The 72,089-nt window shown below is 39.5% G+C and overlaps 3 protein-coding genes across 8 annotated transcripts in view; 2 read left to right on the top strand and 1 right to left on the bottom strand.

The window, feature by feature from the left end:
* Positions 1-6,453: 6,453 nt before the first annotated feature.
* Positions 6,454-15,184, top strand: gosr2 (golgi SNAP receptor complex member 2). Its single transcript, XM_060893327.1, has 6 exons — positions 6,454-6,596; positions 7,303-7,367; positions 9,458-9,566; positions 13,276-13,408; positions 13,489-13,629; positions 13,889-15,184. Exons 1-6 carry the CDS (start codon positions 6,568-6,570, stop codon positions 14,048-14,050), a joined length of 639 nt encoding a protein of 212 aa, XP_060749310.1. The 5' UTR covers positions 6,454-6,567; the 3' UTR covers positions 14,051-15,184.
* A 2,395-nt stretch (positions 15,185-17,579) lies between these two features.
* gpatch8 (G patch domain containing 8) lies at positions 17,580-53,215 on the bottom strand. 5 transcript variants are annotated; one of them, XM_060893323.1, is made up of 11 exons: positions 53,121-53,161; positions 42,087-42,164; positions 40,256-40,291; positions 35,839-35,858; positions 32,954-33,026; positions 26,995-27,036; positions 23,631-23,698; positions 23,445-23,531; positions 23,085-23,228; positions 22,757-22,887; positions 17,580-22,555 (listed from the first exon to the last, which is right to left on the bottom strand). In XM_060893323.1, exons 7-11 carry the CDS (start codon positions 23,655-23,657, stop codon positions 18,682-18,684), a joined length of 4,263 nt encoding a protein of 1,420 aa, XP_060749306.1. In that variant the 5' UTR covers positions 23,658-23,698; positions 26,995-27,036; positions 32,954-33,026; positions 35,839-35,858; positions 40,256-40,291; positions 42,087-42,164; positions 53,121-53,161; the 3' UTR covers positions 17,580-18,681. The 5 variants fall into 5 exon arrangements, with proteins under 5 accessions (XP_060749306.1, XP_060749305.1, XP_060749304.1 ...); XM_060893322.1 differs by lacking the exon at positions 26,995-27,036; XM_060893321.1 differs by lacking the exons at positions 26,995-27,036; positions 35,839-35,858; positions 40,256-40,291 and having other exon boundaries at positions 53,121-53,215.
* A 6,810-nt stretch (positions 53,216-60,025) lies between these two features.
* map3k14a (mitogen-activated protein kinase kinase kinase 14a) overlaps positions 60,026-72,089 on the top strand; it is a 20,524-nt gene continuing 8,460 nt past the window's right edge. The window contains exons 1-4 of one of the 2 annotated variants that reach the window (XM_060891998.1): positions 60,026-60,120; positions 71,238-71,509; positions 71,594-71,633; positions 71,733-71,931. In XM_060891998.1, the coding sequence (XP_060747981.1) occupies positions 71,248-71,509; positions 71,594-71,633; positions 71,733-71,931 (501 nt within the window). In that variant the 5' untranslated portion in view covers positions 60,026-60,120; positions 71,238-71,247. Of the gene's footprint in view, positions 60,121-68,250; positions 68,357-71,237; positions 71,510-71,593; positions 71,634-71,732; positions 71,932-72,089 lie in introns of those variants that run through there. The other variant, XM_060891997.1, reaches the window with a different exon arrangement.

Consider the following 72,089-nt stretch of genomic DNA (forward strand, 5'->3'; position numbering starts at 1 on the left):
TCTCTTTCCATTCTACGTTTGATGTTTGATTTCACCACTCAAGTGCGTGACTTGGGGCAAGAACGACTGCTTGCTGCTTCTATACAGAACTGCGGAAATGTGTGTAATTAGTTAAAGACAAGTTGAGTGTGGGAGTTGACAAAATTTAGCCTGGAGATTCTGTGTCATTATTCTTTCCTGTCATTGAAGTCAACACTTTGGATTCTAGGTGCCAATTTTGTCCATGAAGAAAAATAACAATTGATTTTTTAAAGAGTACAACTGATGGGTGATTCATCCTACCGAGAGAGTGATGTGCTCGTTAATAATGTTGTTAGATATGTGGGGAATTTTAGACATCACATAGTCATACGTGGTGGTAATGTAAAGGTAAATAAGACTAATGGATTGCTGATGTCTGGTTGATTCAAGTACAGTTCATAGATCATTTCCAGACGTTATGAAAGAATATTTCATGGTGAAAAATTAAAAGTTTAAACAAGCTTAAATATGGAAAATTATGAATATGACTTATTGTATCTGTCATTGTACTACCACTACTATTTCTAAAACAACTACTACCCCCATTATTATTAATAGTAGTAGTAGTAGAAGATCAACATTGTGTTTATATTATTTAAGAACACAATCCTTAAGTATAAAAGCCATGTTTTAACAATCAATATCAAATGTTCATGCTAAATGTGTTCACCTAAGATACTTACTTTTACAAATATATACGTATTAAGTATATTTATATAAAGCACTTAATTGCTTTAATCTGAATTAACCTATATATCAGAATTGGAATGAGAAAGAGCTTCCAGTACACAGAGATAACAACACAGAGATGAGAATAAAAAATACAAATAAATGTAAAAATAAATAAATTGTATTGTGCTATAGATGATAGAATGGAATGGAATGGAAAATAATGGAATGAAATAGAATAGAATAGAATAGAATAGAATAGAATAGAATAGAATAGAATAGAATAGAATGAGATGCAGGGATGTTCTAGGATGGAGATGGCATAATAAATGTAAGGAAAAATATACATTTTTTGCACATTGTTATTGCATTTTTGGGGAACATTTAACTGTTCATGAGGTACAGTAGAATGCCTGTATATATATATATATATATATATATATATATATATATATATATATATATATATATATATATATATATATATATATATACACACACATATATGTGTGTGTGTATGTGTGTGTGTGTGTTAAATGTACCGAATTTATTTTGCATTAGAAGATTATAATCTGTTTTGTCTTGTATAGTATGTATTGTCTTGTATAGTCTGTTTTGTTTTGTCTTGTATAGTCTGTTTTGTCTGGTATTGTCTGTTTGTCTTGTCTTGTATAGTCTGTTTTGTCTTGTCTTGTATAGTCTGTTTTGTCTTGTCTTGTATAATCTGTTTTGTCTTGTATAGTCTGTTTTGTCTTGTATAGTCTGTTTTGTCTTGTCTTGTATAATCTGTTTTGTCTTGTATAGTCTGTTTTGTCTTGTCTTGTAGTCTGTTTTTGTCTTGTATAGTCTGTTTTGTTTTGTCTTGTATAGTATGTATTGTCTTGTATAGTCTGTTTTGTTTTGTCTTGTATAGTATGTATTGTCTTGTATAGTCTGTTTTGTTTTGTCTTGTATAGTCTGTTTTGTCTGGTATTGTCTGTTTGTCTTGTCTTGTATAGTCTGTTTTGTCTTGTCTTGTATAGTCTGTTTTGTCTTGTCTTGTATAATCTGTTTTGTCTTGTATAGTCTGTTTTGTCTTGTATAGTCTGTTTTGTCTTGTCTTGTATAATCTGTTTTGTCTTGTATAGTCTGTTTTGTCTTGTCTTGTAGTCTGTTTTTGTCTTGTATAGTCTGTTTTGTTTTGTCTTGTATAGTATGTATTGTCTTGTATAGTCTGTTTTGTTTTGTCTTGTATAGTATGTATTGTCTTGTATAGTCTGTTTTGTCTTGTTTTGTATCTATACTTTAAACTTTATCTAACATTGGTCTTCATATCTTATCACAAAATATGCATTAACATTAGAATTTAATCAGGCTTTCATATTTTTTCAGACTGTCCTGTAAATTCTGCACACAGCAAAACAAACATTGAACTAATTTGTCTTCTTATCACGAATCTATTAATAAAAACTATCAAATAACAGGGTTGAACTCAGCATAACGGGGTTGAAAATGATAACAGGGTTGAAGTGATGATAATTTTTCAATATAGCATGGATTTCTTACCTGTAAAATTAATGATATCACATTCATTCATTCATTCATTCATTCATCTTCTACCGCTTATCCGAACTACCTCGGGTCACGGGGAGCCTGTGCCTATCTCAGGCGTCATTGGGCATCAAGGCAGGATACACCCTGGACGGAGTGCCAACCCATCGCAGGGCACACACACACTCTCATTCACTCACGCAATCACTCACTAGGGACAATTTTCCAGAGATGCCAATCAACCTACCATGCATGTCTTTGGACCGGGGGAGGAAACCGGAGTACCCGGAGGAAACCCCCGAGGCACGGGGAGAACATGCAAACTCCACACACACAAGGTGGAGGCGGGAATCGAACCCCGACCCTGGAGGTGTGAGGCGAACGTGCTAACCACTAAGCCACCGTGCCCATATCACATTCAGTAAAATTGTATTTTATTAAAGTTGGCAAAAACAAACAAACATTTTAGTAAGTATTTAACATTAAATCAAAAGCATTAAGCATTAATTAATCGCAAATATCAATCGATCTTTCCATTTGGTCCAAAAAATCCCTTATAAAAACAACATAGGCTATGTTGGAATTTCCATGTGCCGTGTTGTCACTGGCTTAGGAGGTGGGATGAGCTCAAGCACATCATCAAAAACATACCAAAGCACATCCTCACGAGCAGGCCAAAAGAACCTGTTTGACCCGACACGGTGCATGCATTTTACTTGCACATGCGTTTCATCCATCGCAAATATTATTCCTGGGAACAAATCTTTATCATATGTGAGCACACACCACTGCCCTACCACCTCTGGGTCTTCCCAATGGATTCGTGTCTGCCTCTGTGACAAAGAATCTGGCACCTTCTTAACAAAGCTGAAATGCTTTGTGTTGCAACACTCACATTGTGACTGCTTCTGGGTCGAGCACATACAGCTGACATCATGAGACAGTATCTCTCCTGGAGCAAGAGTTACCACCTGATGTATCCGCATGGTTGCTGGGACTGCTGGTAGGTTTGATGGCATCCTCTCAAGTGCCTGCTCAACAGTATCATCATTGACAAAGAACAACTTGATCGATGTGTTGGTCTCCAAAAGGGCCTCGGAGAGCTCATGTGCATCTTGGATGTCCCGGCCATGGCTTATTAGCATGTCAGCAGTCCTCTTCAAGGCTGCTCCAACACCATCTGGTGCTCCTTTGCCATGGCTGGCCTCAAAAAAATTCCATGTCCCTGCCTTAATGCCTCTTTTCGCCAGCTCAGTGCTTAAAAAGGAAAAAATTGCCCTTCTGCTTGTACTGGGTACAAGGCCCATCACTAAAGAAGTGTATCACAGAAACCTCTGAGTGTGTTGCCTGCACTTAATCCAATACAGGGTTCAGATGCTCCCAAATAGCTGCTGGGCTTTTGTGCTTTGATGGAGATGTGCTAAAGCAGGTCGATTCTTTGCTACCGCCTACACAAAGAATCCCTGTATGTAGTGTCGCCTGTTGAAGAGATGATCCAAAGTGCACTGCTTGGATTTCAGAACTGTACTTGCAGGTGAAGTTCTCCGAAAAATCTATGTGAATTAGACATTCATCAGTAGCCATGCTCTTTCTCAGCACATGGTAGTAGGCATACTGTTGCCTAATATTGAATGAATGCTTCTTGAAATTGCTTAGGTGTGTGTGGAACTGCTCAGCAAGTTGCTCCTGGGTTCCCTCAACAATTTGTTTAACGGATATCTATACTTTTGGCCCCTCCTAATCATCCATTTTTGCCTTCTCTTCTGTCCCCCACTGAGTATAGGACACTTTTTTACACTGTCGTACATACTGGAGAGGGGAACTGTTTTATCTTTACAGTTCTCACACTCCCCATACATACAATCCTTGCGAGTGGTATCACAGGACACAGTTTTAGTAAGTCTCTCAAGATCTGAGGTCTCGATCAACTTCAACTGATTAAGATCTAGGTTGCCCTGCATTTTGATTAATCGGACTTTGTGGAGGGGTGTCGCTATTAATCAAAGCTTCCCTCTTCTGTCTTTTTTTTTAGCATCCCTCCACATCTTTCGCTTATGTCGTTTAGCTCTGTCACCCAGATCGCTTATTTTTTCTTTTTCCCTGCCTCTGTGTCTCTTTTCCACCTTTAACGCTCACTCCTGAGATATGTTTCCCTTCTCTCTGCGTCTGCACCTCTTCTTGCTCTGTACTGTCTCTGCCTTTCTGCTGCTGTTTTTGCCATTGGGATGTCTGAAAATATTGAACATAAAATACCATAATCGATTATTTCTAACAGTTCACATCACAATACAACAAGTCTACAATTGAGTAATCTACTAAGAAGTGTCAAACATTCAACCCTGTCACAACGATTCAACCCTGTTATAAAAAAAAATGTGATGGGGTTGAATGTGACGTGGTTGAAGTTTTTGGCTAACAGTAGCTGTAACTCCATACTTAGCTAAGACAGTAGCATCACATGGCATTTAGGACATCATACAAGTTTAATGTTTTGCAAAACTATTATTTAATTCTTCTTAAACCGTTGTTTACTATCATTTAGTCATACAACAGTGTTGAAATGTTGAGCCTGACAATCTTATTCTGACAGTGAAAAACATGAAATACAGGTAAGAAAAGATACTGACACTTGCCTTTCTTTGCAGCATGTTCTTCAAGAGACTTGTGTGATGTCACGTCTTGGATGTGATGCCACAGGGATTGATCCATTATTTTTATAGGGGGGTAAATAGTATGGCGTGACAGGGTTGAAAACAAACTGGAGGACGTGTATAAATATTGCAATTTCATATATAATTAATGCATTTATATATATATATATATATATATATATATATATATATATATATATATATATATATATATATATATATATATTTTAGTTAAAGTAGACCAACATATGATTATATTAGCAGCAACCTTTTGGTATTAATTGCAGTTTTTATTTGTTTGATATTCAATGAAAATGTAATGATGATTAGTGAGGACATGCAAACATGCTTGTTGTCTACTACTTAGGCAACCCATTATCTTTAAATTAAAATTTTAAAAAAAGCAATTGTGTTGCATTATAATGCAAAGGCACCTGGTTCTATTAATTGACAGCGTTAAAATGCATTTTGTGATTTCCTTCAATTGAAAATCTTTGAAGTAAGTTTGGGGGACTTGAAGGGCACCCAATTCAGAGAATCACCCATAGACTGTTTTGTTTTGTCTTGTATAGTCTGTTTTGTTTTGTCTTGTATAGTCTGTTTTCTCTTGTATAGTCTGTTTTCTCTTGTCTTGTATAGTCTGTTTTCTCTTGTCTTGTATAGTCTGTTTTCTCTTGTATAGTCTGTTTTCTCTTGTCTTGTATAGTCTGTTTTCTCTTGTATAGTCTGTTTTCTCTTGTCTTGTATAGTCTGTTTTCTCTTGTATAGTCTGTTTTCTCTTGTCTTGTATAGTCTGTTTTCTCTTGTATAGTCTGTTTTCTCTTGTCTTGTATAGTCTGTTTTCTCTTGTATAGTCTGTTTTCTCTTGTCTTGTATAGTCTGTTTTCTCTTGTATAGTCTGTTTTCTCTTGTCTTGTATAGTCTGTTTTCTCTTGTCTTGTATAGTCTGTTTTCTCTTGTATAGTCTGTTTTCTCTTGTCTTGTATAGTCTGTTTTCTCTTGTCTTGTATAGTCTGTTTTCTCTTGTATAGTCTGTTTTCTCTTGTCTTGTATAGTCTGTTTTCTCTTGTATAGTCTGTTTTCTCTTGTCTTGTATAGTCTGTTTTCTCTTGTCTTGTATAGTCTGTTTTCTCTTGTATAGTCTGTTTTCTCTTGTCTTGTATAGTCTGTTTTGTCTTGCAAAATCTGTTTTCTCTTGTCTTGTGTAGTCTGTTTTGTCTTATATAGTCTGTTTTGTCTTGTATATTCTGTTTTGTCTTGTCTTGTGTAGTCTGTTTTGTCTTGTATAGTATAGTCTGATTTGTCTTGTATAGTCTGTTTTGTCTTGTATAGTCTGTTTTGTCTTGTATGGTCCAATCTAAATGTATATTATAGTGTTATTTATGTCTGTACTTTTGAGAGTCACAAACAACTGGAACACAAATTCCTTGTGTGTGTCAACATCAACACACTTGGCCAATAAACCTGATTCTGTTTCTGATTCTGACTGCAGATTTCAAAATGGCTGCTTCAGAAAATCCTTCCGGTTTTTGGAAGGAGTTTTACCGAGTCAGACCAGAGGTCGCTATTTCCTGTTGACGTGTTCCTCTGATGCACATCGTATTCATGCCAGTGACAGAAACGAAAGCAATAAGAAAAACGTTTCACTGAATTCCTTTCGTTTCATAGCTTTCATAGATCGGATTCGGATCAGACAATGGAGAAGCTTTACCACCAGACTAACAAGTGAGTTTAAACCCTTAGCAACTGGAGCTAAACGTTTGTTAGCCAAGTTAGCAATAACAAAACACTTTTCCTGTTAGCTTATTAGCTAATAAAAATAAAAATCCCGGAACTCGTCGATTAATTTTTATAAATTCTCTTCTCATTGTTGTTGTTTTTTAATGTTAAATCGTTTGAAAAAGGGTCTTGTCGTCAGTGACATATGTTTACATGTTGTATAAACGTTATCGCCTAAGAGTAATATATTATAATATTATTTAATAACACAGTTATTGTAGATTGGATTTGTTTTGTTTTCTTATTTAATATTAGTTTATTAATATATTCTGAATTCAAACAGGTTTCTGGAGACCTCAGTAATCTGTAACGTAGTTGAAGACTCCAAAATCTTGTTGTTGTTGTTATTATTATTATTATTATTATTATTATTAGTAGTAGTAGTATTATAGTTATGAGCATAAATAACTACTTAGTTGGGTTAAAATAAGTTCTTAAAACAAATATGGTGAATATCTGCTATGGTCTTTAATAAAAAACAAGGAAAGATGATGTTTCTTTGAACTTGTTTGACTTGTTTTGAAATATTTTTTTTAAGTGATGTGTCACAGTCTTTATCATAATGACTCATTTCGTTCACCTTCGTTTTATTTATCGTTTATTACTTGGACTACGCTCTGTGACTTTTATTTTGTTCGTCTCTTATCAACAGGCAAATCCAGGAGATCCAGTCTAATATGGGCCGCCTGGAGACGCCCGAGCGGCGGTTGGTGCACCGTAAGTGATTCTCTCATTCGCTTTCGTCTCCGTATATGTGACTCATCACACCTTTCCTATGAGAACGGTGTCTCTATTGGCCTTTTTACACCTGGCCACTTCATGTGTTTTCTCTGATCCGATATCTATCTGATTGGTTAAAACTGTTCCTTTTACATTAATGCGTCTTGGCGAATCGGATATCGATCCGATCTTTCTACTCCAGCCCAAAATGCAAATATATTTTACCTCATTTCCGGGGTAATTGAAATGGAACACGCTTTGGTGTATGCGGTTTTCTGAATGCAATCAAAACGAAGACGGAAAACACTTGTTACAACGGTTATGCTACAAAAAAACCAACCCTGCGTGTCGTCTATGTTATTTGTTTCTGGTGCGATGCACGACTCGTGAGTCGCTTACGAGTGACGTACTTCCGTTTGGGAGGAATATAGTGCTAACGTATGTGGCTTGAACAACCGCATTCGTTTACACCTGTCCAGTTTCATCTGAAATGCGTCCCAGACCACCTCCTGAAGCGGTTTGAACGATCGGATTTATATCCGTCTGGTCTTTTTACGATCGGATAGCTATCTGTTTACAGAAGACGCGCATGAAGTGACCAGGTGTAAAAAGCCCCTATGTTAACAAGACAAAAAAAGTCCTTCGTCCTGAATTTGCAGCTTTATCTTTGTTACAAAGCACTGACGTCGGAGACTCCTTCGGTAAACGCTAATCAGACACATTTTATAAATCTGTTAAGCCATCGGAGACATTTGACTTATTGCAAAAAAACACATTAATATAAACCTTTGATTCGAATTACAGCCAAAATGACTAAAGCGGTAGAAATAGTAAATTTTCTAAAGTAACTAAAGTATAGAAAATGAGTCAAAGGCTTCAGACCAACCAGAATTGAGAATTCAACAGAACTCTGATATAATTGTCTAATATAATCATTTTTATTTAACTACAAATATATAGGTCTTTTTGTTTTAATATATTACTTTGGTAAATGACAAACAGCTTGTTTTTTTGGTAAAATAACAAACAGCTGGAACCAAATTCCTTGCGTGTCTGTGTGTGTGTGTGAACACACTTGTCCAATAAACCTGATTCTGCTCAGCTCAGGTTTTTCTTTTTGAACAGTCTAAGTGTCATGTTGTGGTAGGGCTGAGCTGAAAGCACAGAGCCAGTCTGGTGCCCCAGCAGGAAGGACAGGGAGGAGTGGGTGAAGAAAGGCTTGGGATAAGGTTTGCCCAAAGTTTGGGTTTGATACGCACGTCTTGGTTCAGACAGAAAGCCGTCTCAGCCAAACGTTCGCCTGCGTGTGCTGATGACATCATATGAAAATGTGTGCACGCTCGCGAGTGTGAAATGTCTGTCAGTGGGTGGGGAGCTGGACCGATTCAGTGTTTGTGTGCATCATCAACCTACCCTAAAGTTCTGATAATGTTTCCCACCAGCCTTAGTGCCTCTCCCAGGAAACGGCACACATCCTGGTCCTCAATCAGCCTCGGGCTTGCAGAGAGAGGAGGAGCTGCTTAGGTTTATCTTTGCCAAAGTACCTCTGAGCTCAATATGTGCACTTTGTTTGTCAGCTCTTGGATGAGCTGATAACTTTAATAAATTAAAGATAAACTGTTAGATTATTCCCTTTCCTGCGAATACTAGCTTAATTAGAGCTGGGATTCATAACAGGATGAACCGAAAACTTGTAGCTACAGGAACTTGGTGACCAAAATGAGGATGTTTTTATAGATTTAGTCCAGTTTGGCTGCTGCTAAACAACTAGTCTTGAATATAACAATGGAACGAAGGTAGAAAGTAACTATCCAGTCGGCTTGCACACTCGTAGGCTGTTTTAAGTGAGAGCACTGTTAGTAGTTTTAAAAACATTAATATTATTAAACTAAGTATTGTTGTACTTGGTTATGGTCTGTAATGACACTTTAACTAAACATGTGTTGTGTTGGACTTGATACCTTGACTATGTTCTCAATAATATTACTCACCATCGTTTGTTGTTTAGCTGTGAACTGGATCTCGTGTGTGTGTGTGTGTGTGTGTGTGTGTGTGTGTGTGTGTGTGTGTCTTTGTGTCTTTTACAGTGGTTGAAAATGAACTACAGGCCAGGATCGAGCAAGTCTTCAAGTATCTGGAACGACTGGAGATCCTAGCCGCGAAAGAATTGCCGAACCGCCGCCAGAACGCCAAACTGTAAGTTATGTCCCCTCAAACAAATTCAGAACCTCTCAGCATGCATCAGGATGAGCCAGCAACCTGGAGCCAGGATGTTTATTATCTCTTCATAAAAATGTGGTCGGTTGCTTAACCCTCTGAGGTTCTAAGGGTATTTTTAGGGCCTGGAGAAGTTTTGTCATACCCTGACATTTGTGCTTTTTTCAGTTGCTTATAAAGATATTAATGGTTATAGTCTAATATCACTGTAATCAGCACAAACTGGACTACAATAATATGTGAGCAGCGTGTATGTACATGATTGTGTTTCTGAGAAAACAATGTTTATGCGTGGTTAGTGAAAAATGAAATATTTTAAATCACTTGAATAAGGCCATAAAACACATACAGAACGTCGATTCACAAGACTTCTGAGAACTGGATCTTGTAGCTTAGAGTTTTTGCTTCAAAATTATGTGAAAATCATCTTGTTTACTCGCTCACAGAAAACAATATATTGATTTAAACTTTCTAAGACACTTTTTGAGGGGGCACGGTGGCTTAGTGGTTAGCACGTTCACCTTACACCTCCAGGGTTGGGGGTTCGATTCCCGCCTCCGCCTTGTGTGTGTGGAGTTTGCATGTTCTCCCCGTGCCTTGGGGGTTTCCTCCGGGTACTCCGGTTTCCTCCCTCGGTCCAAAGACATGCATGGTAGGTTGATTGGCATCTCTGGAAAATTGTCTGTAGTGTGTGATTGTGTGAGTGAATGAGTGTGTGTGTGTGTGCCCTGCGATGGGTTGGCACTCCGTCCAGGGTGTATCCTGCCTTGATGCCCGATGACGCCTGAGATAGGCACAGGCTCCCCGTGACCCGAGGTAGTTCGGATAAGCGGTAGAAGATGAATGAATGAAGACACTTTTTGTTTGTAAAGGGCATATGCCAGTAGGCGTCAACTATCATGAATATTAATGTGATTCACGCCTGAGAAGACAAAGGCCCGCATAATGAGCCGCATAATGAGCCTTTCAGGTAAGTGTGTGACTGAGAGAGGGGTTACAAGAAAGAATGTGAGGACAAAATAAATGTGTATATTTTTTGTTTGTAGTTTATTTAGAATATTTAGAAGTTAGTAATAACACAGAAGACACAATCAGGGCAAAACTGTGCAACAAAAAAAGTGTCAACAGGAAGAGTGCAAGATAAAAAAGGGTGTAAGGTTTGTAGAAGCCCACTAACCTACTCTGTCACATAGCACCCAGAATTGAACAGTTATACATCTTTGTGCCACTCTAGGAAACAGTTCCTTTTCAGCTGAACACACAAGTGAACATCACATGCCTGGCATTTCCAAGCACACAGGTCCGGATTTCATGTACTGAGTCATTCCTGTGTCTCGGGGCCGTGTACGTGATTACCTGAATCACCTCAGTTCATTTCCATATGAACAGCGTGCTCAGTAGCTATAATTAGGCGAAACAAGAGAAACCAGACCACTCCTTACTTTCTTATGGATTACATAAAAATAGATTATTTGTTTTTGACTTGAATTTGTTTATTTAAAAGTAGACATTTCAAGCTTTCTATGCATATATTTATCTTGTCTTTGAGGCAAGTATTCGCTGAGATTCGGGTTGTTTTATTTATGTGTGTGTGAAGAGTGGTGACCGAGACAGAGATGGCAGAGAACGCACTCTGTTTATTTTCTTTATTCTACAAAAGCACAGTGTTTTGTTGTTATTATGTGTGTATAGAAATAAAAATAGACCCTTTACAGATCGATTGATGTATTTCTCTTGTCTGTACGATCGAAACTGAAAGTGTAATTTAAGTTCTTTTAGGCCTTAACAGGAGATTATGCCACAAAACGCGTATACGCGTTCATCGACTCCAGAGGGTTAACCCAGCGTTGTAGTGACAGCGACCTGCTCCAGGTGGAGATTAATAGACACAGACTGCGAGCGGTTGAACAGCACCTGCCATTTACATTGTAGCATGTAATTACAGAAACATCTCATTTCCAGATGATGGGCTGTAACGGTGAAATGATGGGATTAGTATCGGTATGCTGCGTGGGCAGATACGTGGGTTTGTGCCCTTCAGCATATAAACGTAGCACCACGAATGATCTTCAGATGTGGTACGGATTACAGCTATTTGATGATTAAAATCTCCTGCCAATCACAGCCACAGCAGCCAGAGCCTCCTTGTCTGAGGAGATTTTAACATACTTTCTGAATAGATGAATGGGACCTTCAAACAACTCCACAACGATGTGAGCTTGTGTTTACACCAACATTATTAATGAATCTCTACAAGAATATACAGTGCTTCAGAACCACTATTATCATCGTCTTCATAACAAAGAGAAGCAACGGGAACTGATTTAATGACTATCAGCTGCTTGCACCCATTCCCATGTGCCCTGAAAGGCTAGAACATGGCTGCTTTCAGACTTAATACTCTGTTTACCAAGACCAAGATTTCTTCATTCTGTGGCTGATTAAACGAAGGAAAACCAATGCATAGCATCACTACAGCTCTGTCCTTCTGTGCCATTGGCGCTTTAAATATTTTACCGCAGTTTCTAAATCAATAATACACGTCTGTTGTCTAACTGCAGACAAGTTGAAGCACTTTCTCAGACTGGGACTAACCTCACTCTCTTTCTTAAAGCCCTGCGTTCTTACAGAGAGTGAAAACATACCGAACTAAAAGCTGCGGACGATAAAGCACCCCAGGATCCATCGTTCCGGTTACAACTGCCTCTGTCCTGATCATGTATCTCTGTAATGAGGTAAGCTACGTGCTATACGATGCACACCCGCACGATAAATATGCTTTGCTACGCTTTGGATTATGGATCAGGAGCAGATCTACTGCGGTCCAAACGCAACCACAAGCGTGTGGTCAAAATCATAACGTGTGCTGATGACTTTATCAGTGCCTATAACGAGAAGGACAGAGCGGCGTCAGGATTATAATTTGTCAGCATCAGCAAGTCGCTGACTTCAGTCATCGAGATGCAGACCATTTCCTCACCATCGTCAAATATCTGGACTGCGAACTGAAGTGTATAACAACTTTAGTCTTTTCTTTCTCGGAAGCGTACGTCTGCAACGAGGTAACGACATTCAAATTAGCGTTTTGTTTCATGACTTGGCACTTTTTTGAGTCTCGACTTGGCACTTTTTGCATAAGTTCCTGACACCACAGCCAAAACACGAAGCTCCGTAAACAGACCTGAGGCAAAAGAACATTCGCACACAGTCACACACACCTGCAAATACTCATCCGCTCTCTCAGGATGCCGAACGCCAACGAGACGCATCAGAGGATGCTCTCTCGGGTGTGATACTTCACTGGTTATTCAACAAGTAGCTGATTGGATGTGTGTGTATGTATATGTATGTATGTATGTGTGTGTATATATATATATATATATACACACACACACACACACATCCAATCAGCTACTTGATAAATAATATATAAAAATATAATATTTTTTATATATATATATATATATATATATATATATAAAAAAAAACAAATATATAAATTTTTTTTTTTTTTTTTTTTTTTACATTTTACAATTAACTTGCAGTTTTTTGTTTTACGTAGGTTATCTAAATAGCACTGCGGTTTTAATGACACTGTTCATAAACCTAGACTTTGTGAAGCATGATTAATGAGCTGTGATGTCAGATGGGACAAATCACTCTGTTTTTGGTTCTCGTCCGGCCACAGGCGTGTAGAGCAGCTGAAGTACGACGTACAGCATATGCAGTCAGCTCTGAGAAACTTCCAGCACAGAAGATACGCACACGAGGCTCAGGAGAGGGAAAGGGAAGAGCTCATGAGTCGAACTTTCACCACCAATGTCAGTGTATACATACACACACACACACACAGATGTACACTCGAAGCTTGTGTTCTAATTTTTTTCTCGTGTGTGTGTAGGACTCAGATACATCCATCCCTATAGATGACACACTTCAGTTTAATTCCAACCTGCAAAATGCACACAAAGGCATGGATGAGCTTCTTGGCTCTGGCTCAAGCATCCTTCATAGTCTCCGTGACCAGAGGAGCACTCTTAAGGTGCGTTTGATAAGCACGAAGCTCCACTTTTATATATATATATTTATAATCGTCATAAAGCTTCCTCACCTTATCACACGCTCTTATAGGATAAGGGGCTCAAATTGTATATTTCACCAGGTAGGAGTCCTGTGTAGTCAGTGTGTCTATGCAGTCGTGTGTGTTAAAGAGTTTAGAAGCATCGTGCTAGTTTTAATCTGGTTAGTCTGTACCTGTGAAGATGAGCATTACTAATCTTTCTTCCTCTCTGATGATCCAGGGTACTCATAAGAAGATGCTGGATGTGGCTAACATGTTAGGGCTGTCCAACACAGTGATGCGTCTGATCGAGAAACGAGCCGGTCAGGATAAATTCCTCATGGTGGGGGGCATGCTGATCACCTGCATTGTCATGTTCCTGGTAGTCAAATACCTGAGCTGAAACTTCTTACCTCAAACGGACCAAAACATGAACAATAAAAGATACAGCGCAACAGTCTTAGTATTTAGAAAGAAAACCAGAGGTAGGATGGAGAAGTGGACCGACCTAATCATGTTCACAGGACTGTACATACACTCACAACGCACTTTACTTTACTATACTATACTATACGATACGTGTACTAATGGGTAGGGGTCTCTCTTTGCTATCAAAACACACTCAGCTCTTCGTGGCACAGATTCCACAAGAGGTTTCTTTTCGATTTTAGTCCGTTCCTTCAGATTCAGATTTTTCAGCGAATCTCCTGTTCTACCGCATCCCAAATGTGATCTACTGGATTCAGAGATGGTAAGAGGGTAAAGAAACATTGATTATGAAAATATCATGCTGGAAGAAGCCATTAGAAGGTGGGTAAATGTTGGTTAGGAAGAGATGCACATGATCAGCAACAATCCTCACCTAGGCTGTAGGGTTCAAGCCATGGTTGATGAATGTACCAGGAAGGCACACATTAAACAACCTCCACTAGCCTGGATTGTTGACCCGAGGTAGATTATATCCATAGATCTAAATTCTATAAATTCTAGTAAATTCTGACTCTTTCATCAGTGTACCTCGGCACAAATCGAGATTTATTCGACCAGGATACATTTTTCTGAGAAAGTTGTACCTCAAGTGGTTAAGGCTCTGTTTTAATTGGAAGGCCCAGCACTGCCAAGCTGCCACTGTTGGAACTGTGCAAGACCCTTAAACCTCTCTGCACCAGTACTGCTGAATTATTGTTGAATCTGCTCTCTGACCCCAGTCTACAGCAGTCTATAAGTCCTATAAATTCTAAAGATTGTTTCTGAAAATAATCATCTATTAAAAAAAAAAAAAAAAAAAAAGTCGAGTGGGTTTGAGCATTTTTATAACGTTTATACACCCATTCCGAGTGATGTGAGCTTGACCCAAAGCTGCGAGATTTCATGCACCGCACTGCTACCACACAATTGTCTTATCAGATCGGTGCATAACATGTTCCTAATAAAGTGTCCATTAAGTGTATGTCTATTACAGAGGCGCTTACTCAAGCCTGTTTGCTGTACCTTCAACTACAGACATTGTTCTGCTCTAATATAAAAGACTGGAAAACCTGGAAATCCTGGAAAATTAATGACCAATGTTCCAGTCCTGGAAAACACATGGAAAATGAGAGAAAACATAAATTGTCCTGGAAAAAATCTTGTTGTCCTGGAAAATTATTATTTTATTTTTATTTATTTTTATTTACTTTATTCATTCATTCATTCATCTTCTACCGCTTATCCGAACTACCTCGGGTCACGGGGAGCCTGTGCCTATCTCAGGCGTCATCGGGCATCAAGGCAGGATACACCCTGGACGGAGTGCCAACCCATCGCAGGGCACACACACACACACACTCATTCACTCACGCAATCACACACTAGGGACAATTTTTCCAGAGATGCCAATCAACCTACCATGCATGTCTTTGGACCGGGGGAGGAAACCGGAGTACCCGGAGGAAACCCCCGAGGCACGGGGAGAACATGCAAACTCCACACACACAAGGTGGAGGCGGGAATCGAACCCCGACCCTGGAGGTGTGAGGCGAACGTGCTAACCACTAAGCCACCGTGCCCCCTATTTACTTTATTATCTTAATTATTAAATTATTATTATAAATGTTCTTGATCATTTAAAGAACAGTTTACAACTGGGCGAAACAATTAACGTTAGTAACAGAAAGCGCTCTGTTCAGGGACGCCGAGTTTTGACGTTTTTTGTTATGCTGTTTAATCTCGCTGTGACGGATGACGCTGTCTTGTGTTGGCGGTTTCAGGCGCTAGGAATGGTTTAAGTGCTCGAATGTTTTCAGCAAATGGTGACGGGTCAGCAGGTTATATTAACCTTGTTAATCTGAATATCATGTGCAAGGGGAATGCGCAGCAAACTAAAGCATGCATGACGGCATTGGCCTGAGAAAGGAAAGGGTATTAATATGTGCGGCCTTTTTATTTTACAATTGTTGAAATTTCATTCACATGACAAATTATCGTTAAAAGTAATCCATCCACACAGTCCCCGAAACCTGTTTTATGGGCGATATACTTTAAAATCTAGATCAAAATTAAATTAAAATCAAAATTTAATTTGATTAAAGTCAAAATTAGATATTCTACTGACGGGATGCACAGTGAAGCATACATTGAACAATTATTTGCATGCTCAAAGTGCAGCACAGACTAGTGTTGTAAACATACAGTAAGGCGAAGGCTGGTAACCAATAATAGGTTTACTTATATAAACTTAAAAACACGTTTGCAAATGTGATATTGATTTTTGCAACAGTTCACTAAACAAGAAGTTAAGTGACTTCCTTTCTATCCTTCACTAACCATAGGATCACTCCTGTCACTTCCTTTTTAGCAACATACAATGGCGTTTCTTTGAGTAGGCATTTATTAACGAATGGTTCGTGAAAGTGAATATCATCATAAATACCGTCATTTTCTTTATTCCTAAATGAATACGTATTTTGAATGACTCGTTTGAAAGAGCTCCGTGTGTGGGTATCTGGTGTTTTTCTAATTTTATAGTTAAGTAATAGCCACGTTGTTTTTAAGACTTCTGGAGAGAAGAACATACTACTTTAGGCCGTGAATCTGTGATCCTTGTCTTTTTTTCCTAAATTTGAAATGTCCTGGAAAATGATCACTGAAAAAGAGTGTAATTGGAAATTCCTAGATTCATGGACAACAGGAAACGAATGATATTACTGGACGGCTGCAACCTCATCTCAGTGCTCAGGTGGCCCATATTTAGACTGTAAAGCATCGTATCTCCTTTGCCCTAAGTACATAGACATAGTTCTGATAGTAGATGTGGGTGAAGGACAGGATACAGTTTAGACCTTAGAGATGATGATTATCTAATGACTGAATAGTAATCGAACAGCTGTTGTTTTTTCAAGGTGATTAAGGTGCTTTCACAGTCATTATCCCCCCCCCCCCACAAAAGACAAATATTACAATATTAAAACTATAAATTCTCAATGTTTTATTTAAACGTAGTCTCGTCATACCAGCAGTGCGCCTCATCTCTTGATTGTTAACCTACAGCAAAGGCACACACATATATCCCCTGTTAAATCATTCTTTAAGACAATAAAGCTAACAAAATTAGCTGTGGTTCAGCACAAAATGATGATTGTTTTTGCCAAATATGCGAAATCAGCCTAAGTATTCTACAGAGTAACCAAGTGGCAGGTACTTTGCTATCAAATGCGCCACCTGGTGGCTCAATCCAATACTGCGAGTTCATTAAAGACACTAGTACCAAAAAAAAAAAAAATTCTTTGATAATACAAAGCTCACAGACAAACCACTAGAACAAGAGCCAAATAAAAGTACACCGTCTGTGGGGAACCATTTACGGCATCGACCGCTACTCCTGGGTGGCTGATAAAGTCCCGCGTACCCCAACTATGAATACAACACGTATACAATAACACAGACTGCAGCCCTTTAGGTCTCAAAAATGCTTTATTTTCTGACACATCAATAAAGAATAAAAAAGTAAATATCGTTGCTTTCGTTTCATCAATTTATTATGCAGCAACACCTCGCCCCTAAACCAGTCCCTTTACATCACAGACTCACCTGATAACCGCTCCAGTTACAGCAGGTTCACAAGCTATTGTACCAGCCCTGATCAAACCACTTTCTTGCTCTTTGTTTAGTTTTTTTTTTTTTTTTTTTTTTTTTAATTCATCCTTTTTGTACTAATTTTAAACAGTTACAAAGGCAGCTTATATTACAATACTTCGATACCTATTTACAAAGATGTAATTACACAAGGGAAAGCTAAAAAAAAAACAAAAAAAAAAAAAACTGGAAAATAATTTAAAATCAAATAAAAAAATTATTGCAGAATACTACAATCATACAGTTCTTACATGATGCAAAAGCAGCATCTTGATGTCCATTTTTCAGTGCAACTTAAGTCCATCAGAGCGTAGGGGCAACCTAAGACAGTGTAACAGAACGAACATCAACATCATCTGACATCAAGGTTAAGCGCCTCAGTTGTGTCTAGTTTTCTTCATTTTTATCAATAATTTATCACAAACCATTGAAAGTTACATTAGGTATGAAATATGGCTTCGATCCCTCTCGCATAATTCCTGTTCCTGTTTTGGTTCTTTACTTGAAGGAAAAAAGTTGTTTACAATAATTATTGTTTATAGGCCCACGTCATTACTGCGCACAGAAAGTCTCTTTAGCTACAAGGGTTCAAAATAAGACCATATAGAATAATATATAGTTTAGTTTGACTGTTGCGAAAAAAAAAAAAACTGATTAGGTGGCAGGCTTTAACAGGAACTCATTCATAATTGTTCGGAAACTGGTTTATGAGCATTTGCCATCCCCACCCCCTACAATTTTAACTATAAAGAAGCCAGAATTTCCTCTTATTATTTTTATATTACCCCTTTATTTGTCCAACCGATGTTACATTTGAGAGGCAACCATTGATGAAAAGAGGATTGATACCCAGAAGCAAGGTTACCTCTCACACTCAACACAACTCAGGACAACCTTTGTAAAGAACGAACACCCTTCGTTTCAGGAGCCGTGGTTGGGAGGGTGCTGAAGGTCTTGCCCTGAGAAAATGGGGTGAAGAAGAGGGTGAAGTTGCAGAGCTGCTGCTGCAGCTGCACTAGCTGGCCGTGGTGCAAAGAGAGTAGGGTAAAGGGCTGCATGGGGTACATGATGCAAAGCTAATGGGGCATGGTGGAGCGCAGACGCTGGGATTATGTGGATTGGTTGCCCGTGGAGGAAGGCAGAATGGTGGGCTGGAATCAGGCCAGTGTGCCCTAAAGTGTGCCCTAACGTATGGGCTAATGTGTGGCCCAAAGGTGACAAAGAAATAGGGGTGAGATGATGTTGTGGTATATGGTGAACTTGGGCGAGTTGAGCATGAGCAGGATGGGCGTGGTGTGGATTGTGATGGTGGAGGCCCATTGCCGTGGCAGCTGCATGATGCTGCAGTATGGCATGTTGCACTGTTGTAATTGATGTTGCTGAAGTTGCAGACACAGCAGGCTGCTGTATATGGATTTGTTGTAGCGCAGCAGGTGGTGGAGGCGGCGCAGGGGCAAGGCTGGCAGCGGCGGCCAAATTGGCCGCAGCCGCGGCGGCTGCTGCTGAGGGGAACGTTTTCACCTGTTTCGCAAGAAGCTGCTGCTGAATATGTTGCTGAGCTGCTTGTTGTAGCTTACTGTATTTCTCCATCTCCTCTGGGGTAAATGTAATTGGCTGGCTCTCCAGAGGTGCCAAGCCATCCTCTTCAGCCTCCATGCCTATGTCCTCCTCCTCCATATTGGGCACTGGGTAGCCTTGATAGGTGTGCATGGCTGTTTGCTGACCCATGTCAGATGCCAGAATACACCCATCCATCATTGGGTTGTTGGGGTCTTGTCCAGGCTCAACTTGGTATGCAGGCATAACCTTAGCCGATTCCTGCTCAAAAACTGATCGTGATTCATGCAGCACTTGGGGTTCTGCGGCTTGGTTTCTGACCTCATCTGAAACCAAAGTATTTGAGTTAGACTCCTCCACCTGTTGCTGCTGCTGAACTGGTGGAGGTGGTGGTGGGGGTGGAGGAGGAAACTCACGGATGGGCTCTACAAGAATCACCTCATTACTTGTATCAGAACCCTTTCCAAGCCCTGACTTTTCCCCATCATTTGTTCGCATTACAGAAAGTAATGAAGGTTTCTTCCCTGCTTGCAGTTTACCAAACAGGGGCAACATGTTCTTGTTTCCAAGTACAGGGGGGAGCTTGGGCCCAAAGTAGCCCTGTGGAGGGTCCTTAATTTTGGTGCCTGGTTTGCTTCCTGTTCCAGAATCTTCGCCACCCTTGCGAGACTGGATTCTTTCGAGAAGCTGTCGTGCTGTGAGTGAGTTCCGTTGCTCTGAAGCACCGCCTCCTCCCCCACTTCCTTTTGTTACTTGTGTTGAGTTGCTGGTTCGTGGCTGTGCACGGGACGAGGAAGACCTCGGAGACTGGGATCGGTAGATACGAGAGCGGTTAAAATCACGTCTCCGCGAAGAACTGTCAGCCCGTCGGTTATGACTGTGCCGTTGTGGTGAGCCTTTGGTGGAGCTGGACGAGCGACTGGCAGAGCTGCAACTACGGCTGTAGCTGCTGTGTCGGTATGAGTGAGCACTGCTGCTCCTGCTGCTACGACTGTAACTGCGGCTGCTGCTGTGATGACGCCGCCGTCTATGGTGCTTTCTGCGGCTGTGCGAGCGTGACCGTGAACGAGAGTCTTCTGAAGACGAGGAGGAGTAATGCCGTCTGTGCGACCGTCCTCCGCCTCTCCTTTCGTATTCAGAGTCTGATGACCGTCTTTTTGTCCTGCGATGTTCTCCACCACTGTAGTCACTATAGCTGTCCGAGTAGCTGTGGCTGCGGCGACTGTAAGCACTGCTTCTCGCAGAGGACCGCTCAGAGCTGCTTGAATATGATCGACTATGAGATTTTTGTCCTCTGTTGCGCCGATGATTACGATCTCCTCTGCGAGAAGAACGACTCCGTGAGCGACCTGACTGTCCAGAGTCCTCACTTCGGTGATGCCTTTCACGTGGAGGAGTATTGCGACGATGAGGACGGCGTGAGCGTTGAGATGCTGAGCCTCCATCTTCATCACTTTCACTCGTCGGTGGTCGACCACCCACAGGGCTTTTCTGTGCAGAGGCAGAGCAGGATGCCACTGATGTGCTTGGGTCAGGTTTGGGACGTTTTGTACCACTGTGCTCTTCTGACAGATTGGGTTTTCCTGTGCTCCTCTCTTGAGAAACTGACTTTTGCGACACTTCTTTATGTAGCCGTTTTCTCTTTCCTCCATCTGAAGTCAAAGTCCCTACTGCATTCGGAGCGGCGGAATTGGTTCCACCTTTGTCATCCGTGTCTTTCTGTTCTTTACTTTCTCCCGCTTTCTCATCTTCCTCAGCACGTACTTTATTTTTGTTTTTCTTTCGTTTGTGTTTCTTTTTCTTTTTGGTCTTCTCTCCCGGGGTCTCGGTCACCATCTCCCCCTCCACTTTCTCTTTTTCTTTTCGTTTGGCTCTCTTGCTTAACTTCTTGTGTTTCTTTTTCTTTTTCTTTTTCTTGGATCCTCCAACTATGTCCTCAGAGTTTTCTAGCTTCTTGTCTTTGTTCTCATCCTCTGCAGTCTTTTCTTTCAATGAAGCTTCATCCTTTTTGTCAATATTGACTCCTGGTGGTGTTGGTGTTGCTGTACTAGTTTCTCTACTTGTGGCTGCATTGCTAGTGGTATCTTCTGCCTTGGAACCCTCTCCACCGTCAGCATTAGCTGGTTTACCAGCTTTGTTTGCCTTACCACCTCTATTGACTTTATTCCGGGACAGCTTAAAATCAAAATAAAGGGGGTTGCAACTGTAGGATAGTGAGGGCTGGGCCTTAGTGAACTCCAAAAGTTCAGAGGGCCACTGTAAGGTAGTGCTTTCATCCTTACTTAAAACAGGAAAGAAAGGTCCTGTTGGAATTCGAGGGCCAGTGTCTTGAGGTTCAGATGAACCTTGCTTAGCTTCAGTTGATTGGGAAACAGTGCTTGAGGAATCTGCATTGCTGACTACTCCTGGGGTGATATCTGATACTTCTTCAGTTTTTAATTTGGGCGATGAAGGATTTGAACTCTGCTCCTTTACAGGCTCTTTCACAGTGTCCTTCTCTGATTTGCAGTCATTGTCTTTAGGCTCTTCTTGTCCTGCATCTTCTTCCACTTGTACTGCTTTCTGCTCTTCCTCCCCGTCCTCATCTTCCTCCTGACTACCACATTGGTCAGAGGCCTTCATGAAGAGCAGAAACTGAAAATGCGGCTTTACCCGACAGTGTGCAGGAGGCATGTAATGATAATATTGTGGCTCCTGCCCTGAGTAACCTTCCTCCTTCTTCATCATCATCTTCAGCTTGTTAAGGGTAGAGGCCAGGGTTCCCCCATCATCAGACTGTGGCTGCTCATCCCCTCCACCCATGGCACCTGATGTACTCTCTGGGCTGTCAGTGCTGGATGCTGTACCTCCTTCCTCCCCTGACATCTTCTCAACTACTTCTTCTTGGCCCTCTTCTCCTTCTATTGCTTCTTCTCCATGGTCAGCAAACACAGCAGCAGCTGTCTCTAGTTTAACAGGTGCTTTCTTAGCAAACGAGAAAGACACGCTAACTTTGGGAGCATGGGTTCCAACACTTGGTGTGGGTGAGGAACTGTTCTTGCGAAGAGAAAAACTGATAGTTGGTCCTGGTTTTGGAGAACTTTGACCAAAACCACCAGCATTTCCTTTATCCTCTCCTGAAGGTTCCTCCGGCACACCATCTGGGGTCATGGGAATGCCATCGATGCTTGAGAAGCCACCTTCTTCTCCATCGACTGCCACTGTGGTTTGCTTGAACATTGGTCCGCTACCAGGAACACTGCGGAAAAAATGTTTCAGAATGAGTGCGTTCATATCGTTACATAACAATTACCAAACAAATAATTACTGATAATGAACAGAAGACTTTACTAAAGTGTTAACACTGATGACTTAAATGCACACCGTTCTGAACTGCGTTCCGGCATGTTGTAGTATCTTTTCAGAGCCACAAGAGGACAGCAGTGGTTATTTAACTCACCATTCCTGCTGCTTCCTCTGCTCCGCCAGCTCGTGTATACGTCGCAGCATCTTCTCCTGCTTTCTTCCACCCTTGCGGGAACGTGAAGAAACATTCCGGGCAAATTCCCTCTGCTTCAGCTCTTTCAGCCTCTGTGGAAAAATAACCCACAGGGGAAAAAAGGGTTAGATAAATCTACTCATTTCTGACACCACGTGACACACAAGAGGGAAAGCGGAAAATAACTGAAAGTTACAGAAGTGGTTGTGTTTAGGTACTGCACAACACACGCTGTCATTACCAAGCTTAATACAAAGCAAAAACCTTACAGAGCAATAATTCCTCTGACCTGTTTGTGTGCATGGTCGTAAGAGTTGATGTGATTGTCAAACTCCTGGTGTTTTTGATACTGCTTATCACATAGCTCACAGTAAAAGTTGGCTCTCAGGTCTTCCAACGCCTTGGCGATGGCTTTCTCTTTCTCTGCATAATCCTGGGGGGGATATACACATTGTATACACATGTACAAGATGACATTTATGAAATTTAGTTTGCGTAAACATGTCTTCTGTGTAGAAGATATGAAAAAGATCATAGTTTGGAAATCGGGTGGGAATAGTTACGTAAAAAAGAGAAATTTGTGAAGCGTTTCTATCCCTAGAGGGTGTAAAATGCTGCAAGCAAACTTGTGTCTCCACAAAAGTGTCACCTTGTATTTTTGCCGCAACTCCTCTGTGTCCTCTTTCTCCACCTCCAATACTCGCCGCTTCTCTGTTGCGTCCTCGGCATAGTCCAGCTGTTGACGAGACACACAGAGGTCATGGAGATACAGAAACATACGACTGTAAGAGGGAAAGTAGTTCACAAAGTCACACCGATGCACAAACGCCCTCACCTCCATTTCCATGCGTCCCATTCCCATGACATCATATTTGACGATGATGGGTACAGGGTCGGTGCGTCCTGCGAGGTGAGGAAGGAGAAATACATAGAGAAAAAGGGAGAAAGAGAGCAGATGTTAGATCCTGAACAGGGCCTTAAAGGAAGCGAGAGTGGAACAGCCTGCTTAGAGCACAGGGTGCTGGGTTAGAAAGACTGCCTTCAAGTGCAAGAGATCAGAAAGCTACAGTGAACCAAATGCTAGCCATTCTCACAGCTTTATGTGTGGCATACGTTAAAAGATGCCGCTATGTGACTGACACTCTGGGCCTTATAATATGGGATTTATTATTATTATTCATAAGTGTAAATAAAAGGTGTTTTAAAGCACATCACTGCAAAAGCTAGGAGAGCGATGCGGGGAGACGAGAGAGGAAGAAGGCTGATATTGACTGGATCGAATCTGTCGCGGTATCCCTACAGTGTCATCGGGTTTGATGGTGATCCATAGAATTGATGATTACTTTCTCTGCAGTCTGCAATAATATAAGATAGGGTCATGTTTTATTAAGGGACCTGGTGTGCAACCCTGCAATGAGATTTACAGGAATAAATGTATAGGCTGGAAAAGGAACAGCATTTAAACATTTCTAGTGTTTGCGTCTTTGCTAAAAGTGACAAGCAACTGGTGGATTTCTCCCAGCCCTTTCCTTAAAGGTAGGGTCTCCTATATTTGAGATATGCTTCTGAAAACTGTGTTGGGCCACCAAACAACAAAAATCAAAACAAACGCGTAGCCAATGAGCAGAAAGGGGCGTGTCTTGTCAATATGGGCGGAGAGTGTCCATTGCGCATATTCACAGATTGGAGTTTCCCGAGTCAATAACTCCTGAGCTAAACGCTGTTACTACACAAAACGCGGTTGTAGCTGCGTCTCTACATTACTACGATAGAAAAGAGGTGTTATTTGTGTAGTAACAGTGTTTAGCTCAGGAGTTATTGACTCGGGAAACTCCAATCTGTGAATATGTGACCAACTTCCTGCTCCTTCAGTTCTCTCCAGCGCTGGAAAGCTGATCCTATATTAACACATCCTACTTCTTACCTTATCGTAAACCTTTCTTCGCTTTCTTTCTTTGTTTTTATCCTCCAGGTCAATGTTAAAACCGCTTTCTGTTAATGTCACGCATGCGCACTGAACACACTCTCCGCCCATTTTGACAAGACACGCCCTTTCTGCTCACTGGCCACACGTTTGTTTAGCTCGTCGTCCCGACTCAGTTTTCTGAAGCATTTCTCAAATATCGGAGACGCCACCTTTAAAGATTGCACAATTCAGTTTGTACAGCGACAAGCTTGACTATATTAAACACGTCTGTGATTAATTTTGCCAAGACAAATATGCACTTACATTATATTTTACTCAACTTAAAATAGTTTTCATTTACCGTGATAGAAAGGGATGGCAGCTTGTTTTAATGATCGAAACAGTAGGGTGCTAACTGAAAGATTACGAAGGTAAGATTTGGGGCAAGGGGCAGTGCTGAGAGTTCAATTATCAATCTTTCCATTTTTAATGGGGGGGGAAGAAGAGTGGTGTATTTTAAGTGATCAGCTCGTAGCAGGTTAAGTCTGAATTTACATCCACTTCGACTCTTAGCTGTGGGCAATTTCAGTTCTGCTTAATAAAAGTATGAGCAAATGACTTAATGAGTATTTTTGCTCTCTTAATGCCAAGTGGTCGTGTGTATTGGAACACAAGCTGTGAAAAGAGCTAGGTAAAATAATAATTTACTTCAGGAAAAAAAGGAACAAAACCAGGATGAATCAAAAGAAAAAACAAAACAAAACAAAAAACAATCAAAACTACTCAGAAACTGACACGTATTTGCTTAATCCACTCATAACCAGCCAAACAAAGCAGAATAGACAGAGTAAGAGAGAATGGGGGAAAGAGAAGGAAAGAAATGATAGAATAATACAAGCACTGAGCTACAGCGGCAGAGTGATGTCACAGGCCAGACGCTGTCGTGGTGACAGTGCAGGTTTTTGGGAGGTGTACTTACCTGAGAGAGTGGGAATGGGTTAAGGGTTGGGGGGGGGGGGGGGGGGACGGACGGACGGACAGGTAGATAGACACAAACAGGGAAAGGGGGGGGGCGATTTCAAATAAGACAGAAAGGCAAAAGAACAAAAGTCATACTAAACTGCTGCTGCAAAGGCTGGCACCACGTCACATTCAATTAGAGACTCAAATCAGTTACGTGGTTTGGTTTCAGTTTTTTTTTGTTCGTTTTTGTTTTAATTCGACTCTTCCTCTTTACTTTAGTCAAGTTAATTGGTTTTAATTTTAGATGCTGGGTCAGTTTACACCCTTGGGCTGAAGCTATCCCATAAAAATAAATAAATAAATAAATAACGCGCACAGCTAAAGTAACTGAAGGGTTTCACAGAACATCTAACAGCTAGAAATTACCCATCATCATATTCTATTATTATTACTAATAGATAATCATGATGTACCGTCAGTAGGAGTAAAGAAAAAAAAAAAAAATCATTATTATAAACAATACAACTTTCTTTACCTAACAGAAAGAGGAAAAAAAAAAAAAAAAAAAAGACATGCGCGTTGTCGACGTGCCGTCTAATCAATTCCCATCTTTTAGTAAAATGAAAACTGTGGATTTCTGAGCCATAAGCCTGCATAGTGCTGGCTGTGTCTGCGCACGAGTCTGCAGCTTCAACCCAGTGGTACAAATCATCTTAAAATAAACAGAGGAGAGAGAGAATAGGGGGCCTATCAGGACTCCAAACCTCTAAACAAATAGGACGTGTTTACTGATGATAGGACGAATTTGGAGCGTTACTTATACATCTTCCAGGCAAAATCCCAATTCGTTTAAGCCTGGATCAGACAATAATCAAGCTGGTTGCTTTGCTATAGAAGGACGACGGAGTCCCAAAATCAGGCCGAAGCTAATTTGGTCTAAACCGTAGAACCGTCTAGAATTACGCATTCGAGTGAAGAATGTAAATTGAAATTAAAAAAAAGGGGGAAGTTTTATCACACAAAAAACTGAAAACAAACAAGATGAGAAATGCATAAGAAGGAAGTGATGTAAATTTCACTGATACACAGGCAGCAGAATGACGACTAATATCAAGAGGTAGAAACAGTTGAAGCTTATTAAATATTTGTGCTCTGATGACGGAAATATAAATGAAAATAAAATATGGGAGGGTTAAAATTAAATTAAGGAAAACAAAATATCAATAGATAATATTGAGGGGAAGAAAGAAAAAAAAAACAACAACAAACAAACAAAACAAAAATACAAAAAAGGAACCAATTTCAATCAGGGGGAAAAAATAACATTTACCACTAAGTTTACCATCAGCACAACATGGCCAGGATCATAATGCTGCAAAAAAGAAACACCAATTGGTTAAGCAGGAAGATTGAGGAACACAGAGAGGGGTCAGGGGTCAAGGGGTGAACTGTTATAGCTCGGGGGTTTTTAGGGGTTCAAGAGCAGAGGCTTTGACGCCACCCTATCGCCATGGAGGCTTTGGGTGATCACAGGGAAAGTCTCTCTCACCATCCCCTGGGTTTCTGGGATGCTTCGCTTTCTTAAATACATCAGCTGGATTGGAGTTAAACAATAGGGATGCATTGATAGCGTTGTTTGTTTTCCCCAAGCAGTGAACCAGACGTGGTTCAGACAAGTGCCAGTACATGTTGCCCCCATTTAAATAATGGCCACGGAAGGGCACGCGCTTAATGAATTAGGCTCATTCTTTCTAAACGTTAGCTAACTGAGGAAAGACGGTTTTGTGTGTCTTTAAAAGAACGCCTGTGTACGTGAAATCTGTATTTGTTTTCGCTTGCAGTGTTCTGCTATATCGTGATAGTCAAACACTTTCCCACTTTCTTCTGTATTTATTAAAAAAAAAAAAACTTTTTCACTGTAACTTTGAACAATGTTTTAAACTCATGGTATCTTAAGTATGTAACCAAGTGAACCAGCATTAATGTATCCAATGTTAGAGATTTAAGCACTTATTTACGTCGCTCTGGATAAGGGCGTCTGCCAAATGCTGTAAATGTAAACACAGTTCATCGTGAGAACAAGGTTGCATTTTAGTTGGGCATTTTAGCTGACTTTGGAGCTGTATTTCTGCTACGGAACTCGTCGTTTCAGTCCGTAAGTCAGACACTTTGATTATTCACTCACTCATTTTCTACCGCTTATCCGAACTACCTCGGGTCACGAGGAGCCTGTGCCTATCTCAGGCGTCATCGGGCATCAAGGCAGGATACACCCTGGACGGAGTGCCAACCCATCGCAGGGCACATACACACTCTCATTCACTCACGCAATCACACACTACAGACAATTTTCCAGAGATGCCAATCAACCTACCATGCATGTCTTTGGACCAGGGGAGGAAACCGGAGTACCCGGAGGAAACCCCCGAGGAACGGGGAGAACATGCAAACTCCACACACACAAGGCGGAGGCGGAAATCGAACCCCCAACCCTGGAGGTGTGAGGCGAAAGTGCCCCCTACACTTTGATTATTCCATCAATAATGAATTTAAGAGAATTGACACATTTTTAAGATGTAAGTCGAAGCAATATTTAAGTGTTGAGTTACTCTGTTTACTGACAAATATCCACTTTTTTTTTTTTTTTAAATAACAAAAAAACACAATACTCTGCTTCATTTAAATTTTGTTAATTTTGTGAATTGAACTAAATCCAATTGTGAACATAGTATTGTGAATCAAACTGAATTGTCATGGAAGTGTAATCCTTCACTGCCAATGACGAACAAAACTCCTGAACAAGAGCCCATATTTTCACTTACCTGCCATTGTGTGTAGGCATCTTTGTTTGGAGGTTTATACGGTTACTTTATATAAAAAAAAATTTGAAAAAAATAAATAAATAAGTGAATAAAATGTTGACATTTTCCTTATTTGAAGCCTGGTTTGCTTTGAATCGATCGTACACTATTGATCGTACATCCAGATGGCTGGCATTTTGTGGATCGTGTTCTTTGGTGCGACATCATATCTCCTCAAAGTACATCATATGGCATCAGACCTACACCTGATACCACTAGAAGTATCAATGCATCCTTATTTATTATTTAAAATGATGACTTATAATTCTCTCCGTTAGTTATTTCTCCCTCCCGTTCTACCGTTAGATCAAATCTCCATCACCCTGCTTTCCCCTTTTCCCCCTGTCCGTCATGCGGGTCATGGTTTATTACTGCACGTGATTGAGAAAGGCGTCGACTCGTATGTGTTTTTCGTTACCATTCAGAAGATAGATGTTTGTTAAATATAGCTTGAGTTTAAAGCAGCACCATGAGTTCTCGTTTTTACACTGCTTAAAACTCGAGATTGGCGATCTGGACAGGGGAGAAGAGTTGGCAGAGTGTTTATTTATTTTTTATATATATATATATATATATATATATATATATATATATATATATATATATATATATATATATATATATGCTTACACACACAGTAGGATGGTGTGAGTTTTTTTTTACCCTGGCAAGCCAATCACTTGAACCCCCACCCCCTCACCAGTGAGACACACACACACACACACACACACGTACGCGCGCACACACCCCCACACACAACGTGGAAATACCACACCCACATTACCACGTGTACGGTCACTTCACAAGAGTGGACACAAGCAAACCAATAGAGTGGCTAAGAGGCGAAGGAAGAGGGAGGGGAAATGGGCAGAGATTCAGGCTCATTCTGCAAGCTATTCAAAAAAAAAAAAAAAACATAAATCATCATCATCATGGGAGAGGTAAAGGCAGAGATGAGTTTAAAGCCAATCAGCGGACCCAAATCTCATGTTCAGAGCCAATCAAGAAACACCCTCGTCACAGCCAGAAACACTGACGGATGACAAAAATGACTATTCTAGTCAAGGGTGAACAAAATCAGCGAGACTGTCATTGGTCCTACGGTGAGCTACACGATTAGAATCTGGTGTGAGTTTGGAATTGTAGCGCTGGCATTCTCGGCAGAGAAAGTTTAGTGATTGTAAGCTTACAGGAGGGAACTAAGAAAGGTCGTTAAGCTACACTGTAAAGGGAATTCACTTTTGGCAAAACATCCACACACACACAAACACACACACACACACACACATATATACACAGACACACAAAAAGGGCAGGGTAGGATCCTACAAACCTTACCTACAAAAACAAAACAAAACAAAAAAAAAAAAACAAAAAAAAAAGAGCAAAAAAGAAAGAAGAGTAAAAAAAAAAGAGTCAATACAATGGAAACTCAAAGCATCGGGAGACAATTCATTACAGTAAAAGGAGAGAAGGAGAGATAGTGTATGGTGAGGTTGTGTTCTCCATATAAAGGTCCAGTTAAAGCCGGCTCCCGTCTCCATGAGTTTCCATGTAACAGTACAATAAATCTCTTTCGCTACCCGTTCAACACACAACATGATGTTCACAGCTGATTTCTCCTTACTGTCAACATCTACATCATCGTACTTTGCGTCCACTTATAGCTACATTTAACGTCGTGAAACACTCGCAAAAGACATGTTAGGTCTTTTTAATCTCTTGTATTATAGAAGCTATAAACTGGTTTTCCCTGCACCGGTCTATTTATTTCTCTCATCTGAAGAAAACAGAAAGTGCAAAAACTTTCCACTGGTGAAAAATGAATATTTACAGACAGACGAATAATTACAGCACGTTGTTAATCTCATCTTCTGACCAAAATGAATGGAGAATTCGATAGGGCCGAGTATTTTGCCGATAAGTCAACAAGACGACGGCATCCTGAGATCGTCAGCTTTCTTTAATTAATGCTTCGCTGCGTTCAAGGCGGTTCATGAACCGGTCGTTCACTGGAACTCTCAGACGAGGACCCTGTGTGTCCTTATCCATAAATGAGCGATAGCATTACTAAGAGACCAAACATGCAAGCTGAGGAGGAATGAAGTAATGTTTCCAGCACTAACATGAACCACACTTTCCACTTCCCATGTTAAGTCGCTTTCTTTCAATAAGGACATAATCAGTTTCTCTTCTTCTCAGAATCCCTCTCCTGTACCTGCACTATGGAACCTCCTAAACCTTTCCGAGCCTTGATATGCGGATAGCCGGCTATAAGCGCAGCTGCGTTCTTCAACAAAAACACAGACAATGCGCCAGTGACACAAACCGAGAGAATTTATGAGCGGCTGGACCGCTCGAACGCTCGAAGCGCGAGCTCGATATGCGTAGTGGACGACAGCTGAGAAATAACAGCTGACAAACAAAGGGTGTTTTTGTGCTCTTGTGTAACACGAGCACCCACACGTTTGTCGTACTAAGCACAAATTAAAACGGTTAATCCGTGCAGTAGCCTCGGAAAAAAGCAGGAGCACCGGAATCAATTCTACAGCAGTGGAATCAAATTCGGATGAATGGTCTTCCGTAAAATCTAGATAAAGTGGCTAAAACATTTGTGCTACTAAATTTTTTTTTTTAAAGGATTAAAGATGTGTGTCGATCGAAGCACGTGCAAATTGCTCAGATCTGATTGCTTTTCCGCAATAATTTAAATTTTCAAAGATTTCTTACAGTCGTTATTTGTTCGAACGAATCTTGTGCCGACTCGTCGGGAACTCAGATGTTTTTAATCAGCAAAAGGAATAACAAACTTGTCCTGCAGAGCCAGCGGGGTTTTGTGCGAGTCCATGGTTGATTAAAGCCCATGAACTCGCTGATCAATTGCTGAATAGACTCTCTGTCTGCCAGCTATGACGTCGTTATCCAGGCAAGAGAGGACACGAAAGTGAGAAAGGCGTTTTAAGCTCTGGGCTTTCACTTTGGGGGGAGAAAAAAAAAAAAAAAAAAAAAAAAAGAAAAAAAAAAGTTAGCTAAATCTGAACTAAGACATAAATATATATGCAGATTAGAAATTTAAAACATTACTTTATGTTTACGAAGATATATTGTGGGGTTTAGTGAGGATAAGGAGTAAAGGACATGAATGCGTGTACAGGCAAATGAATGAAATCTAAAGTTCAGCGAAATTGCTTGCTTTGAAAAATAAACTCGATCTTGCTCGATCTGAAACAGGTGCTGACTGCAGCGCGGCGGAACGCGAAACCTCGGCTATATAAAGTCATGTTCGCTGTTGTCGGGGCTTCCTGTTATGTAACTTGAGGTCTTGTATCTCTATATCACAGGGTCCTCCAAGTATGGTGTGGAGGACAGTGCACGAGTAATGCAGAGTCTATTGAGAGACATCTGGCAGAAGAATTCCCAAATTCAGGTCAAAGGACATGGTCTTGCTCTTTCCAAACTACAACATTCAGTCGCAGCTATTAGAACTACTGCGCACTTTAAATGTGTTTTTAAAAAATGGTGACGACTTTTTGCCTAACAATGAAATCTGTGAAGTGTTATCTTGATTTAAGTCTGAGGCGTATGGCTTCATTGTGGAAGCGAGCAGACAGTGCTGTCGCGCCCTCGCATCTCACAGAAGCTGTTTGTTCTTAGAGACAAAGATGGGTTGTGTGTGTGTGTGTGTGTGTGTGTGTGTGTGTACACAAAACATGTTCTCATGTCCCTCCCATTACACAGAACACACAAATGAGCCATGCATCCAGTAAACAGCTACGTGCTCTGCGATTTGCTGATTTTTCGAGAGACAGAACGCCAGAGAAGGACAAAAGTCATGAAAGAAAAATAAAAAAAAAAATACAGATAAACGAAACTATTTCAGACCAGTACACAGGGTGGACCTGAAATTCCTGAGTGCCATTTACGTATGATAAGATCTCTCTTATCTAACTACAAAGCAGAGATGTTTCTTGCACGGTTGTGTCCTTTTGTACGTCGCAAGCCTGAATAAACCACCGTAATTTTCTGCTTCGGTTTGATCGGTACTGTAGGTCAAAAAAGCCACGAGAAGCTTTTTTTTTTCCCCTTTCGTATTCAACCCACTGCGATGCTTCTGCTGCCTTTCTCCTTCTTGCCAACTTCCCCGTCCCTTTATCCAGCAATCGGTCTCTTTCTGCACTCTGTAACGACAAGTTGTTCGCGCAAAACTTTCCGCTCGAGCAAAGACCTGACAAATCCTAGTCCTGCAGCATCTAGCGAGCGTTTATATCCAATAAATAAATAACCGACTATACGCCGCGTCTCTACTCCGCATGAATGTTGAATGAGATCGGAAAAGGTATGTGAAGGTAATGGAAATAAAATAGATACATTCAATTCTAAAATCACTTCTAAAAGGGAAGCGTGTTTAAAGTGTGTGTGGTTCCTTACCCTGCATTGTTTTGCCAAGGCCTTGTCCCAGCTTCCAGCCATGTTTCTGAAGTAGTCGATGGCCAATGTTATCCTAGTGGGAGGAAAAAAGGGAAGAAAAACCAAAAATATTCCAATAATAAGAAGCGCTTTTCACACCCTCACATCCTCTCACACACACACACACACACACACACAATTGACACAAGCATACATGGCAGCGAGACTACTTAACGGAAAAAAATCTTTACTCTCCTCTTCGTCGTCATGATCTACTGTATATCGTAAGCTTCTAAACTCTTTCAAAATCAGAACTCCTTGTCAGAGGAAAAGAAAGTGAAGGAAAGGGAGACAGGAAAAGTGGAACAAGGAATGAGAGAAGGAGGAAAGGAGTAGTCACAGGGTTCTCTGCTGTTAAAGTACCCTAAACGAAGGGGTTTAGGATTACTATTAAAAGAAAGCTCTCTGTAAAACTAAGCAGGGTTGAGAATCTTTCGGGTGCTCGCGCTAAAGCCTTAAACCTGATCTATACAGTAACTGATGCATTCTTCATTCACCAAACATTGGACTTAAAACAGCCAGCACACAAACTGCAGGAAAAAAAACTCTGAGTCTACTGATTCACCTTCAGTTTCAGAGTAAGGGAAAAAAAAAAAAAAAAAAAAAAAGAACGCACGGTTATATATGTGCAGTTACATCATGGCACGTACATACATATATAAGCCACGTCGGAGAGAGAGAGAGAGAGAGAGAGAGAGAGATTGAGAGATTAATATGCAAACAAACGAAAGAAAAAGAAATACAGAAGCAATACAACACCTTGCATCAACATAAAAACGTCCACAAGCTTTCCGTGAGTTCACCATGACAACAGAACCACCACGAAACATACAGTATGCAGCCAACAAGAGAGTGAGACAGAGAGAGAGAGAGAGAGAGAAAGAAAAGGGGGAAAAAATGGAAAGATAGACAGAGAGAAAGAGACAGAGGCCTCGGGTTACCATTAGGAGGCCCAATGTATGTGCACGTGTGTGTGCGTGGGAGAGGGGACAAAAAACAGACAACAAAAAATAAAAAAATAAAATAAAAAGAGAGAGAGAGAGTGAGTGTCGGGATAAGATACTGTTCTAACACTTGATATTGGGAAAAAAATTAAAATGCAACACTATTCCATTACTTCAAACTACAACAAGCCAAAATAATTGATGCTAATCATTCCAAGCACACAGAATGGAGAAAGGAAAAAACAACTGCGTGTAACAATCTAGAAACAAAAAGTAAATCATGAGAAATGTGGAGAAGAAAAAAAAAAAAAAAAAAAAAATCAATAAAAAAGGTGATCACCAAAACCATAAAACCAGCATGCAGCTTTTTGTTAAATCCACTTTAACAAAAAGGAGGCGGCGGTGTTAGTACGGAGCGTATACTGAAGTGTATACAGGGAGGAAAAAGGAACCGTGGATGGTAGTTAGAGATGAGAGCAGGCACAGGAACGCACAAGCTTCTCTAGACTGAGGACACAGGCGAGGGAGAACAGGGGGCGAGGTTAGACCGAAGCAGGCCGAGCCATGAGGACGTGGGTCGTAGAGTCAAAGGCGTGAGCAGTGAACGATAGTTAGTGCATGACGGTTGGGTGGATGTGGTCACCGGCACAAAACACGCCTCTGCATCAGCACCTCTACACATGAGGAGTATTCTGATTATTATTTAAGTGTAGCTGAAATCAACTCTGCTCAAACTTCAAAATGTAACTTGTACTTTTTCGGAAATAGGGAGTTGTGGGGTTATAATCCTGTCCGACGTGCCCAGTGTGGCTCGGGATACCCAGGCACTTCTTCCAAATAAGTCTATGTATCTCCTGCTGATCCGATTACAAGCTGAAGAAAAGGAAGGCGAGAGAGGAGCCTGGGAGATTTCCTATTATAGATTCACGCCTGCAGCCTTTCAAGAAGGGGGGGGGGGGGGTGTTGGGGGGGGGGGGGGGGGGGGACGTGGAGACTGAGTTAATGTCGGCATCGAGACCGAATCTTGAAGGGAAAGACGAGCGGTGTGGTGCCTTTTTTCCCCTCCATTCATCAGCTGTGCACATGCTTGCAGTAAGCATTGCACCAAAGGGCCTGCAATGCAGTGGTTCTGCAGAATGCAGGGGGTGGGGGGGAGGGGGAGAGAGAGAGAGAGAGAAGAGAGAGAGAGAGAGAGAGAGAGAGAGAGAAGAGAGAGAGAGAGAGAGAGAGAGAGAGAGAACAGAGAGAGAGAGATATACAGAGAGAGATACAGAGAGAGAGAGATGCAGGATGCAGAGAGAGAGAAAGAAGGGGGGAGAGGGCGGGAGAGGGGGAGGTAGAGAGAAAGAAGGGGGGAGAGGGCGGGAGAGGGGGAGGTAGAGAGAGAGTACAGAGAGAGATGCAGAGAGAGAGATGCAGAGAGAGAGAGAGGGAGAGAGAGAGAGTACAGAGAGAGAGAGATGCAGAGAGAGAGATGCAGAGAGAGAGAGAGAGAGCCAGGGAGAGAGAGTAAGAAGGGGGGAGAGAGAGAGAGACAGAGAGAGAGAGAGAGAGAGAGAGAGAGCGAGGGGGGGGGTTTATAGGACAGGAACTGCATTTGAATGGGGAGAGGGCAGAGATGACCTCATATTCCCTAGAAATCCACCCTACATTCAAGCCAATCAGAGAAGAAAAGACTGATATAATTTTTCACGTAGCCAATCAGAGTTCGCTATACCAGGCTCTGCGAGGGAGCCGGAGGCACTGACAAGCAGATGTTTTGCGGTGTGACCAGGACAAGAGAGGCGGGTTTTGGGCGGATGAACAGATGAATGCGCTAAAATAAAAACAGACAGATGAGAGGCAACAACGCCAAAGAGTCCAACAGCAGTGCAAGTGGAGTGAAAACATGTCCATACGAACCTGGCTTTTAAAACCCTGGCCTGTCAAAAGAACAGTCAAACGTCACACAAAACGGAAGAAAACGGCCAGACTCTACATCTCTCTACTAGTGCAAATGCCCCCCACCCCCACACTACATTACGACAGTGACGGTGTCAGACATACACAATCCCACTGTCAGCCTGTAGTTGTTAAAATAAAAGAAAAAAAATTATTATATTGTCCAAACAGGTACACTCAATCCCACAAGGATAGTGTTTGATGGATGGATGGGGAGAGAGAGAGAGAGAGACAGAGAGAGAGAGGGAGGGAGGTGTGCAATGTGCTGCTAATAACCCAATGAGAGGGGACTGTGAGAAGAAGTAGGGAGAATGGAGGGGGGTTAGGAGACTAAAACAAAGAGGAGGGGTCTAAAAGGAGAGAGAGAGAGAGAGAGAGAGAGAGAGAGAGAGAGAGAGATGTACAGGTCAGTATGTGTGTAGCTGAAGCTATTTCAATTTTATCTCACCTTGTTGAAACATTTCGAGAACTCTCGATGATAAAAACCAAATCGCACAAAGTTTCACTTTATGCTTGAAGCAGCAACTGAAGTGAAACTTAGCACTTGTGTTAAAACTAAATTAACTTCTTAACGCTTGTAAAACAGCTGAACACGTTTTGTAAGTGCAGTTTTTAATTTCTGAATTCGATTGGTCAGAATGAGCGCATCGTTTTTGTACAACAGATACACGGCTCAGAAAGAACTCCAGGTTAATAGCGATACGCTTGTTCTAATACGTTGCGTTTTCTGTAGTTACGGATCGATCGTACGCGGAGCGCAAACTTAAAAATAAACGATAAATAAAAAAAGTGCTGCTACTTAAAGTATTTATTTAAAATTTATAGATTTTAGTCTATAGTCTTAGTCTATAAAGCCACGTTCACACTGCAAGTCTTAATGCTCAATTCGGATATTTTGCTCAGATCTGATTTTTTTGTTTGGCTGTTCACATTACCTTTTAAAATGTGGCCTATATCAGATACCAGTGTGAACTGTTTGCTGTTTCGAACTGACCCGCATGCGCAAACGAACAATAACAATGACGTCACACGTAGCACGCCGTTGCGCTAAAGTTGGCGAGGTTATGGAGGAAGTAAGCATTTTCGCTTTTCTTTCTAAATGTTTGTGCGGCACAGAGTTTTGAAAATTTTCGGATGTTGAGGGCAACTTTTGATTATTTGATCCATTTTGTAGGCGTAGTCACGTTTGTGTGCGTACTCGCCGGCGCATAATTGTGACGAATGTCGATGTAGATTGACGTAAAAGTCGCATCAAATCCGCCTTGGTTGTTCACACTGCGGCCACATTGGAAAAAATCGGATTTGGGTCTGATTCAGGACCACATATGGAAGTGGTCTGAATCTGATTTGAAAAAAATCAGATCTGGGCTAGATTTGAGTGTTCACACTACACCTGAAGAAGTCTTGACCCCAAAAAAAATCAGAATTGGGCCACTTTTACCTGCAGTGTGAACGTGGCCTAAGTGTCAGTGAGTCCTAAAAAATTCCAGACAGGCTTTTCAGAGACAGATAGAATGAGAAAAAGATAGGGGGGGAGGGGGGCTGGTGAGGGAATGACCATCACAGCTGTAATGAAAGCTACGTGACGTCAAAATATATTGTGTTAATGATAAAACGTGTGAGGTGTTGCATACTGGAGTAACACACTGCAGACTGATGTACAAAAATTATGTGCATCGTCATTTAAGGATAAGGAAAATCCCACCATGTATCTTTGTGGTACTGTTTGGAGTTCCCCTGCACTCTATTTACTGAAGAGTAACATCCCAAAATGGTTCGGCCTGATGGAGAGAGCGGTTCCGGCTCCAGAGTGGAGTTTCCACGGCAGATGGAAAATGACTTCCGACCTTTCCTCTACAGAACATTCTTGGATTCAGCTTTCAAATGATGTGTGTGTGTGTGTGTTTAATTTTACCTGGACTCCAAGAGTCAAATCGGCTTTCCAACCTAACACGAGCCTAGTGGCCAAAACTTACTTTTTTAAGAATGCCTCATCTTTAAACTCCCTTAATTTATTAAATTCAACTAAATGTCCATAGCTGCCCATTAGGTACATGTGTGCTGCCCTTAATGTGCTTCAGATTCCCAAAACCAATCAAGACAAACAGTGAAGCTTTGTTTGTGTGTGTGTGTGTTTTGTTGGGGACAAAGAAAGATGTACAGAAGTGCAGATACCTGAAATTAGACGTATGTGTGTGTGTTTTGTTGGGGACAAAGAAAGATGTACAGAAGTGCAGATACCTGAAATTAGACGTGTGTGTGTGTGTGTGTGTGTGTGTGTTAGAGATCTAACATTACAGCTGCCCAGTGCACATCTCCCATGTCTCTGAGGTTGTTTGTGACAAACATAAAAGAGAGATTACATAATTGGAGATGAGATACAAGTATGACTGCTACCGAGATAGCACATGCAAAAGAAACAAAAAAATGTTGAAAGAATGTAGATAAAAGCATCAAAGAGAGAAGAAAAGAGGAAGAAATGTGGAAGAGTTGGATAAAAGTATTCCGGTTTAAAAGAACCACAGACCTCTAACTGCCTATAGATCACACACAATGTGCGGCATAAAAGGGGCGCAGAGAAGTAAGAGTTGGACACACACACGCTCTTGACGCGTTCGTCGCAGCGGTGGATGGGGGGTGTGGGGGGCTTGGGAATAATAGCGCTGGCTTTTCCTGCTGTGGGTCCAGGTTCCAGAGCAGGACACTGAAGGACAAATCCATGTTCGGAATGTAAATCTGCAGATTAACTGATATGGCCAAACTCAAATCGAGTCCTTATTAGGTATGGTTTTATAACAGTGACTGTCATCACAACAGGCACTGCAGAGTCTCTGCATTGGTCTGTGTGTGTGTGTGTGTGTGTGTGTGTGTGTGTGTGTGTGTGTGTGTGTGTGTGATGACTCTGCTCTCTGCGTCCCTCCATAGACAATAGCGCAGGAGCACAAATCTCTTCAGTCAGCCAGCTGCCAGGCCACGTCTCCGTTCTCCTGCTCTCTCTCTCTCTCTCTGCCATCCACTCCAAACTAAAAATAATACTATAAACTAACCTTTTCTCTTTCACAGATACGAGCTGCCAGAAATTTATTTTAAAATCAGCGACCCGACCCCAACACGCTGGCTGATTTCTTCTTTTCTACTAGAACCACAACATGAATGCAAATATAAGCTTTTAGTCAATAAATTATTTAATTCAGTAAATGGTGTAAACGCCAAACTGGACAATGAGACAAAAATGTAAAAATCACAAATCTCTGGAAAGAATGGTAGTAGAAAAATACACTATAAATAGCCAAATTAAAAAAAAAAAATGTTAAAAAAGAATTACGAACGTTATTTAAAAAAATAAATAAATAAAAAAATATTAAAAAAAAGTGCATTTTTTTCTTTAGGAAAATTTTTGTTACCATATGTTTTACTTTTCTTAAAAAGTACTTTTACTTTACTTTTAAGAAGAATTTGTTTTAATTTATTTAATTTATTTATTTTAGATTTATTTAACATTTTTTAAACCATATTTTTAATACAAATTTTAGAAAGAAAAAAATGCGTTGTCTCGCACTTTTTTTTTTTTTAAGTAAAATTCTTAATTTTTGTTACCATATGTTTTATTTAAGAATTTTACTTTTTTTTTTTAAAAAAAAGAGCGGGAAAACGCATTTTTTTTTGTATTAAATTTGTATTAAAAATATGGTTTGAAAAAATTATAAATAAATATAAAATAAATAAATAAATAAATCCCCACATTGTCCAGCCCTAAATAGAGCTACTACTTAACAAATGTATTCGTTTAATATCAGAACCGCTAGCTATAACCGGTTTTATAATTCGCATTTTTAATGGTTTTTAAGGTTTTTAATTCGCATGTACGCTGTTTTATGCTAAAGCATAAATCAATGATATAATAATGTACTGTTTCATTTCATGACAAATGTTTTTGAAGGTTTTACATCACATACTGGAGCAGAGAGAGCTATATAGAGATGAGGAGGGCAGTCAGGCAAACTTGACTCTAGATGAAGAACAAAAAAAATCTCAAAGAAACAAAGAAATAAAAAGAAATTAATAAGGAAAAAAACGGCTGCCTGCGGTATTATCTACATGCCTAATCAGCGAATAATGCAGTCCCAGTTGCACAAGCACCATGCCAGCACATAATGACAGAGGGTACTGTACACCGAATCACTGTGTTGGAGAGAGAGAGAGAGAGAGAGAGAGAGAGAGAGAGAGAGAGAGAAAGAGGCAGAACATGTGTGAGAGAGACACAGAAAAGGTGTGTGCAAGGGACAGAGACAGAGATATAGAAAGACAGAGTGAGATAAGCGTTACAAGGAGCCCCTAAAGAGACAGGAGTAGGAGAGCAGAGCGTGCAGATACAAACCGGGTCAGAGCTGCTTAGCTAATTGGGGCCAATTCGCTGCGGGAGAGAAATGTCGAACACCCCAAGTTGTGTACAATACTGTAAATATCTGAAATTACTGTCCTACACAGACACTAACACAAAAACAAAACATATACACAGATCACTGGAGTGCAATCACGCACACACTTGCGCACACACAAGTAGCCATTATACATACCACACACACACACACGATCACTTTGTGGAGTGGAGAACACACTTAACATACAACGCAACCGACAAAGGGATTCTGACGGATCGTCTGTTCGTCTGTTTTCGTCGCATCGTTACAAAACGATGTCTGAGGTTTCTGAGACATGAAAGAACAAATATTGACGATGGAGTACTGGAGACGTTTTTGGGCACTGTAAGCAACACTAAAGCTGTGAAGTAGGTTCAGTGGAAGGCTTTAGCTGAAAGGGTCAGTCAGCAGCCTGCACGGGAGCTACTACAGTGGTAAAGATGGTACAGCACACTTCCGCGAGCGAGCGTGAATGCTATTGTCCAATATGACGAGTTACTCGAGCGATGAAATTAAACGAATTCATGAATACAGTGGATACAAAACCGGAGGTCGTTTCCAACATAAGAAATAATAACGTTTGCCTACATCGCCCTGAACCGCGTGGACCTTCAAGATCTTTACTAATGTTGAAGCACGGTGGTGACAGCATCGTGCTATGGAGACTGGAGCTCTAGGCAAGATAGATGGAAAGCTCCAAAAAAAAAAAAAAGAAGTATCTAAATCATATCAAACCCTTAGAGAATGACTTCCAAGACAAACAAAGTTTGAGTGAAATAAAATAAACAATCAAGATGTTTCGTCAATATACTTTTATCCAAAACAGTGCCGTATTCCGTGAAAGTTGCATTAAATATTAGTTATGGCGGTGTGTACTTATTCTCCCTTAGAACTTTAATATTTGTTTTTCATTTAAATACTTAAAATGAAAAGAAAAAAAAAAACTCGAATTTTATTTGTTTTTACAAGGGGGTGTATAGACATTTTTATATCCACTGTAAACAATTAAATAAATACATCTTCATTATAAAAGCAATTCTCCGAACGAGGTACGGTTTTGTAACGGTGGCATAGATGTGTGTTTGCAGTGCGCTAGCAAACGAGGTCCTTCGGTGACTTCTCAAAGGCTCTTAGTAAGAGCAAATACACATGGGGTGTGGAAATTCCTGTGAATACAGCTCCTTAAAAAGAGCTAGCTTTGTGTTGATAAAAGATGCGGATGTTATACCGTTTCCAAACAGCTGTGTTTTCGTCGACCAAACATATTATATAAAACAAATAAATACAAAAAAAACGGGGACAGTGTGCCATCCACTCCACGCTTTTTTTTTTAAAAATCGATAAACATGTCAAAATGACAGAGACGGGTCACGGGCATGACCGCGTACGCTTACAGATAACATCATCTGTCACACACACTTCCACATACACACAGCACTCATATCTGTGATCAAAGTGAAACTGTGTGCGGTTGATCACAGTGATTGGTACAATCCGTCAGCTCTCCTCTCCTCCATCGTGTTGTGACTATGCTAACGACAATGAGAGAGGGGAGAGAGAGAGAGCTGGGAAGGATTTTAGGGACATAAATCACAAGTAAAAGGGGAGCGGAGATTTTTTTTTTTACTGTCGTTAAAATTGGGGCAACGTGACAATGACAAGAGGCGGGGCTGACAGCAGAGGAGGTGTGGCTATAAATTCTTGACTGCACCAATCATCCACTCGTACACACACACAATCAGCCGTGGATCTAATGCAAATGGTATGAGGTGAGGGATGCGATCTTACCGGTTCTATGGGCTTGTCCAGGGAGGCCTGTTCCAACTCCAACTGGCCCTCGTCATACTGGTCAAAGTGATTCCCGCCCTGCAGGCACAAAGAGTAGAGATGCGTTTAACCAAAACAAAAAAAAAAAATAAATAAAAAACACAGCTGAAAATAAAGTATCGACCTGATACCAGAACAAAGTTGTGGATTTGAGGGGGGGAAATAAAAAGGAGCAGGAATAAAGATTTTTTTTTATACTGGAAATGATTTTAGTTAGGATTCCTTTTATTACGTAGTTATACTTAATTACATTTGCGTGAGTGTAAAGCAGAGATGAGGGACTCGAGTCATATGACTTGACTCGAGTCGGACTTAAGTCGCACAGTTGAGACTTACTAGACAAATATTAAAAAAAAAAGACTCGACTTGACGTTGACTTGACATTCATGACTTGAGACTTGACTCGGACTTGAGTTAAATGACTCGAAATAATTATTTTTTTTTAAATCTGTTTTTAAACGCACACAAGAGCGTAATCTAACCATGTGACGCAGCAGGCAAGCAGAGGGAGCGCGCACTAACTAATAAACCTTAACAGTCGTGCCGAAACATGGAAGGCGCCACACCAAAAATAATTAAGTTCGGGTACCGGGATTTTGTGCAAGATGAGAAGAGAAGAACATCAGAATGCGACCACATCGCTCACAATTGAATGACAAAGTTCTATCAAATTAAATTTTTAGTAAGCGCAATGTAGTGTAAATGGTTGGTCACTGTTTATGTGGAAATGTCAGATTTTTTGCAATAGGTCTTATAATTGGTCTTCAGTGTTAGGCTTTGAGTGAAAAGCGTATGGATCGTTTATGGGGATGCACATATATATAAAAAACATAAATATAAAAATAAAAAACTTCAGAGTTGCAAGCACAGCCATATTCTTGTCTCGCATGCACACACATTCAATTTAAAGGGATAGTTCACCCAAAAATAAAAAAATTCTTTTATAATTTTCTTACCCTCATGATGTTACAAACCTTATAATGATGCTATAAATTTCTTTGTTCTGATGAACACGGAGGAAGATATTTTAAGGAATGTTTGTAACCAAACCATTCATGAGCCATACATGCGTGTTCATCAAAACAAAGAAATTTATACAGGTTTGTAACATCACGAGGGTGAGAAAAAGATAACAGAATTTTAATTTTTAGGTGAACTATCCCTTTAATTAATAAATTACACTCACTCCAATCATCTCCCCCCCCCCCCCCACCCAATAGTTAATTCACTTCAAGGTTTGTGTGATTCAATAATTAACATTTTTTGGTTGACGTGATTGATTGTTGTTATTCTGTTGTTAAAAAGGAAGGATCTAATTTAAGGATGTGTTCATGTCCCATTAAAAGGGAATGCCTGTTCAAAAAATGCCATTTGGTTGCAAAGAAACCATTGTACTTTTTTATATATACACTTTTCCATGGTCTTCTGCCATGTTTGTGGCATATTGAAACTTTTCATGCTTTTATGTTGGCCTTATTTCAGTTACTTTTACATCTTAGGCTTTGTAGTTTTTCATTTTTAGATTTTTATTGTATTTACAACTCACCTGTATGTCGACACCTTTTAAAAATAAATGCATATAATCATTTTTTGGTACAAATAAAACTCTCATAGTCCATACATACTGTAGATTTAACTTTGTTTAATATATACATTTAGTTAAATCAAACATCTGTATGACTTGCCAGTGACTTGCTTGACTCAAGCTACGACTTGACTTGAATTGCTTGACATAAAGCAGTGACTTGACTTGACTCTCACAAAAAAATGACTCGGACTTGCATGACTGACATGAGACTTGCACGTGTGTGACTTACTCCCACCTCTGGTGTAAAGTGCGAGTTATTAAATTCTGCAAATTGTTTTCAGCCACGTATTTTCATTCTTTTCTTTTTTTTTGATTGATTGACCGATATCCGAGGATAATCAAGGTTTCGTTGTCTGCGAGTGAAAAAAAATGGCATCTTATTTATCATTACTTACTATCAATGACTTGGTGTTATTCAGAAAACAGAGAGAACTCCAAAAAGCCTGAGCTCACAGAATAACCGTGTTTTTCCTACCAAGCGTGGTCGTATTAGCGTAGACTCGCTCGATCAGTCCGTCACGACTGGGTCGCGTTTTCTAAAGTGGACTAGTTTCTAATAAATTTCCATGTCTTCATTTGATTAAAGCCTAATTCACACAGGATTAATATTTATTTTTACTTTACAGATGCAACTGTATTGTGTCCCTGTCTAAGGTGTTACCATGAAAACAATGAACTTTTTGTAAGCGCGTTAACGTAAACCTATGACTTCCTGACTTCATACCGTTATATTGAAGTGTTAAAAGTGCAAACAAAACATTTCTATTAAGAAAAAGCTGGTGAACCAATTCATCTTAGCTATAGTACAATTTCGCAAGACGTTCTGCAACCAGGTCGATCACGTGACGCAGGCGCTGAACCTCAATGACGTTCCAATGACAAGTCGGTCATTCAAATCACTGCCCTCATCTCATCTACATTTAAACCGCTCTAACCAGCTCGCACTCCCATGCCACACACAAGAGCCAAAACCCTGGAAGCGTTTACTTAAATGACTCCAAACTGTTACCATTTTTAATCTGAATTGCGGTGCCGAAAGCCACAAATTAACGTGATTCATCACACTGATAAGGACACTCCCTGCGGTGACACACGAGCACAGTTTAGGCTCGGCGTGGCCGTATGCTCCATGGTGACCCTCGGAAAGGTTTTGAGTTCGATTCCCTGGTCCACCAGGCTGCCACTGCTGGGCCCCTGAGCAAGGCCCTTAACCATCAATTATTATATAAAATGAGATTTAAAAAAATGTAAGTCGCTCTGGATAAGAAGGGCGTCTGTAAATGTGACATAGGGGAGACCAGGGACAGTTGTAACACTTTTTGCAATTTTTATATTATAAACTTCAATCTGTCAACTGCTGAAACAATGTATTTAAGTGGTTTTATGAAATATGTACAGGTTGCAAAATTAATTTTAATACAGTCCCTCCACTGTTACAACCGTCCCAGTGTACAGGGACGGTTGTAGCATGTCTAAAATATACATAATGAATCAATCATATACTCAAAATAGAAAATATTATTGATCAGCCGTGTTATTGTGACTATTCGTTTTATGTTTTTAAGTAATGATTACCTTTTTTTTCACACAAATGACAAAAAAAGAAGAGGATGAAGCTGTCAAATTAGAATGCAAGGAAATTATTTATTGGGTAGAACACCTCAAAAAAGGTTAAACATGAACTCAAACATTCTCAAAAACAGAGAGAGAGGGGGTGGGGGGGGCTCGGTAGACCTAGTCCGAGTCACAGTTGTGGCAAGTGTAAAAATCCCTTCCGTCTGTGTGGTTCTTGTGTGCCCAGATTTCCCTTCTTTTCCTGCCCCTTGTCGTCTGCTTTCTTGGGTCAGCTTTTGGGTGTGGACGGATGGACACAGGTGAAAAAGTTGTGTCCATAGCAGAGGATAATGGCTCAGGCTTGGACACCACACATGGTCTGACAGGAGATGATGCTCTAAGTGGCATGGAGGATGCCACCGTTGCCACATTGGGTGATGGAGTTGTAGAGGAAGATGGAACCTCTGGTGTCACTGCTGGCATTGGGCAGTCTGTGACTAGGGATATCCGAAATATTCCTATTAAAAGGCCAAATTCCAGTGCATGCAAACCCTGCCTGAATATTTGTCGGTGATGCAGCACGGGGAAGCGCACTATTCACAATGCCTGGCAGATCATAAATGGACATTGTGTCTCCTGGATGAGCTTTCATCCAGCCGTCACAGCAGTTGTATACCAGTCTCTTCAGTGGCCCATATACACTGCGTTCCAAGGGCCGCAGCTTATGGGAACAGTGTGGGGGGAACGAGAGGAGGACGATGCCATGGCTCTTGAAAAATCAATCCCCTCCACAGAAAGGTGGGATGTATGTAATTTGATGACATTTTACATTTAATTTGCAATGCACATTACACATTTTACTTTTAATTTGCACATTAAAGGGAAACTATGGCGTTTTATTTTAGCTTGATTAGTTTTTAAAATAATAATGAAACTTGGTTGGTGATACTGGGACGGTTGTAACGGGGTGTTACAACCGTCCCAGTATCACAAACCATGTTTTCATCTCATGTGAGCGAGCTTGACTGAGAGTTTGACACTTGTTAGCCATTTATATTTTTAGCTTACAAAATAGTGATTCTACTACTTGATACTACTACTAAAATCAGAAAGAAAGGGATCAAACGAGCCAAAGGTTAGCTTTAAAATGGCTGGGGGAAAGGGAAAAAAAAACTCGCAAGAAATCTCAAAAAAGTGAAAAGTTTTCTCAAGAAAAGTGGAAAACTTTAGACTGAAGCCACGGTGGTCTGGCATATGAAAAATGCTTCTGTTGCACAAGGCAGAGCCAAAATAACTTTCCTGCTCATGAAATCAACACGAAGACAGACAGTATTGAGATTATGAAGCTGCATAATGACTAATTTGTTGCTGCAATGTTTCAACGTGCCTGTGTACAGACTGTGTGCCTGTGTGCCTGTGTGCCTCGCTACACTTCAAACCAAGCCGCTTACCGTCAGCTTTTGGAAAATCTAGTTAGTTGACATTTGCTAAAATTTGCTATTTGCAATCTTGAGAACAGGAACAATGTTAAGTCTTGCATGACTTTATTAACTTACACGTTTGCTACTACACAACACTGCATACAAAGCACTCTCTAAGTGTCCGTATGTCATCAAAGCTCCGGCCAAATCTCTGCCCTTAAAGGTCGCTGCAGAGGAGGACGGTTAGTTCAGATGTTTCTGCTTCACAGAGTGATTTCAAAGTGTTGCTCTGACTCTCTAGAGTACGGTGGACGAGAAGTGCAAAACAAATGAACAAATCCGAAAACACATTAACACATTAAGAAATCCGAAAACACATTAACAAATCCGAAAACACATTAACAAATCCGAAAACACATTAACAAAACCCGAAAACAAATTAACAAATCCGAAAACACATTAACAAATCCGAAAACACATTAACAAATCCGAAAACACATTAACAAATCCGAAAACAAATTAACAAATCCGAAAACACATTAACAAATCAGAATACACAACAAGTCAGACAACCCGGAAACGGTAGTGTATCGTTTTTGAATGGAAACTTACCGATCATTGGACAAGACACCTGTCACTCAAGATATACAGGTATGGAATCTTATGTGTAATGTGTAAAGTTCTCCGTTTAAATATAAGAAAATAACAGAATTAATCCACAGTAATCCATTCCATCCATCCATTCCAACTTTTCCCTGCGGCAGACTGTTGAACTTCATGTATACCTTGAGTGACAGACAGGTGTCTTGTCCAATGATCGGTACGTGTTCCAATCACAAACTATACCAACCTCTTCTGGGTTGTCTGAATTGTCGTTGTGTTTTCGGGTTTGTTAATGTGTTTCGTGCACCGATTCAGACAACCCGGAAGAGGTAGGTATAGTTTGTGAATGGAAACTTACCGATCATTGGACAAGACACCTGTCATTCAAGATATACAGGTGAATGAAAGGTGTCTCGTCCGATGATGGAAAGTTTCCAATCACAAACTATACCAACCTCTTCCGGGTTGTCTGACTTGTCGTTGTGTTTTCAGATTTGTTAATGTGTTTTCGGATTTGTTAATTTGTTTTGCACTTCTCGGCCACCGTACTAGAGCCTTTAGGGGCATATTCATATAGGAACAAACACAGCTTTCGATGTTAACCTCCGACGTACTCTGATTAGCAAACTATAATTTATATAATGTTTTTCTCCTGCGTGCCTAAATTTAAGAAAAGAAACCCTGCGCTAAAGTTTAAAGAGATCTCTTGGGAACCCACGAGAACTGACGCGGCTTTAAATAATAAGAAAATTCTATGTTGCTTGAACATTTTTACTTAATAGAGCAGAGAAGATTCATGAACTCTAAAAAGCATGTAAAAGACTAACGTTAATGTATGTTAGGATTGAGACAACAAGGATGACAGCAACACGAGTCACTGATCAAGTCAGAAGATTTAAATGTCTGTCAGAATACATGCCATCTGCAGACGATAAAAGGGTTGCGTGTCGTAACGTGTTTCCATTATCTGCCTAGTTTGGATCGATCTCTGATCAGCCAACATGTTAAAATGACCTGACTAATTTTGTGCATGTCCTTTTTGTGCTGTCAAAATAGCTCTGACCCGTCATGACGTGTTGTGGTATCTAGCACCAAGATGTTGACAGCTGATTTAAGTCCTTTACAGTGCGAGTTTTTCCAGCACATCCCTACAGATACACAACCGAACTGAGATCTGGGGAATTTGGAGGCCAATGTTCATGAAGATGTTCCGCCTGATCCGACAAGTCGTCCAACCAAGTGTCTACCTGCTGTTTTGGAGATGCTCTGACACGGTGGTCTAGCATCACAATTTGGCCCTCGTCAGTGTCTCTCACATCTTCACACTTGCCCATTTTTCCAGGCTTCCAGCACATCAACTCAGAACTGTCTGTCACTTGCTGCTAATATATCCCACCCCTAGACAGGCGCCAAGCTCAATATAATTCACCTGTCAGTCAGTGGCTTTATAGTTATGATTGTTAATAAACTGTATGTGAAGTCCTTAACTCTGTTGTTTTATGTAGCACCATGGTCCTGGAGAAACGTCGTTTTATATCACTGTGTACCGCGTCAGCTACATGTGATTGAAATGACGATAAAAGCTTCATAACTTTAATAAACTGCCATCAATTTACACGCCACCTTTCTAACACCCAAGGTCGCTTTATTATAACAAACACACACAGTCGTCCAAAGTTGCCCGGATCTAATTTCAGTGACGTAGTCGCTCACAGTCTGCTTACAGTATACCCACACAGACCGTGTGCTTACACTCCTGACTTCTGCCAAATTCGTGACTGGGTTTACGGGTAAACAAACCAAAAACCTGACTAAAAGCTAACGGCTGCAGCTAAAGCAGACTAGTAGTATTTTTGATGCAATATTTTTGCGCTGTAATGATGATTCACAACAGACATGGTGTAGGTCAAACCCCTTTTTTTCCCCCCTGTTGAAAATCCACGAGCTATATTATCATCAATCAGCGACCGGTAGGAGGCCTGATAGGATGATGGCATAAGCCTACTGTACATCTGTGTAACTCATCACAGAAACCGAAGCGCACTGAAAAGGCCAAACAGGAAGCGAGTGCAACGTCAACAGAAGCCTTAGACAGATAAGCTTGTCTGCTCTGACCTTCAGGAGGCGCTTTCAAATGATCGGCAAGCTTAAAGTTTCAGTAAGGCAGATGGCTTTGGCGTAGGCTCAACACTCACTCAAGCTTCAATCGGAATATCCGACTCGTACTTTTACTGGGTCGTACAAGTCCAAATGACTCACAATCTCGCACACGGACCTAGAGCAGCACTTAGAGCTGTTAACATGGCCACTGTTCTGCCTGAGGAAATGTCACAGCTGTGCCAATCACCAGACCAAAATCTCTGACTACTGAATATAGAGGACTCTCGATCAAGGTCATGCAAAGAAAGCAAAGCAAAACAAAACAAACCGGCAATACGCAATCTGCATGACGGGTATCAAAGAGAAAAAATAAAAAGCTGAGACAAGCCTGCACGCCGAACAGATGAAACATCACCAAGGATTTGGAAATGCGTCAGAAGGACCGGACATAACGAAATATGAATTGCAAATACGCACAAATGCATACACACAACCACAATTCTCTGAGGTGAGAGAAAGGTGTCCCAGTGGATTTGTATTCTGGCTACCAGCTCTGGAAAACATTGAAATTCAGATAGCAGTTACAACAATGAAGACCTGTGAATCGATCTCTCTTATCTCGGAGGAGTAATGATGAATAATAATGAAAAAGTTAAATATAGCAATAAACTGAATGTTTCTTTCGTTCAACTGCTGTTTGATTGTGTAAAGGGGCAGAATTCACGCTTTTACTAAACACCACAAAAATACCCATTTAGAGATAAAACAATATTAGACTAAAATATGCGTGTTTGGCTATCGGCTTTTTTAAAGATAGAAACAAGGAAAGAAAAACATGCAACCATATTATAATCAACCCACAATAAAGCACAAAACTGCTCACAGGTTTATAAGTTGTGTATGTAAATAGGTTTTTCTTATTTTTTAAACAACTCCAATTCATTTGTTTTATTTTGCCGCAAGCTAAAAATGAAAAAGCTTCGAGCATTACGTAGCATTTCAAGAAATATAAATGTACATCAACAATGCGTTTGTCCACAAGGCAAACACAACACTTCTCCAAGTCTTCAGCAAGTGACTGTTTTTGTAATGATTTAACTTTCATTTGATGTTGAGAAGTAATTAGCATTGATCTAGAACCAGGGACCCTAATTTTGGTTATCGCAAAAAGAAAAAAAGCATCTGTTTCCTCCATTAGAGACACACAGAAAAAATAAATAAACAACAACTGGGCAGTGAGACAAGATCACAAGTTTTGCGAAGAACCGAGCTGAACATTTGTTCAACGTTGAAAGACCATCTGTCTGCAGATAACAGCGTCTCATCGAGGCCTCTCTCTGGGTTAGGTGGCTGAAAAGCTGAATTTACAAACTCGTGTCACCATGTGGGCTGCTAAACAAGCAACAACAAGCACGGCAGAACGAGCAGAGAAACGTTTTCTCAGAACCTACGTGTCAGAATATCAATATGGTGTGGGTCAAATGTTTCATCTTTAATACAAAGTGAGGAGGTAATTTTTAAAATTGGTGTATTTAAAGCAGACACTCGAGCATTGATCCAATGAAACACTTAAACTCAACAGAGGAACAGGTAAATATACACGGGACAAGCTCCAAGTCTAAATGGAAGACCATTTTAGCATTATAAGCACGAACTTGCAAATCAGCTATGCAAAAGCATGAAAACAAGAGAGGCATTGTAATGGGTAAAGCCAAGGAGGACTCATGCAGCATACAAAACAGGACCAAGCTTTAACTTATACAACTTCCAGGTTTGCAGTGTTAGTGCCCTTTGTCACTAGGTCCGGTTTCAGCATAAGGTCCCTTAGGCAACATGTCCTGCACTTGACACGGCTCTCCGTCTCGTAACGCTGCTACTGAGTTGCACTCGCGTGAGCCGATAACCACAAACTGACCAACTGATCACCACTCTTACCAATCACTAATCACCACTCTTCCCAATGGTCAATCACGGATCAACGATTCTAACAGTCTGTAACTAATCACCACCGATTCCACCAATCACTGATCACCAACGTTTTTAACAGTCCATAACTAATCACCACCAATTCCACCAATCACCAACGTTTCTAAAAGTCCGTAACTATTCACCACCGATTCCACCAATCACTTATCACCAACGTTTCTAACAGTCCGTAACTAATCACCACCGATTCTACCAATCACTGATCACCAACGTTTTTAACAGTCCGTAACTAATCACCACCGATTCCACCAATCACTGATCACCAACGTTTCTAACAGTCCGTAACTATTCACCACCGATTCCACCAATCACTGATCACCAACGTTTCTAACAGTCCATAACTAATCACCGCCGATTCCACCAATCACCAACGTTTCTAACAGTCCGTAACTATTCACCCCCGAACACCAAAGTTTCTAACAGTCCATAACTAATCACCGCTGATTCCACCAATCACCAACGTTTCTAACAGTCCGTAACTATTCACCCCGAACACCAAAGTTTCTAACAGTCCATAACTAATCACCGCTGATTCCACCAATCACCAACGTTTCTAACAGTCCGTAACTATTCACCCCGAACACCAAAGTTTCTAACAGTCCATAACTAATCACCACCGATTCCACCAATCACTAATGTTTCACGACAACCACTCACTCACACCCCATCATCCCACACACCCTTCCAAACTCTCTCATTCTCCGTCCGTACCCATTCCTTCGGTGTCCGTACCCCAAGCTCTCACTTACTAACTCACTTACATTTGCTTTGTATTCTTGTATACAAAAGTACAATCATTTCAAAAAAATGATTTAAGAGGATTTGCTCCTGGAACAAAGGGTCTGCAATCTATTATCTGTCATGCAAATAATCCTGAACTTTCAATAAATAGCTATTCAAACGACGTTTATGACGTCATGGTGGCCATTTCTAGCCCCTGGGCTACTTTTGTTTACCTTAAAAAAGACTCGCAGGCTGTCACTAATCCCCATCACTCGAGCTAATCCAACCCACAGATCCAGCTAGCTTTATTACTAGCTAACTTTATTACTAGCTAACCCATCATCGCAGCACGCTAGGTGTCGATTCGTGGAAAGTTTCACTCACGTTACAGATCGTTTAAGGCCACACACGTTTTTTTTTTTGTTTTTTTTACTACTCGCAGAAAACAAAGCGACGACAACAAAAAGCACAAACAGCGGGGTGTGTTGTACAGATTAGCGTTAGCCTACGAGCTAACATGCCTGACAGAAGTATTTTATTTGACGTTATCGTTTCAAAATATTGTTTAAAAAAACCTTTAAACCACGCTGAACATGTATCATAACATCTATTCATACGACCAGCATTTCTACGTGTCCAAATAATAATAATAATAATAATAATAATGAAGCCAATTTATTAAACATCACAAAGCCAATTCCGGGTCACTGTCATAGAAACGGTTTGTATTAAAAGCAGGCAGTTATATCCAGTTAAAACCAGTTATATCTCAATAACAACTTTTAATCCAAAATAAACAAACTCTGTTTAGAAACAACACGTTATTTATTTAAACTCATTAGCCTCGTTAGCAACGAAGCTCTTTCTCTAATGCTAGTCTGTCGTACTTAGCTAAACATGCTAGCTCTCCTAAGCTAGTCAGTGCTACAGAAACGACCTCAATAGAATTACGGGTGCTGCAAAAGGATCTCCACGTACAAGTCTTGTTTCGTAGCTTCATCCTTACAGTTATTTATTTACCTGGAAATCACGTTCCTCGTTGAACCTTGAAAACCTGTCAGCCATTTTGTGCCCTCTCTCTATCTCTCTCGTCGGAATCTGAAGCCCCTGGAACGCCTACAGACCAAGCAGAAGAAAGAACTGACCAATCACAAAACGAGTCGAGTTGATTGACGGGTTTATCCTCCAATCAGATACGGAGTTGGAATGACTTGCACTAACTGAGCGTATTTATGTCATAAAAACAATCTTGTTTGTGTTTAAAGCGTTTGGTTTTAACACCCCGCTGCAAAGATTTTCACGTCTATTCATCCTTATTGCGTGCAAATTGTTTTATTGAATCTTGTGCGTTCTGCTTTATTCCTTATTTGGTCAATAATTCGACAAATGTCCGTTGCATTAAATAGAGTTGTAAATCTACACAGAGCGGGCGCCCCCTGGTGGTGTTTCAGGACATTAAACAACCCCATTCATTGTCATTTTATATAATACTAGAAACAGGATCATAGTAAATAGATATTCAGTATATTAGAATAATAAACGTATCTTATTAGTTATCAGCGTTATAATAATAAAATCATGTTAATCTCTGTGTATGCATTTTTTTCTGAGAGTAATAACAGCCAAACAAAACATTTTTAATGATGTCAATAGTATTTATTTTATTTTAAATACACTTCAAGTGTCATTGGGGTTGAAGTGGAATAAAAGTTTCTCTAGCTTTATAAGAATAGTCTTCCTGATAGTGTTCGGTGCTCAGATACACTTCCCAGTTTAAATGTAGATTAAAAACACATCTTAGTCAGGTGTACACATAATACATCCCATAATATTGTGCTCTAATACATCAGACCAAATGCACATCATCATCATCATCTAGTGCTTGTTAATATTATGAACAGCAGCTACGTTAATTCCTCTCTACCGCTTCTCTCTTTCTACCCATCCTGAGGCATCCAGAATTTGTACCAGCTCAGATCGTCTTCCGAGCCATGAAGATTTTGGACCTCCGCTGAGACGAGGCCGACTCTGTGAGGATCCTGAGGCATCTAGAGATCTACCAGCTTCAGTTAGACTCTGTGATACTATAGAGGAGATGCCAACTCCATGTGGTCTTTCAGGAGAACAACCTCCTCATCAATACAACATTTATCAGACTGTATATTTATAATCACACCATCCAGTGTCACCCATATGAGGATGAGGTTCCCCTTTGAGTCTGGTTCCTCTCAAGGTTTCCTCTTTTACCATCTAAGGGAGTTTTTCCTCCCCACAGTCACCTGAACCACCTCAGACTTGTTCATTGGGGATAAATACAAACACATTTAACTATCAGTCTAATATTAATCTTGAAAATTTGTATTATATTAATCTTTATAATAACCTTCTGCTTTAAGTTTATGTTCTGTAAAGCTGCTTTGAGACAATGGCTATTCTAAAAAGCGCTATAGAAATACATTTGAATTGAATTTGAATTGAATAGCTTCAGTTTGTTTGAATAGTATTTTTAACGATGGACATTTTTGCATTGTCTAATTAATTCATTCGTTCTTGCTAATATTTCCGGAAATGGCAGTATATGCTTACATGCTTGCTTGCTCAGACTCAGCTAAGTGTTTTGGAGTCTATTCCATGCAAATAAATCAATTAACTAATTAAATGCCCAAATGGTAATTATCCCAACTTACTTTAGGTCTAAATTACAGTTAATCTTAGTAATGGACAATTTAATTACACAGTTACAACATATATTTGTTTTGGTCATGCAAATTATGACAGTTTAGGAAAAGACTCCATTGGTACTTTCACAGTGAACACCATTCTAAAGCATTGTAGGATAAGAGCTTAAAGACCCAGAACTCATGGCGTTAAATAATTTTCTTTAATCTAATGTGCTCAGAATTGTGGCAGCTAGCGTAAATAAACCTGTAACTATCATGTTATGCATGTTGTACTGATGAGTTTTAACTGCATGGAGTGTTGAGTGAACAGCCCTTGCATTTACCCTCTGCCTTTCCATTGATCTGATCAATTAAAATAAGGCAGAAATCTTTGTCCCTTTTACAAAATGTTTCGCATATTTACAAAGGATGTAAATAAAAATACTATGTACAAAGTAAGTATATACAAAAACTATATACACGTTTTTATTTGCTATATTCATGTCCTATTTACAGGCTTTATCATAAGGTACAGAGCTGTGAAATAAAGTTTTATTCTCTGAAGACAATAAAGATTTGATGGTCATTTGCTAAATTTTATACAAAAAAGAGATTGTTTCTACTCATGGTTAATACCAGAGTTCTTACTGGGGGGACTAAAAATAATAAATAAATAAATAAATAGATAGATAAATTCTTTATCTATTTATTTATTTTTATTTATATATTAGCAATAATATAATAAAATAAATAAACAAACAAGCAAAGACAAATAAATAAATAAATAAATAAATTTTAAAAACACTGAAAATATTAAAATTCTTTATTATATTCTTCATCTCCAAAGGTTAACAGTTCTGAATGAACAAGTTTGTTTTTGTATTTTTAATTGTTACATAAAGAATGATTTTATTTCTGAGAATAAAGAATTAGGTCAATACACAGACAGACCATTTTCTCTATAACCGACTGCAATCTGATTGCATTTAGAAAATAACACTTTAATGTTTTGACCCGTTTCAGTAGCTCATTAGATTACATATGTACCGAATAAAACATACCGGGTTGTACTGTATGGAACGTAAATTTCATTTGATTAGTCAAAGTCGGAGATGAGTGTATTTAGATAGCACATTTAACACAGACATGGAAATCCAGATTTAGACTATTGTAGACAATTTAGCTCCCTACTGAGAATGCCACAGGTTACAGTGGCAAGGAAAAACTCCCTGAGATGACATTTGGAAGTAACCTAGAGAGGAACCCATCCTCTTCCCTGCAAAAGGCAACCCGTATTCTTGTTCTGTGTGATTATTAATCATGACTCATCCTCAACTCTGTACCATAAAGTCATACGGTAGGAAATGTGTTGAAAGGATCATCATCATGCGCATGAGAGTCATTTTGGATGAAGTCTGTAGATTCCTCTAAACTTTCTTTAATTCTGTAGATCTAAGAGCAGCAGCAAGAGATAAAGCAGAAACGAATAGAATACGCAGGTCTAGAATACAGCAGCATGTGTCCTAGTGTCTCATTCTTCTTATACAACAGCAGTTGTATACTCACATATATAGTGTACGTTATAACAGCTAAAACAGTCATTCTCTCACCAGCATCTATTTCCTTTTGTGTTGAATTTAATAAGATAAAACGTTACTTGTCGTGTTACACAGAAACCACAAATTGTAAACTCCTCTGACCTAAAGAAGTTTTCCCGTGATGGAAAGCGTAACGCAAAAGCTAGATCCGATAATACAAAGAACACTAATGCACTAGTGCACTAATATAAACCTGTGAATTGTCTTGCAGCCTGAACTGCTGCCAGTGCTGCTGTTGTATAAATGCTGTTGTATAAATGTATAAATGTATGCAAATGAGCAAATGTATACATACATAAAATACATTTGTATGTATATATGTATATATATACATTTTTAGCTAACACGTGTGTATATATATACACACACGTGTTAGCTAAAAATAATTGTCTTTCATATCTAATAATGTAATTTGAACCAAGGAAAATATAAATATAAACATTTAACGTCCATCAAATAATAAATCCATATTGATGTGGCCTGTGGATTTATGTCATATATATATATATATATATATATATATATATATATATATATGTATATGTATATATATATATATATATATATATATATATATATATATATATATATATATATATATATATATACGTGTATAATGTGTATATATATATACGTGTATATATATATGTGTGTGTGTGTGTGTGTGTGTGTGTGTGTGTGTATATATATATATATATATATATATATATATATATATATATATATATATATATATGTGTGTGTGTGTGTGTGTGTGTGTGTGTGTATATAGGGATTATTTTCTGATTATCTGTTTTTTCACATAATCAGCAGTGACAGTTTAGTTGACAGCTGAATGTGGCCATGCCACGTACTTCATGTGAGATAACAGTTGTTTTTCTACATGCTTTCCATCACTCTGGTGAAGGTTACACTTCCTCTTATCTGGTTATTCTTTATCTTCTCCAGAACCCTTTAGCACTCAGAAGCTGTAACTTTCTCTCTGTTCCTGTCCTGTCCGGAAGGCATACTCATGTGTGAACATGGTGATGAGGTTGAACTCCTCTGAGGTCATTATCACAATGTCAAAATGTCTCCTTTCTTTATTTCTGCTTAAAAAATATTTCACCATGACATAAGACCCAGCAGAGTTTACAGGTGACTTTGGGTGACAAAACACAGGGAGTTTTACATGAAAAGCAGACAAACTGTTTCCAATCTGCTCATCATGCTAGGTGCTAAATCTGCTTACATTGCACCCGAACCTAACCAACATGGTGTCTACCTTGGTAACAACAATGGCAAGTAAGAAATACAATAAAACCGTGAAAGCTTCCTTCTGCACTTCCTGTATTTTGCCAGCCATTCAGCAGGACATTGAAAAGAAAATATTAATATTCACCAGAAGGGGGCACAATGAATCCCTCATGAGGCCATATGTTCTGCTTTAAGCCCCCCTACCCTGTTCCAAGAATATTACTGTGTGATTTTGTAAGAAAGTGTTTGTATTTCAAACTTGTATTGTATTAATAATTGCTTACACTATTGTATCTATATCTCTACAGTAAACCCAAGTACAAAGTGTGCAGAAGTGGGAAATAACCATGAACAGACACCGTACATGACCTGCATATTAATCCTCAAAACCAACATCAGGTCTTTACATGCATTCAAGATTTATTTTGTAATAAGATTTTTAAGTTTTTTTAAGTTTAAACTTCTTTTATTGACACACTGGTTGATCTTCACTTTGGGTAACATTTCCCACATTACCCACAATGCTGGCTGACTTCTTGCTGAAAGCGGTGCCATAGTGCGAATAATATTGTATTAGACAAAAACGATTCGAGGAGTTAATAAAAAACTTTTAACTCGAAAATAAAATCTATTCTTAAACCTGACTTGAGTTAGTGATATCATGTCATGCATTTAAATAAGGTATACTGAATGTACTAGTACTTGTTTTAGACGAGTCAACATACAGAAATATTCACTGCTCTCACGATAGTTCACTGCTCTGAGTGTCAGGTAAATATACATTCCTCGTCATAGTTAGCTAGCTCACAATTTTCACTTGTACTTTGAGGTAACACACTGAGGTAAAATATGAAGTAATTCATACCTCCCACTGCTGAGGTAATCATAGAGAGTGGTGCGGAGGCACTTTAGTCGGTCCAGCTTTACATAGATCTCGTAATCTTGTAGTAAGTAAGTCTGCATTTCGGTTACCTCAGAAGTGTGAGGTCATAACTCATAATGAAGTCATTTTCTAAGCTATTTTGCGGGATTAGTCAACGTTATCAATTTAAATATCAAAAACAGTATGACTGCATATTTACTAATCTAACGTAAACACCTACATGTACACTTGTATATACAGAAAAACTCAATAAAAGGTAATAAGCATTACTTTCTTTACTGTTCGTTTACTTGGTGGAACTTGTGGTTGAGGAGAACATGCCAAGTTCCCAAGTTCCCAAGCAGGCATTCCAATTTATGGTGGAATTTTATTTGATTTTTCCTGGTCAGAGATCAGGAATTATGAATAACAACCACTAGTGGAATGCAGCATAATGTCCTACCATGAAGCCAGAGTGAACTTTTCAGGAAAATAAAGAAAATACAACACCAACCAACAAATTATCACCAGAATCACAAAGCACATCATTCACAATCTTCTTTGAACGAATGTTGTGCCAGTTAGCTGTATGGCCTGGTCTTTAATCAAGCAATCAGATCTGCGCTGAACTCAGAGTTTACGAGGACCCGTTAGTTCCTCAGGAGCTTTCGGTTGCCCTATTATAAACTGTTGTAGAAAGGACATTATTTACATTTACACTATTTCCTGTCCAGTGTCACCCAAATGATGATGGGTTCCCTTCTGAGCCTGGTTCCTCTGACGGTTTCTTCCTCATATCATCTCAGGGAGTTTTTCCTCACCGCCGTCGCCTCCGGCTTTCTCATTAGGGACAGGTGTAGATATATAGTATCATAAATAATAAAAGTTAATATTTTTTAAATGAATTCTAAACTTTCATTCATTTATTCATTTTCTACCGCTTGTCCAAACTATTCTCGGGTCACGGGGAGCCTGTGCCTATCTCAGGCGTCATTGGGCATCAAGGCAGGATACAACGTGGACGGAGTGCCAACGCATTGCAGGGCACACACACACTCATTCACTCATGCAATCACACACTACGGATAATTTTCCAGAGATGTCAATCAACCTACCATGCATGTTTTTGGACCGGGGGAGGAAACCGGAGTACCCGGAGGAAACCCCCGAGGCACGGGGAGAACATGCAAGCTCCACACACACAAGGCGGAGGTGGGAATCGAACCCCCAACCCTGGAGGTGTGAGGAGATCGTGCTAACCACAAAGCCACCATGCCCCCCCATTATTATTATTATTATTATTATTATTATTATTATTATTATTATCATCTATTTATTTTTTCTCTCTCTCTATCTTCTGTATTCATTTGAGACAATGGGAAATTATTAAAAGTTCTATACAAATAAATGGAATTGAATTTGAATGAATTGAATTGAATAATCATTCATTATTCATAATCATTTCAGTTGTATTTTGCACTATTTTGACATGTTATACTGGTTAAAATGCAAATTTGCAATCTGATCTTATTATTTGACTCTCCATCCCACCTCCCCTTATGGTTATAAGCTTCCTGCTGAACACATCTGGCAAACAGAGAAGTGAAGAATCCGCCCAAACCCACCAGTGTTTTTTATTTTACACTCAATTTATACCCAAACAGGTAAGTTCATCTTACTTTAACTACTCCGAATAGCTACAATGTGGCTCCGAAAGGTCGGTTTCGAATAAATTCCGCTCTAATTCGCTTTATTTGGTTTACATTTTGACACAATTCAGTTGCTGTGAAATGGCGGAGGAACAGACGGAAGTACTAGCGTTAAAGTTATAGATTTAAACTTGTAAACAACTTTACACGGTTTTTTATAGTAACATAACACATTTACATTTTCTCAAAAAATTATATATATATATATAAATATCTAAAAAAAAAACCCAACGTTTAATATTTTTAACGTTTTTTTTTTTAACTGGCTCTATTTTTTTCCAGGAAGCCATTCGTAAAACCGTTTCCGTTTGCATGGTCGCTGGGTTTATATACAAATCTGTGCTTTTCTTGCGTTCATTTTGCTTGAATAACATTTTAAACTAAGACGTAAAACTAGTTTTAATTTAAAACACGTCGTATTTGGACACGTTTTTTCATAACTTACAGTTAAATCCATTGTAATTAACCCTTATAATGAACCCTTGTATGTATAATGTGTATAATAAACAGGTTATTATTTACTTTATACGTTTGGATACGTTTTGACACGTTTTTTCATAACTTACAGTTAAATCCATTGTAATTAACCCTTATAATGAACCCTTGTATGTATAATGTGTATAATAAACATGTTATTATTTACTTTATATAAATTATAAAGGGGATATTTGGAGTTAGGAAAAGCAGGATTTTGCACACTATATAGTTCCTTTCTTTTATTATTTATTTATTTATTTATTTATTTTTCATTTATGCACTTTTAAACACTTTATATATACGTTATATGAATATGAAAATAGATGACAGTTAATAACTAATAAATTAATAGCGTTTACATTTTTTGAGCGTATAAATACTTTTGGGATGTTAGTACATGGGTCGCTTAGTTTATATACAAATCTGTGATTTTCTTGTGTTCATTTTGCTCGAATAACATTTTAAACAGTTAGAACTAGGACGTAAAACTAGTTATAATTTAAAACATGTCGTATTTGGACACGTTTTTTCATAACTTACAGTCAAATCCAGTGTAATTAACCCTTATAATGAACCCTTGTATGTATAATGTGTATAATAAACAGGTTATTATTTACTTTATATAATAATTTCATATTCTGTTTAGGGGATATTTGGAGTTAGGAAAAGCAGGATTTTGCACATTATATTGTTCCTTTTATTTATTTATTTATTTATTTTAAATTATGCACTTTTAAATATTTTATATAACCTAAGTTACATTAATATGAAAATAGATGACAACTAATAAATTAATAGCGGTTATATTTTTTGAGCATATAAATAGTTTTGGAATGATTTTACATTAGCAAATTTTCACAAGTGGACTGCAGTTTACATCAATTTATCCAAGGATCCTTAAGTCATCCGTTATTTGTTAACAGGACAATAAATGTGATATTTTAGTAATACACTATAATTCCATACAGCTAACTGGAAATATTTGGATTTTCCAAAGTCATACCAAAAGATACACAAACTCAAATTTTGAGGTCTGCATCAGGATAATGTGAGCAAAATATTTAAAACAATGCTTTCTGAGATATAATGTTAAAAGTTACATAAATGAATGTGAAGTTACTGGGATAAATGATAGAAAATGCAGTATGAGACCCCGGTCATTTCCTAAACGGTCAAAGAAATTCTGTCAGGATGGCAGGACGGAAGAAATTGCATCATAATAAACATCATGACAATAAAAACAACAATAAAAATGTTCACATACACGTCTCAATCAATAATAAAATGCTTCTGCGTACATTCTGATCAATGTTTGTTTGCCACGTTGCACACTGACAAACACGCCTGGTACAAGAAAATTGTTGTGGTTTTACAAAGTTCATCAATAAATATAGTTGAATAGATTTAAACACTCAGCTAGCACGACTAAGCTAGCTCCATGCATACATGTAAAAGTGTATGTCTTTGACTTTGGACAGTTTTAGTCTCAACAAAAACAATTCATTTGTATAGAAACGATATTAAAGTAGATTTCCTGAAATGTATGAATCAAGCAGGATTGCAAGGTTGTCGAGTATAGATAACAACATCGAGCTCGGGTTGTACTTTGTATAGTCCATTGATTATGATGTTGAAAGAGAATTTCCCTCACGTTCTAGTGTCAGCAACCCGCCGTCACTTGTTCTCTTCCGCTAAAGATTTTATTGTGATATTATAGCTAGTGTGAAAACATCTGTTGCGTTCCTAATCACGTTAGCGTGTAGTCGATATATTCTAATTATATCAGTTTTTCAAATGATCAACCATTTTCTGGTGAGAGTTTCTTTTTATACTATTTACCGGTTACAAAGTGTAAGTATAGTAGCAAGTATAAAAATATACGTTGTCATATTTTGAAAAGTGCTACAGGCTAATAAGTAAGGAATACTCTTGGTGTGTGTTTTTATAGGAAATTAATCAACAGCAAGGTGGTGTGATGTGACCTGACTTGAAGCAGAGTCACAGATACCATCTCAAAAGTTGATTATTTCCCTATAACAGCATGTCCCAAAGTGTTTACTTCCCCTCATCCCACACCATTGCTGTTTTTTTCATTCGTTAAGCATGAATCATCATACAATTTCTTCGTGTATAGTTACAGTTAATGTTCGGCAGACGAGCTCCTGTTATTAATTATGCTAGAGCAGCACCAGTCTCTCTTTTCCTTCTTCTTTTTCTAGAAATTAATAAGACGAAACAAAGGCAGTTTTTTTCTTCCACTGAAATAGTGCAGGTTGATACTTGTGCGGTTTCTTACGAATTTGTATTATGAGAATTCTTCTTTTTTTTTTCTTTTTTTTTTTTTTTTTTTTTGCAAAATCTTTTTATTGCAAACAAAATCAAACAACAATACAGAATCCCAGTTTGGTTTTGCATGAAAAAGGAGTAAAGTAAAATAATTACAAGAATAACAATAATAAAAAGGAAGTAAAAAAGGAAAATCAGAAAACAAACCAGCCACCACCCGCCCACCCCTTTTTAATTATTGAGTACCAATAATTTTAATTTTACAAAAGAAAAGAAAACCTAATCCGGCAAAACCTGAAGGCCTATGAAATATGAGATAAACGGTTGCCATTTATGAAAAAACCTGGAGGTATTACCTCTTATCGTACATTTAATTTACTCAAGCCTAATAAAAAACGCTGTATCCTTTAGCCATTGTGAGTGAGATGGTGGGACTGAGGACTTCCACTGAAGAAGAAGGCCACGTCTGGCTATGAGAATTATTCTGTTACATCCTTCCGAGTCAGAACATGCCAGTATATATGATAGTGGTAAATGAATGCGAAATATGAATGGAGCCCGTGTTGCGACGGGTACGCTCGTAGTCCGCATAGCAAACTGGATATAGCTTTGTATCCAGGATATATTTTTAGCTGCTCAGAGCAAACAGGTGTCGTCGTGTATAGTCGTGTTTAGTCGAGGTTGCCACAGCAGCTGGAAAATCTCAGCACCGAGAGGTTCAGCATCGAGTGTCCGGCGGAAACATTTCTGAAAAACGAGGACTCGAGTGTAAATCCTGTTTCTTTGCAAACATACACTAGTTAAAGCATAAATCAATTCACTGGAAGATGTTTAGTAGTACTCGTCCACTCAGGAATCGGCATAACACGAGAATTGCAATCCTCAAATGAAGATTTATTCACGAAGTGAAGCTGAAGAAGACTATTGATGACCATTTGTGTGTGCGGGTGCAGAATAATCATCATTATAACAATCGACTTGTTGTCAGATCCCGGACGTGAAGAACGAAAAGACGATCTAAAAAATATTTTGAATGTAACTCAAAATGGAAAATGCTTAATAAGAAAACATAGTGCTGGAATGAATGTGCTGTGATTCGGTCTGTAAAATATAAAGAAGGGAAAGTAAAATAGAATCGTTGCATTTTGAGGATTATTATTAAATACATTTTAGGTTTTGGTATTAGAAAATATGAATGGGAAAAATGTTCTGTCAGTACAGTGTTGCGGAATAAACCTTATAAACATCCACTGTATATATTTTTAGGTCTCCCATGAGAGGTGTGTATGATACAGTATAAAGACAGAGACACACTCATTCACCCTGTGTGGGTGGTAGCTAAATGTAGGGAATTTATTCAGTCTCCCAGAGGATTGTTGGTATAGGGGAAGTGGGGCTATAGGGGTATACAGAGGTCACCCGGTGCAGGTTGGAGCTGGTTTGGGGCTTTAGGTTCCTCTGGGCCTCAGATACAAAGCTCAGAGTGGGTCTTACTCAGGCCTTAAGCATCCTGTACATCTGTGGGGGCGTACATGAGTCATAGCCCTGTGTGTGTGTGTGTGTGTGTGTGTGTGTGTGTGTGTGTGTGTGTGTCATGCTTTCTGGTTCTGCATTTTCAATGTTTTTTTTTTTTTTTAGAGTTTGAATGCATGCCCAAGCCATTGCATTTTCTTGTCAATGCCATTATCCTCTCGCTGACTGTCTCCATGTGAAAAGCTCCTATTGAACCCATTATTCTAAAAACTTCTCATTGCTCACACACACACACCGTCCGCTCCCAGTTTCTTTTCGGTACACCCACCACCCACCCCCGGGTTATTACACACAATCCAGAGTGTAAACTTTCCTTCTTTCCTCTCCTCCCACTCCTGTACACTCCTTCCGTTAGGACATCAGGGCAGAGGAAACATCCGATTTCCATTAGGAGCAGCTCTACAGTCCGTCTTTCTCATGCATTCCGACATATCAAACACATTTTTTTCATCGATAGTCATGCGACGTGGACTTAAAAACAAATTTATTTTTTTTTTCCATCTGTTAATATATTAACTTGTACCAGAGTTTTACTGAATTCACAAATCTGATCGTATGTCGCTGTAGCATAAGTGATAAAAGGAACTAACTTATTCGTTTATTTTAAATGCTGACAATCTACAGCAGTAAGCATCACTTTAAACAGGATTTCCTCCCATTGTGTCCGTCAGCTTTGCGTTCGGCTCTTCGTCAGCGAACGTTTGAAGGAATTAGTGTTAAGTCTGTAACGAACTCAGAAACGACGTTAGGAGCTCTTGGTTGCGTAATTCTACTCGATTACAAACCGTTGTAGAAATGACAATATTTATAGCGACGTTATTTCTTGTCTCGAGTTTGGTTCCTGTCAAGGTTTCTTCCTCATATCATCTCAGGATGTTTTTCTCACCACATTCACATCGATCGTGATCATTATTGATAGATGTTAGAGACAAATAGTAACTTAATCTTAAACTTGATCATTTTTAGTCTGTTTCTATACATCCATAAAAGCTACTCTGAATTGAATTGAATTGATTTCACAGATAGATTTCCGTTTCAGATGATGTATTCCTCGATATTAGTCACTTACTTAAGAAAAAAACGGTGGTTTTAATGAGTGATAACTGATTAATTTCTTGAAATCTGATATAAAATTATATCATTATTATTCATTATTATGAGAACCCCAATAGAACATTGATGCCAAGTATAAATCTTTTCAAAAGTGGTGAGATGTGTATAAAACATGACACGACTGTGTGTGTGTGTGTGTGGTCATAAGGTAAATGTATAAAAAAAAAAGCCTTCTATTACACGCTTATGCGACAAATGATGAAACCTGAATCTAATTAACTGCTGTGAAGCGTTGACACATTTTTATTAGATTGGACAAACATTTGAGGAACGTTAACAATGCAATAGTTTCATCTTTGTTATGCAGAAAAAGGCTTTTGCAAACGTGTTCCATGCCCTTCGGTGGAACGCGTTTAATCAGGCTACAATCAATCCGAGACCACGCGTTGAATTCGTCTGTTTATGTAGACAAAAAAAAAACTTCGACTTTAATGCAAACGGACAATTTCTTTACAGGTGTTAGTAAGTTAATGCCTCTATTTAGTCTTTAGTGTAAACTTTTATTAAATGTGCAAATGTTTGGAAGCTGCTGCATACAGTAATTATAAGTATGGATTGTGCCATGAATGTTGTTAGGTCGCATTCTCTGCTGTTAGAGACCTGGTGCATATTTAGTTTTTAGTCATGCATGTTACTGAGCATGAGAAAGTTTGTATCCAGTGGTCAGTGTGGTTTGTACTTTCAGAGCATTAAAGATGCGAAGTCTGTTATTATGGCACAATACTGAGTGTGTGAATTGCTTCATGTTCAGCTCCCAAGTAGTTGCTCGCCAAACTGTCAGTGGTGCAAACTTTATTTACTTTGTGCTGAAAAATTTCAGTTATACCTAGAAAAATAGTTCTTGACAGCGAACCTGATGTTGTTGTCGCTTCTATACACCGAGTACGCTTTGGGTTTTTATGGACACAATACAGTAAACGAAAGCCTCGTCTTTGAGCGAACTCTCACTTCCTGAAACAGCTTCAGCAGAAAATAAGGATATGAGAAGCGACTCGCTTTGTTCGGTTTTTGGAAAACGTTCACAGTTTAATTCGACGCAGTCGAGGTTCAGTTTGCATCACAGTTCAGATTCTGATGCTGTCACGTCAAAGCCAACACCCAGATGTTTTCCTCCAAGCTTTATTTTATATCAGAACCAAAACAGGACTGTCATTTCAGACTTGTGGTCTAACGCCTATTATAGTTCATTAATAAATCATCATGACTGTAAACCGAAAAAAAAAAAAAAAGAAAGAAAGAAAAGAAAAAAAACATGGCTGGTCATAATGAATTGCTTGGAAGTGGAAGTTTCACCAAAGCAAGTTGAGTTTTTCAACTGTAATTTTTTTTGCCATGTTGTCGTGTTAGGGGGAAAAACAATGCTGCCTAAATTGATTAAATGATATTGGTTCATACTGTAAATTCCTCCATGTTGTGTTTTGTTTGTGAGGAAACGCAGAAGAAGAGGAAATGTTTTCTGCTGTGTGTTGGGCTTCTCAGATGTTTTTCGAATCATTACAAACAATACAAGTGGTCGAATCGTGAGCATTAGGATGTTTAAAGCAAAAAGATCAAGATAGTTTAAAGGCGGAAAACTTTTGCCCTCTGCCATACAGTATTTAACTCCTTTCAGAAACGTATTAAAGGTTCCTGACCCAACACCGATAGGCAACATATTCTGCGGTCCTGACACTGCAGAGGAATTGAGGAAGCGGAAAGTAACGATCGTTCACTCGAGAGTGAATAATATGATCTCAGGAGGGTGGGGCATCGTAATAACTTCTCCCAGATCATAGTTCCTCAGATGGTAAATGTAGTGAATACAATAACAATGTTATAGAGCCTCCAGGATTTAGTGATCGATTGAGCATGCAGTCAGTTTTATTTGAGGTGCTAGAAGATAGAAGTGTTACCGTGATGGACGGAGAATAAAAGTTAAGTAAAAGACAGACTGGTAGAGAGCCAGGGAGAGAGAGAGAGAGAGAGAGAGAGAGAGAGAGAGAGAGAGAGAGAAAGAGAGAGAGAGAGAGAAAGAGGGAGAAAGAAAGAAAGAAAGTAAAAGAAAGAGGGAGAGAGAAAGAAAGAGAGAGATAGAGAAAGAAAGAAAGAGAGAGAGAAGTGAGAGAGAAAGAAAGAGAGAGAGAAAGAAAGAGAGAGAGAGAAAGAAAGAAAGAGAGAGATAGAGAAAGAAAGAGAGAGAGAGAAAGAAAGAGAGAGAGAGAGAAGTGAGAGAGCGAGAGAGAGAGAGAGAAGTGAGAGAGAGAAAGACAGAGAGAGAAAGAAAGAGAGAGAGAAAGAGCGAAAGACAGAAGTGAGAGAGAGAGAGAGAAAGAAAGAAAGAAAGAAAGAAAGAGAGAGAGAGAGAGAGAGAAAGAAAGAAAGAGAGAGAAAGAAAGAGAGAGAGAGCTTTTTGAAAGGTCACACTTCAGTCTTCTTAAAAGGGAAGAGGAGAGAGAGAGAGAGAGAAAGAGAGAGAGAGAGAGGAGGGGTGAGAGAAAAGAGAAGCCGGATGGATTTCTTGTAAATCACCATACCTCTGGTCCAATGAGATTGCGTCTTGATTCTGGCATCAGAGGTACACAGAGAGAGAGAGAGAGAGAGAGAGAGAGAGAGAGAGAGAGAGAGAGATAGAAAGAGAGAGAGAGGGAGGAGCTGAACGAACAGGACGTTGTGTGTGTACTCAAAAAAAAAAAAAAAAGTCGGTCGCGAGCATAGAAAGCATACGATCATCCTCATGAACCTGAAACGATTAAAGAAGGAAGAAGCTACTAGGAATGAACGATTCTTCGCCGTCACATAGCTGGTATTGTTTTCATCTGTTCTTTTCTGTCGTTTTGTTGTTTTTTTTCTTTCTTTCCAGAACATATTTTTCTAAATTCACATGCAAGTTTGCTTCTTACTGTATATTCATTATATTGCATAAATAAGCTGTTTGTCATTTTCCCGGTGTGTGATTCTTATGTGCGGTGTAGAGTATTTAGCGTTAGGGTGTTAAGTGAGTGTAAGTGTTAATGTATACAAAAAAGAGCATGTGTTGTTTTGAGAGTGACTTTAGGACGAGGAAGTCGAGCAGAATAACATGCAGCTCAACCGGAGCTACACCGAAGCATGATTATTGAGATAAGACGGAAATCGAGCAGGACGACAGGTTTTTACACTTATTTAGTGACGCAGGGATGCACGCACGTCGTCAGCGTGTCATGCACACGGCTTCAAATGGGTTAAGTGGGTCTGTATATACACATATTAGGTTGTTCCACGATCACCCACACGTTCATCCTTCTATCACTGTTTTATCACACGGTGATCTGTCACTCCCACTTTCAAAGGTCGGTTCTTGTACAATTAGCACATGACCTAACATGCACCCTAGGTATTGTTTGGTCCCTGTTGCATAATGCTGTGATGTTTATTCAACAGTGTAAATAATAATAATAATAATAATAATAATAATAATAATAATAAAAAGGTGGCTGCCAGGCTTCCGAGTAGATGTTGCCTGATGTTTGATGATGTCATCTCCCGCCTTATTAAGAGAGTTTAAAATGGAGAAGTCTGACTTCTGAAGATAGAGAGCGTTTGGTAAGATCGCATTCTTCCGTTTGTGTCGGCTTCGGAACGAGGCCTGCTTTCTTTTATCTTGAGAGAGAGAGAGAGAGAGAGAGAGAGAGAGAGAGAGAGAAGTCAAGTGAGGACACACTGATGCAACATGCTGTAACCATTGTAACCTTGACACACAGCTCTCTTACTGTAAATCTTAACAATAACTTTAATAATAAATGTTTTTTTTTTTCTAGCTTGTGCAGTGAATATATAAAGTCAAGTTGTGGAAAAGTATAATAAAAAAAAAAACAAAACGAAAGTTTTATTGTCGCTGTTTGTTTTCTCAAAGCTTTAAATCAGGAATTGGGGTTCGTTGTTATTGTGATGTGGTAGAAACTCGTTTTTGTGAAACTTTTGTGAGTTCATAAATGATATATATGGCTTAGTGGTTAGCACGTTCGCCTCACACCTCCAGGGTTGGGGTTCGATTCCTGCCTCTGCCTTGTGTGTGTGGAGTTTTCATGTTTCCTCCGGGTACTCCGGTTTCCTCCCCCGGTCCAAAGACATGCATGGTAGGTTGATTGGCATCTCTGGAAAATTGTCCGTAGTGTGTGATTGCGTGAGTGAATGAGTGTGTGTGTGTGTGCCCTGCGACGGGTTCCTGGGTGGGGTGTATCCTGCCTTGATGCCCGATGACGCCTGAGATAGGCACAGGCTCCCCGTGACCCGAGGTAGTTCGGATAAGCGGTAGAAAATGAATAAATATATATTCTTTCAGTTTTCTTCAAAAATCGAACGCTTTCCATTCACGTAAGCTTTCCGATAATAAGAATAAATAGTGCGACGGTTTGAAAAATGCTCCTGTAATTAGGTTGAGACGCACAAACAGAAACAAAAAGACAAGGTTCCTGAGGTTGCCTATCGTTGATCTGAGAATACTACAGCTAAACGTGGACAGGAGCCAAGAGGGCAGAATTGGCCGTGCTGTCAGGGTGGGATGGGGTGGCATTCTCTATTCCCTGTCCATCACAGCGACAACAACCGGTTGTGGGTGTGTGTGAGCTCAAGTATGTAGCAGAGGGTAGATAGCACTTTCTTCCCTGTGTGTTGCTTTGCTCTGTGACGCTGGATTCACGTGTCTTCGAGAAAGCACATGTTTGCCCCACCCTCCATGGTTCGACGTTAACCCTACGGGGCAGGAATTGGCTTGAAAATAATGAGGAAAAAGATTAAACAAATTTTAATGAAAAATGAAATGAAAAATTTTTTTCATTTTCCGTACAAACGAAATATATTTTATGTTTTTTTTTTTTTTTTTTTTTTTTTTTTTTTTTTTTTTTTGCAGATTGTCTACACAAATAAATGAATTTCAATAAAAAAAATGCCATAAAAACATTTTTTATAAATACAAACATACATACAAACACTTTTTTTTTAATGTAAGAATTTTAACATCAATCCATCTTTCACCAGTCAGACGTTCGCTGATAAAAAAACTGTTAGCATGTGATAGCGCAGAATAGATTACTGATATCATAAATTATAACAATAATAATCATTTATCTGTATTTCCCATTGCGTATTTGTTAGTTTAGATGGAAAGGGTATAATTTATCCAGATGGAAGGTCCTGTTTCAGTTGTCAATGATTAAAAGATTTACTGGAGTCCAGTCATTGTTTAAGCAGAGTTGGCACACCGGTACTTCATGTCCGGCTCATATCTTATTTCGATCTTAAGATCTCGTTATAAACCTGCCTCTCTGTTTTTTTTCCCCCTCTGTTACATGCGGGCAGTCACTTCCGCATCAACTTCAATGTCATCCTTCGAGAATGCTTTAACTGAGATAAAGTTCTTAAAAACTGTGATCGGGTTTCCTTCTCACCAGATGGCACAAACGTCCTCGTGAGGCTCTGAAAGAACAGAGTAGCTTTTGTCCCCGAGAGCCAGAATGCCGTCGGAGGTCCAAAGTTCACAAGAGATTCGCAAATCCGCTGGTCGTTGAAGTCGAAACACGTTTTTATGTTAACGTTACCTCTCGTGTCTGAAAGAAAATACTTAGCCGTGTAAGTCACCGTGACGAGCAGCGGTTAAAGAAGGCCAGGTGTAAAAGCGGATCGATTGTGTTTTGTTTTACTTCCAGGATCTGAAAGATGGCGGTGGCACAGAGGATCTTTAACTCCACCCAGCCGTTCTACATGTCCACAAACCAGCCTAAACTCAAGGTCTTCAGCAGCCTCGCTTCCAGCCCCGAGCTACCGTTGCCTGTCGCCTCTGCGAAGGACGATAAACCGACGATAAATCTGATGGATTATTCCAACTTCCTTTTGAAGGTCATCTCTCATGGAACAGCCAAGCATTTAGGCACAGGACCTCTGATCAGCGAGAAACATTCCATCATCGCCCAGGCAGAGTGTAAGTACTTCAATCTACCGAAGAGCTTGGAGTAAGAAACACAAAATTCTGACCCGTGATCAACTTTATCTTCTCGCTCTACAGGTGAATCTCAAGACTCACAGGAATTCTGTCCCAACAGCAGGTAAAGACCTGACCTACGACTGAAAGACCAACACTGCACTGTAACCCAAAAACACACACTGTTTGTTTTAACAGTCGGTTTATTTTTATTTCTTTCTAGACATAAAAACACCTACAGCAACCTCAGGGCAGCCCTGTCCTTACCCCAAGGCTCGGTTTCTCATCGGAAGCCCAGGAAAAAGCGACGAAAGAGACAGCGGAGGAGAGTTTCCCAAAGGGAGGGACAACAGAGGGACGGAGGGAGCGAGAGAGAGAGAGACAGAAGAGTTAATAGAGTGCCACAACAGGACAGCGGAGAGGTGAGATGGACTCAAGGGTATATAAAGCGCTCAGGGGTAAATAGATTCTTAATTAGGGGAGGAGACAGACAAGGGTTTAAACCATCAATATGACTAATGACTAATTCATTGCCATGGCAACAGGAAACACTGAGCAGGTCAAGAAAGTGGAGAGAAAA

Source organism: Tachysurus vachellii, chromosome 18 (genome assembly GCF_030014155.1).
Source record: "Tachysurus vachellii isolate PV-2020 chromosome 18, HZAU_Pvac_v1, whole genome shotgun sequence".
NCBI lineage: Eukaryota > Metazoa > Chordata > Actinopteri > Siluriformes > Bagridae > Tachysurus > Tachysurus vachellii.

Coding starts and splice junctions, on each gene's coding strand:
- gosr2 (XM_060893327.1), top strand. CDS start 6,568: ATGGAGAAGCTTTACCACCAGACTAACAA. Junction 9,567..13,275: donor CGCCGCCAGAACGCCAAACT/GTAAGTTATGTC, acceptor GTCCGGCCACAG/GCGTGTAGAGCAGCTGAAGT. Junction 13,409..13,488: donor GTCGAACTTTCACCACCAAT/GTCAGTGTATAC, acceptor GTGTGTGTGTAG/GACTCAGATACATCCATCCC.
- gpatch8 (XM_060893321.1), bottom strand. CDS start 53,165: ATGGCTGACAGGTTTTCAAGGTTCAACGAGGAACGTGATTTCCAG. Junction 23,229..23,444: donor AGTTGCGGCAAAAATACAAG/GTGACACTTTTG, acceptor TATCCCCCCCAG/GATTATGCAGAGAAAGAGAA. Junction 22,888..23,084: donor ACGACCATGCACACAAACAG/GTCAGAGGAATT, acceptor ATTTTTCCACAG/AGGCTGAAAGAGCTGAAGCA.